General features: G+C 40.9%; 3 protein-coding genes across 4 annotated transcripts; 1 reads left to right on the top strand and 2 right to left on the bottom strand.

The window, feature by feature from the left end:
* Positions 1-16607: 16607 nt before the first annotated feature.
* Positions 16608-17402, bottom strand: LOC145404143 (uncharacterized). Its single transcript, XM_080275771.1, has one exon. The coding sequence runs from the start codon at positions 17400-17402 to the stop codon at positions 16608-16610; it is 795 nt and encodes a 264-aa protein (XP_080131897.1).
* Positions 17403-17519: 117 nt separating this feature from the next.
* On the bottom strand, positions 17520-52097 carry LOC145404140 (protein SCAI). The gene is made up of 12 exons (XM_080275769.1): positions 51988-52097; positions 49258-49440; positions 45517-45627; positions 43696-43792; positions 41627-41784; positions 37800-37893; positions 37206-37325; positions 36816-37056; positions 34656-34904; positions 24363-24536; positions 21767-21867; positions 17520-17663 (listed from the first exon to the last, which is right to left on the bottom strand). The coding sequence occupies exons 1-12, from the start codon at positions 52074-52076 to the stop codon at positions 17520-17522; spliced, it is 1761 nt and encodes a 586-aa protein (XP_080131895.1). The 5' UTR covers positions 52077-52097.
* Positions 52098-57102: 5005 nt separating this feature from the next.
* LOC145404075 (uncharacterized) lies at positions 57103-59619 on the top strand. 2 transcript variants are annotated; one of them, XM_080275678.1, is made up of 3 exons: positions 57103-57229; positions 58218-58437; positions 58965-59619. In XM_080275678.1, the coding sequence occupies exons 1-3, from the start codon at positions 57194-57196 to the stop codon at positions 59105-59107; spliced, it is 399 nt and encodes a 132-aa protein (XP_080131804.1). In that variant the 5' UTR covers positions 57103-57193; the 3' UTR covers positions 59108-59619. The 2 variants fall into 2 exon arrangements, with proteins under 2 accessions (XP_080131804.1, XP_080131805.1); XM_080275679.1 differs by having other exon boundaries at positions 57110-57220.
* Positions 59620-60948: the final 1329 nt, after the last annotated feature.

A 60948-nucleotide genomic window follows, 5' to 3' on the forward strand; every position in this document is an offset into this window, starting at 1 on the left:
GTTAAGTGAAATCCTACCAGGCAAAGTTAAGTCGACCTACTAACACCATTTAAACACTTGTGTGCCTATTTATCACACACATACAAGGAAATGAAATACTCACATCATCCTCCCAACACCACCACATGCCCATAATTCAGTTTTAATTCTGGGTGGAAGGGTAGTTTAAACTGACCTAACCTTACATAATATGGCATACTCAGGTGCTACATGATTGTCCTAGTAATCACAAAAACTGATGGTAAAGCTCTTGGGTTGGAATAGTACAGTTTCGAGTTCTAGAGGTGACGGAGGTTATTATTATTATTATTACTGTCACAACCACTACTCCTACTCCCATTACCACCACTCTTACTACTGCTGCTACTACTACTACATTTACCATTATGTACCTGCTACCAGAGGCATGGTCGGGCTCCTACCCTTTAATATTCTGGACTACAACAGTTTACACCGTCCCTACACTCCTAAAAAGGTCAAAATGGGACTGGCAATGATTTTTTACTAATTATTGTGGCCATGTACCCTATTTCTCCCATCCCATCCGCGACGCTGCAGCATATATCTTGCAGTGGTGGTGGTTAATGCAAGAAGAAAAACAAGGTGAATGAGGTCAGGGTTAAAGGACAATGTGTGTGTGTGTGTGTGTGTGTGTGTGTGTGAGAGAGAGAGAGAGAGAGAGAGAGAGAGAGAGAGAGAGAACTGGGGAATAGTACTCAAAGCGGACACAAAATTTTTCTTTCATGGGCAGGGCAACTTGAGAAACTGTTGTGTGTGTGTGTGTGTGTGTGTGTGTGTGTGTGTGTGTGTGTTTGTACTACTATTCTTACTACAAAAGGTCCTTCCAAAGTTATGCAAAACTATCAGCAGGAGGAATATACTAAAAACAGTATCCCTATCCCTGTAGCAACGGACCCTGTTTCTAACCCCTTCAACACAGAAAAAAAAAAAAAAAACAGTGCAGAAGTACAGTACTGAGAAGACCTTCTTTACGACAGCATATTCCAAACAATCATTCCTGCTGCCCTTAAGTGATTTCATTACCGTAACTAACAAGGGGTCTCCTGAACAGAAGGAGCTAAACTACTCTATCAATCTTTTCACTACAACAGGCTTTTCCAGTGTTGAGCAAAATCATCAAGGTAGAGAAAGAATAAAATTAAAAGGGAGTGAAAATACTGAAAGGATTAAATACAGATGATGAAGGTAACATACAGTACTATGCATTGCCCTTCTTTCACTCATGCACCAAACTATGCTACAAAGTGTAGTGGCACTAAAATTCCCAAATGGTAATGCCATTCTACAACAAATACCAATACTGTACAGCAAAGAAAACTATGATAAACAATAAGATAAATGATGAGCAAATGGAGGCATATCCCATTACTGAGACACTAATAATAGTTCTCTTACTAGCTAATCTATTTCTTATTTTACCTGCTCCTGGATCCTACACATTCCAATTACTGTATAATAGTGGGAAGGTGATAATAGTCATGATGATGATAATGTTGATGATGATGATGAAGATGATGACAACAATGATGATGATGGTGATGATAACTTCCTTCTCCATCCATCACCCAATCCTGTGTTGCCCAATGAGGAGCATAGGAGCCCGGGGCTAGGCAACTTGGTCCTGACATTTAAGATGAGAGTGACCTGCCTCACTCATCCCTGAGTGGCATTACGAGAGCAATAAATGCCGACCACCCTTTGCATATAAACCTGCACAGGTTCAATCCAATTGGTGTGCCTTAATTATCCACTAACCAACAATAAACCAAAATGCACTGTTTCCTGACTAATATTAATTTGGACAAAACACAGCAGGCCAGATCTTCCACCAATGAATAAGAACTCTGGAACTGAAACTCTCTTCCTTGCCAGCTTAAAGAACTGAATAGTCACTGGAACACAAGACTGATGATGAAGAGAACAAGAAACAGACATGCAGTTCCTTAGAAAGATTTATTAAGCAAGAAACAACCATGAGATCACAGCAGGAGCATGGACACGACCAGGAGTGGCTGCACAGGTTTCACAAAGTTTTATGGATGTATGGCATGGTAGGCCTTGTATCACCCTTTCCTGAGCTATTTACTTTGCATAATACAGTTCAACATTCTTGTTTGTTACTGATATTGATCTAATATCAACACAGCTTGCTCAGTAACATACACAAGATGATACTAAGGTGTATTATGCAGAATAAATTACTAAGGAAGAATGGGTAACACAATCTCCAAAACTACCTATAACACAATCCTTGTATTTTATCATGTAAAGAGGGAGATGGCTCACAGCTGGCAGAGGCAGTCATTACTAACAGAGTTGCCTTTGTTACATCGACTGTATCATCACCTATCACTGTGTACGTCAAACAAACCTTCACCAGAATCATGACATTTCATATTAAACTTATGATATGCATAACACATAACCCATTAAGCCTGAGAATATCTTTTATTTTATCAGTGCTCTCTCCTGACAAATTCATTCAGCTTAGGATAGAATTTTTGAATTGAAGGGGTTAGATACTGCCTTATTAAAATCCTCCCAATACAACAAGCCTTTCCTGAATTGAATAAAATTACCAGAGAGCATCAAGAATACAGAACATCACCCCAACTGAAAGGGTCAACATATCTAAAACTTTGAGTTCTATAACTCAAGAGACACAACATTACAAACATAACTGCTAATCACCGAGTCAAGTAGCTAATAAAAGTGAAGTTCTGTGTGGTGCTTCTACAATGAACTATGTCATGAATGTGAAAATGTCCTTTGAGTATACTGTATCACAGAGTACTGTGCTAAATGTTACAAAGAAATCTATATGCTGGCATCAAACCGAAACTTTAGTGTTGCTGCCATTTCCAGTACAGTATTTCATCTTGCATCATTCTATTTAAATCATATTTTTATTTAGTCCCACACAGGCTGAACAACAACGAGATTTTATCAAGTCTATAATATGCATACTGTACAAACACTTCCTTTGTTATAATTCTTTATCTCTTTTCCTTCACATTCAAACTGCACCTAACATCATCTCTCTGGTAAGTGTAAGTGGTCGATAATGATGTGAAGTGGGCTTAGTGATGCCACACACACAAGATCATGTTATCTCTGCACCTAAAAGACATACCTCTGAAATCCACAATAAAAATCACACTCTACTGTGTCTTCTTTCAAATACAGCACATACTGTGAACACACTCATCACCAGCAAAATGCTCTTTTCTTGAGTGCATTCTGTACTTATAAAATGTTTCAGACTTCACAACAGAGTGTAATATGGTACAGTATCTCTGGGCTTCATCAATAGCAGGTACTGAATCTTTAATATATATCAGAATGGCTACTTGTAGTCACTTACCAAAAATAGAAAAGAAAAGAAAGCTTGAACAACAAAATGTTCAATCACATTCCAAACATTTGCCTCATTTCATTAGCAAACTTAATCTTGATAAGGAACTAATGATAATAATAATAAATAATAAAGTTATTCTACGGTAAAATTCCAATCTTAATCTAGACCATGCATAAGAAAAATGACATAGCTTTCGTGCTTTCAATAATTTTATTGTAATTCTCTGAGGAAAAGTAGAATGTACGAGTCAGTTACTTTGTCAATCAGCCTCCTAACACTGTCACTACATTTACAAAATCTACTAAATGTAAAACATGCTAAATGATTTCTTATGAAAATGAGTTGGGCTTTACCCTGTGCGAAGAAAAATTCAGTTTGACATGGAAAAAAAAAAAAACACTACTGTGTCAACAACAAAGTATTGTCCACAGTACCTCACACTCGAGAAAGGCTAATCAACAGGTAGAAAAACTTTCTTATATCACAAAATTTTGCAAAAACAATGACCAGATAAAAAGCACCCATAACAAAGCCACTTATTTCATTGTGAACTGGAGGGTTTCATAGGGATCCATGGCTGCCTGCACACCACGTGACACCCTAGTCCATTATCATATATTCAATGAAGTGTGATACAGCGACACCCCTTTATTTCTATGAGGTAGTTCAATCACTTTAGCTTGGTGGACATTTTTGTCCTTCTGCAGCCTATTTTCTGTGGCTCAATGGCCAAATAAGGCAATACTATGGCTCCATGTCCTAACATTCATAATGGAGATGGAATTTTAGGTCAGGTAAAAGTGAACAGAGTGTAAAAATTGCTAGATCTGCATGGAATCCTTATATAGACGGAACTCTTTACCCAAGTACTGTACAGTATTCTATTGTAAAGGATGACTACAGTAATCTACCGTAAAGGATGATTACAAAAAGCTTTCTACCTATACACAACAACATCCCCTACACCCACAACACGCCACCATTCCTCACATACAGTACTGTCAGTCCTCACCTAAAGTATATGATGTGTACAAGTAAGCTTTATGGTAGATGTACTGCTTAATCATGACTGACGGATCAAGAACAATACAAACACATTTCTGACTTCAACTTTAAGATTAGGTTTAACTTAATAGCGACTAAAAAACAAACAAACAACTTTTATTTTTAAAAAACATTATTGTATTAAGGACTAAATATACTGTACTTTCCAATTTGACAAAAGTACCTCAAGGCATTTCTGTCCCTTCACAGCAACAACCTCTCACTCCACAACATACAGTCCTAGTGTATTCCACTACCTTGCCCTTCCTCCTGGTTAACATTCAACCTCTACCAAGCATCCCATTCTTATAAACTCTCCTAGTGAATCTCACCTTCTCTTCACTTCATGCAGCCAAAGCACCTCAAACGTATTTCTCACGTTCCACCAGTATTCATCTGTCTCCAGCTCCACTAATATCACACCTGATATTCTGGGTGTGTTATGCACTCACTATTTTTATTTTGGTATGTAATAAAAGTGCATGGTAATGTAAAATGCACTAATTAGGGGACAGAAAAATGTTTACCTTGGACTGCAATACTAATTTGCAGGTCAGTGATACACAATCCTATTTCTTAACTTTTAAGGCTTGACCCATTCAACTACTTATTTCAGGCTAACACCAAACATAATTCTTCGGCTAAGTGAAATCCCAGCAGTCAAGAGGACTAAAAACTATTTTAATAAATTCTTCCACTGCTATGAACAACTTCTATTATTATGATTAATATCAACATAAGATGATATTCAGCTAAGAAAATTCAAGGCTGTCAATGAGTTACGACCCTGTACGGATGTAGTACTTTCATAGGCTGTCTAAAATATTCCTGTAATACACTCAAACCTCGATTTAAGGGACATCCATTTACGGGATTTCGGATTTAAGGGACTCCATATTCTACCTGACAAACAGACAGGACCATTCAAAAAGTCTGCTGCTTGAAACATTAATATGTTTCTTTATACAGTACCTGTAAAATAATATTCCTAATCATAAAGTAAGTAAAATTAGTGAAACATCATTGCATTTCATTATAAGGTTGTCTTTATATGTGGTAAAACAATAAACATTTTCAAGTAAGGGACAAGTTGATTCCCCATTTAGTCCCTTAAATCGAAGTTTGAGTGTACTTCTATCAATCTATTGCCAGACGCTTCAATCCCGTAAGGGGTGGCCACAAACAAATCGCCTCCATGTCGTCTTGTACAATGCCATTTCATTGCCCTGCTCCCAGTTCATTCCCCTCTCTCATATACCTCTCCATTCCATCCTTCCATCTCATCCTCGGCCTCCCCCTCCCTCTCCCACTTTCCACCTCACTTGCATACACTCTCCTCATTAGACCAAACCACCTCAATGTATTTCTCCTAACACTTTCTATCACATGCACATCCACACCACAACGCTCCTTCACATCCTCATTTGTCAGTCTGTCTCTCCACGTAACTCTGCATGCTCCTCTTAAATAACTCATTTCCACTGCTCTCACTCTTGACTTGTGTCCTTCCTACAAGGTCCAAGCTTCACTTCTGTACATTAGGGTTGGTATCAAAATGCTGTCATGCAGCAACTTTTTTCTTCCATACTCACTTCCCTGTTCCTTATCACTGCATTCAAAGAACCAGCAACCTTCCTTCCCTGTTGTACTCTTTCAAGCATTTCACCCTCTAAACTTCTATCCTTACTCATCACACTACCCAAGTACTTTGACACACTCACATTTTCCATTTTCTCCTCATCCAGCCTCACTGTATATTCTGTGGCTTCATTTCTCTCAAAGACCATAACTTTACTCTTCCCAACATTCACCTTTACATTCAGTTTCTTACACACTCCCCCAGACTCATTCACCAAGCCTTGCAGTTCCCCTTCAACTTCACTTAACAATACAATATCATCTGCAAACAACAGTACAAGGAGTTTCCAAACACTGCCCTCTCCCATTAGAGTCGTTCCAACATCCACTGCCCTACCTTGTACCTCTTTTACAGCCCCATCTATATACAGATTAAACAACCATGTGGACATGACACATCCCTGTTTCAATCCAACATTCCAAGAGAAAAATTCACTCAGTTCACTATCCACATGCACTGCAGCCTTAGCCCCTTCATACATATTCTTCATGGCATTCAACAACTTCCCATTTACTCCATATATTCCTAATACTTTCCACATTCCTTGTCCATTGTCCTCTCATATGTTTTCTCCAAATCTACAAAGGGTGTATACAACTTCCTTCCCTTCTCTAAAAACTTTTCCACTAAAGACCTAAGAGTGAATATCTGATCTACACAACCTCTTCCTTTCCCAAAACCTCCCTGTTCTTCTCCAACTAATGCTTCTGTTATTTCCCTAACCCTGTCAATATACATCCTACTATACACTTTTCCTGCAATACTTAACAAATAGCAATATTAAAATTAAAGCCTGAATTCTCAGCTATTGTTTAGGGACTGATATTCAAGTGCTATGGCCACTGTTACTGTGCCTAATAAGTCTACAAGGCTCATGAAGTATTAAATAAAGGGGCACTACCATAAAAACAGTACTGGACTGTTTTAGTAGCACAGGATTAGCATATTCACTGACCTCAGTACTGTATTTATGACCAAGCATGCAACTGCTCTACCAGTAAGCTGGCTGGAAGCATAACAGTAGCTTTTAAACTAAATTTGGGATCCTCTTTTTGCTACTTCCATTACACACCACTGACAATAACTGCAATCACTACGTCTAATTGCTGTTGTTATTCTTCAACTCATTTGGGGTCAAGACAGTCAGTATCCTTATCCTACATTTAAATGTGATCAGAGTGCATTACGGCAATCGGAACTGAAATATAGTACAGTACACCCTCAATATAACAAACTTTTTTTTTTCTTTCTTTCTTTTTTTTTTTTTTTACATGTCCGACTCTGGGCAAAGGCTTCAGGGCCTATTTCTCGGGGGCAGTGACCTATCCCAAGGCCAAGTAGTCCTCCTACACCTCCACACGTCACCACTTCGGCACTAACACCCACCATCCATACTGAATACATGCTAGGGCTGTCTCACACAGGATTGGTGTATTGGTATTAGCAGGGGTATTTTTACGACAAGTTGGCGGGTCATCTGGTAGATCAGGAAAGTCTGCTTTTTCGAAAATTCAAATCCTTAAACTGTTCCCTGCACCAGTCAGGATTCGATCCTGGGTCCATTAGGACTGCATGGCGGTTCCCTACCAATTCGGCCACCGCCTCCCCTTGACATTAAAGCCAATAGTTCGTTAAAGCCAAACACCATGCTGTTCGGTAGTTTCCCAGGCATCATGGCTTTTACCGAACAAAGATCGTTAAATATATAGTGTCGCTCGGCTGTACAGTTGTACACAGTAACATACAACTAGGTATAAACGGCCCTTTTTCTCAATACATGCTCTATTATGGCACCTATCATGATGCTGGTCACCCAGAGACTGATGCAGAGTTCTGCTGGACGTGGTGTGTGTGTGTGTGTGTGTGTGTGTGTGTGTGTAGAAACTCCACACTGCTTGGTGTTTCCCATGCGTTCATTATTTTACCGAACGAAAATTCGTTAAATGAACATAACGTTCAGCCAGCTCAAGGTGGCCATTAAAACTGAAATTCGTTAAAACAGGGTTCTGTATATCAAGGGTTTATTGTAATACAAATAATTTTGAACACTGTGTAATGCGAGATGCAAATCTGGTAAATTTAATGTTAAAATATACAGTCCACAGACCCCAAGACAACGTGACCCAGTATTCCTGATGTTTCTTAGGCAACCCATGATTCTGCTCCAGTTCACTATGACATCAATGGGTAAAGGAGTAAGAGAAGCTGACCAATTGTTATACACGGACGCAAGTTGGCTGTCTAATCATAGAGCAATTCTTAAAAAAAAAAATATGGCTGCATGCAAATAAGCATTTGATCAGTTGCTTTGCAAAACATAACTATTCAAACATCATGTACATACTGTACTGTAAATACACTTGCAATATGGCAAGGAAAGAAAAAAAGCCAACTTCTTAATAATTAACTAAGATCACAATATTCAGAATAATTTTCAATATTCAGCAGTATAATATACAGTACATGAACATTCCTGAATACCGAACAACATCAAGTACAAAAACAGCAATCTCACTTAATTATTTTGTCTGTTTTGACCCAAGGAGAACACTTATCAGTACCATACTAAAAATATTGGTGTGGTAATATTTAAGAACACTGAGGTGACAGCTACACTACTAACACAAGGATATGTTGATGCGGCGCTGTGAAGACATGACTGCAAAACATGTCACCTGTTCCCAGTAAAAACATATTAGCTTTCTCTTGGCAACTGACACCTTGCTCATATTACTGTAAGCTGTCTGTGCCATCCTGAAGGACACCAACACAACTGCAGTCTACCTTGTCTGTCTCACCAAATATTCAGATAAGCTACTATTATATTACAGCAAACCACATGCAAGAGGTGGAATAATCTGGTGGTAAAAAAAGTAATCCATCCTGCAAGGTAATTTGCTTAAGCAAACAGATTAAAGCAGACTGAGTAACATCAGCCATTATAAGGCATACTGCATGGTCTTATAAAATAAACAAATAAACAATAAATAAATAAATACTGCAGTACTGTAGTACAGTACTGTATCTAGGCATTAATTTACTTGACAGAGCTTTTAAGTAAGTGTACTTTACCTAGGCAACAAGTTCTACAAAAATATAAGCTTGAATTTAAATCCACAACACAACATCCACATTTCCCTTGTCTTTCTTTACCAATGTTCTGGCTGCAAAATTATCATAAGTGTCGAGGACCCACTAATATAAGAAGGAATAGTTTGTCAACCTAAACTTGGCAGAGACTTTTGTCCTTTTGTAACGTTATTTCAAATAACTCGATGATAAATATGACAAAACAATGGTTCTACACCTCTAGCTACAGCTCAGCCAATTTTAGGCAACATTAACCTACACAGAAAATATCTAAACTGTATGTAATGACAAATTTAGACACTACAACAAACTACGAACAAGTGGATGGTCTATGTCTTTTATGCACTGGCTTGGTAGTAGCTGTTAACTTTATAGAGGTGATCTACTGTCTGAAATTACTTGAGTTCAATTCCAGGCTGGGGCAAGGAAAGTTGGAAACTTTGAAATACTGTACATACAGTAATACCTCGATATACGATACCCCTAGATGTGATACCCCGGCTTAACGATGGGGGTAGAAACACTACCATACCCCGCCTAATGATGGCCAAACCCCAGTTTAATGATGAGTTTTTATTTTTCAACCAATTTGGATGATATTTTAGTCTAAAATTGTATGTTTAAGTTGACTTATAAACTGTTTTTAGACTTAGATTAATGCATTTTAGCCACAGGTGGGGTGAACATTGTCATTCTGGGTACAGTTTACTAAGCTTGATTTTTTCCAGACTTATATTTGACGATTTTCACATTTTATTTGTTGGTTTCAGTTAGTTATTTACAGGTGTCAGGCTTAGTTTAGCTTCCTTGACAGCTGTTAGGCCATTCAGATTGGCTTTGAACATGTTTTTGGGCTCATTTGGGTGGGTTTTGGGCTTGGTTTGGGGGGAAACCAATGCTGGTAAACATTCCACATTGCTTTACTGTACATGTTAAAAGTACCCTGATGTACAATACCCCACCTAACGATGGGGTTTTACCTAACAAAGTACATCGTTAAACCGGGTATGCCTGTAATTTCTACATACCAGACTTTACTTAGCTTTCATTAGACCTGCTGACATGTCATTAAAACACTCCCACTAATAATAACACAGAAGTCCTGAATGAAAAAGCATTAGCATGTATTCAATACAAATGGTGGGAACTGTTCTAGTGTTACAGTGGTGACATGAAGGTGTGTTGCATGTTGGACTGCCCAGAGTTGGGGAGAGTAATGCGTGATGGTGTACTTCAGGTGGACAACAGACTACCTGATTTTCAATAGTACTATCATAAAAGGCTGATAAAGTTCCAGTTATAAAACAAAAACATCAACTCTCACAACAAGAATAAATTATATATACCATACAGTAATCTATACATACAGGTACAAGAGAATTATTGTAATATAATTCAGGTATCAAGAAGCATACATCAGATCACTATGATGTATATATTAACTTTATAGGGCATACCTCAACAAAATTTCATGTTGATTGAAATATCTCAAAATAACTCTGATATGAATGCTTTCTACAAACATGGGAGAAAAAAGAAAAAAAGGCATCTCCTTGCACAGACCACACAACGCATTCACACCATTCTTCTGGAAACAGAGATCATCGCACACTGACTATGAACCATGCTGATTTTCATTGCAGCACCCTAAACAGGCAACCTCAATTTCTTCCCATTGTCAATGACTGCTCAAATTACTCCTAAATTTCCCCAGACATTCAGCTTGAACAATAATAATAATGTAGGAAATTACTGACCTTGACTAAACATTATCACACAATCTCATGGCACTATTTCAAAACATTGTAGCCCTGAAGTATTAATCTGACTGGCTGTATATACTGGCCCAGCAAAGAGTATGTTCCTTGTACGTATGAAGTATTTGGGCTGAGGCAAGAACTGACCAAATGGTTCAGGCAGATGGCATAAAATGACTAGATAAGTAGTACTGTTTGTAAGAGGTTAAGAGTAAAGAGCTCTGTCCTGAGAGGCACAATGATGAGGAAGTGGCAGCAAGAGATAAATAATACAGTTATCTCTTTTCTATTTTGACTGCAGAAAGAACTAAAGTCTGCATCAGGTGTACCTTCCAAAATCACTCACACAAAACAAAGATAAAACTAAGAAGCATTCAAACTGATATGCCAGGACGCATTGCAAGTAGGCAAATGGTTCCTCTGACATGTAACTTACACCATAAACCACTGAGGCTTCTAAATGCTTTCTTCCTTGAGTAATTTATGCATATTTTAACATTACAGCAAGCCATACCACCAATGCCACACAAACCATCAATGCTGCAGGAATCTTCAAAAAGCAAAGTCACAATCAGTAATGAGTATGTGAGAATGCAGTGTCACGAGTAGCAAACACTGCCATGGACAATGACAAGTGCCCCTCCATCACAACCGCTGCATCTGCTAAACACTTCTCTACAGCATATCCCAGTGTCAACACGTACAGTACAGTCTTGATCAACAGTTCCTTAATATGTCTGTTGCTGTAGACTCAAAAAACATCTTGCCTAGTTCTGACAGTTTCAAGAGTTTAGAAGAACTACAGTACTGGCTTTTACTACTATGCCAAGAATGTTAAAAAAAAAAAAAAAAAAAAAAAAAAAAAAAAAAACGTTCAACCAAGTTATACTACAAACCAGCCTCCAAATAGGAAGGATGGACAGAATTTCAAAGCAAAAAAAGCAAAACAATCATGGTCATAAGAATACAAACTTAAAATCTATGCAAACAGCATAGACAAAAGATGCAATATTTCTAATATAATTATCAAAATCAATAATACTGTGAACGTCATTCATGATAAACCTAACTACAACCAGCTTTCAGCCAGAGGAGAGCTACAATCTTAACCTAACAAATGAAAGACTTTAATTTGGCAACTAAATGCATAGTATAGAATAACCATGTAGTTAAACTGCCATCAAAAGACTACCCTTATACATCATGGAACCTGTACAATATCACAGGGTTCAAAAGAGGTCTTTGGTAGGAAAGGATGAAATGGACAAAGGACAAGAGAGAGATGGAAACAGATATGGAGAGACAATGGGTGGGAAAGGATGAGGAATTGACTGATAAGTGTGTGTGAGAGAAAGGACTAGCAGATAAATAAGCAGAAGGGACGGAGAGATGAGAACAGTACTGGTACGAAGGAAGGTAGACAGATGGAAGGATTGGTAGGTAATATGGAGAGAAGGGCTGAAAGGTGATGGTGAGGAAGGGAGTACTCTGAGACAAACGAGTAGGAGGGGTTGGGAAGAGAAGAGGATGGAAGCAGTGATAAGTAACAAAAATAAACAAGAGCACACTTGAGAGAAAAACAGGGGAACACATGTCCTTAAAACATCTTTCTTGATTTTTTAAGTAAAGTGAGGGAGAGGAGGGAAGTACTAAGATAAGTAGGCATGAAGGATACAGGAAGGAAGTGGAGGGAGAGTGTAAGAAGAAACAAACTTACATACGACAGACGAGAGAGAAACGAGGCAACAAGCACCCTCAATATTTTCCTTGGTTCTTCCATAGTCCATCCAAACTATACTTTTAGTCAAATCAAACAGTATATCTTTCACGAAAAAATTAAATTCACAGGTTCACCTAATCTACATCTTCAATATACAGGACTGGAATATAAAGAATAAATAAATAAATAAAAAATTGCTTACCTCTGACCCACTCAGGCAACATTTTATATAACATGGCAATATTAAAAACAGACAACTCCACAACTACAATATTCTCCTTATGTGTAGGATTTAGAAATATGCTTATGTATAACATATGAACTTTGAATGATAGCAGATGTAGAGAGAACTTTGAATGCATATACTGTATGTTTGTGTTACAGAAGAATGTACTGTTTGAACATGTACTGTATTACAGTGTCCAGCATATTTATGTATATGCAAATTAGAGTACTAGTGCATTTATTACCAGTTATTCATGAGTAAAGGATCAGAAGAAAATACTAAAAACACACAACAACTATTTTGACACAAACCCATTAATCTATCAAAAACCTTAATATATGGTCAATTTCTCCATATGGGGACCCTCGCAAGACAGTCTCAACGAGCACTTCTAATATTGCTACTACGACTCTGATACTGTCTTGTGTGCTGGTGTGAATATGGCTAACCTCTGCATAAATATTTAAATATATAACTTTTCATAGGGATATTTTTTACAGGCATACAGGGAGTGTCAAAAGAATGATTTCATGGGCAATACATCTTTATAGACCCACTACGTTTCTCACACATATCTCTGTTATTCAGTGATCCCTAAATCTACTGTTTTGCTTTGTCAAGGTATAGTCTGTTCCGATATGCCACAATACAGTAAAGCTTGTTTTACTGTATCTGTGTAAAATAAACTTTACTTTGCTATTTGTTGTGGAATAAGAATGTTGTAAGAAAGTAAAGTACAGACATACTTCAAAACCTTAAAATGTTAATGCTAACTGACTGTAGGTATGGCCCATTTCACCTAGCACTTTGGAACGCCTAATATATTGGATGGAGCACCTAAGGTATTATCCCTCTCTATTCAACCCCTCCAGCATGATGACACCTCTGCATAATTTCTTTGCATCATAATAGTACAGTATGTCAACTATTGCTACTCTTTTCACTCTGGCCCAATTTTCAACCTTTTGCAGCTTACAGAAAAAGATAATGCTATGGCTCTATATCCTTTCCACCATACTTCTTCATGACCAGTATAATATGCTAGTATTAATCTACCGTTACAACTCAGCATGCTAGACACATATGGCAATTTTAGGCCAAGTTAGAGTAAAAGCTGCATAGCTTAAGAGCGATTTTCTTATAATGGAGAGGTTAGATATTGCCATCAATAATAATCCCTTCATTAATGGGGTTCCCTTAAGATAAATAATACCTTGCAGTGGCTATATTAAAAGATATCATCACTGTGAGAAGAATACAGCTGCACTTTCATATGTGAGAATAAGGCTGTAAAAAGAATTTTGCTACAGCTGAGTGGGAAGTGACACCTGGCAATAAACAGACAGATAAATAAATATGACATAAATAAACACAGCCTTCATTATCAATACACTCTCCATGTTCCCTCCTATGAGCAAACTTTTGACACACCCTGTAACAGCATGAAAAATATAATCTAAAAATCAGTCTTCAGTTTTCAGATAAGACTTTACTGTGAGGTACTGTCAGAGTATTAATAGCGGTGGAATAATTACACAAATAAATCACGGTTATTTACACAGTTGAGACTGTTAGATCGGCAGTGACATCTTGTATGTGGGAGATGGCAAGGGAGGGTAATGGGGAAGAGATGAGACGAAAGAGGAGAGGAGCTAACAGAACAGTAGAAGAGAGGAGCTGAGAGAACAGAAAGTGGAGGGGAGAAGAGAGGAGAGTGCGATGGGTATGACACAAAAGCGTACAAGAGGAGACAAGGGGAAAAGGGAAGAGAAGGGAAGGAGACAGGGAAGGGTAAGAAAGAAAAAGGAGAGGAGAGGAAAGGAGAGGAGAGAACAGTAGTAAGAAGGAACTGAAAACAGGAAAGGAAAGGGATGAGGGGAGAGAAGGTGTTGGGATATGACATAAAGGAAAAGGAAAGAAGTGAAGAGGCAAGGGAGGAAGAAGGAAGGAAGACAGGTATGGGAATGGAATAGAAGGCTAGGGGAGGAGATGAGAGGAAAGGATGCTGAGTATAAGCAGGTATTAGAGGGGATGGGAGGATAATGGGAAGGAGAGGAGACATGAGGGACAAAGGGGAGAGTAAGAAAGTTATGACAGGGTAGGGGAGGGAAAGGAGAAGGAAAGGGAGAGAGAAAAGGAGTAAGGAGAAGGAGGGTAGGAGAGGACAAGGAAAAGAAAGGAGAGAGAGAGAGAGAAAGAGGGTGACAAGGAGGGAGGGAGGGAGGGGGAAAAAGAGAGGATGATGATGAGGAAGGAATAAAGAAGTTGCAGAGGGAGAGAATCTGAACTTGAAAAAAAAAGAGTAGCAGGGAGAGTAAAATATATGAAAGTGGGAAGACACAGTGGATAACACTGAAATGATAAGGAAGTACTGTCTGAGTCTATAAATCTATAAATGCATCAATGTAAGAAACTACACTATAAAAAAATGAACATGAGGATGACTGGGTGATGACAGTGATCAATTAAGAGAATGGTACAAAAAAAGGAGAGAATATGACAGTGATTGAGTGTGTGCATATGAGAGCTGGTGATTTTAAGTGAGTAACTGAGTAGAAAAACCAGAATGAGTGAATGTGAAACAATAAATATGAGAACAAATGTAAGGAGTGACTATTGAGGAGACTAACTAAATGCATGAGTGACTATGAAGATCATGGAAGATACAGTACAAGATGAAAAATAAGTGACAGTGAGTAAATGTGGATGAAATACAATGAAATGATGAATGAAAGACTGAGAGTTGGATAAGGCAGAATGAGTGAAGTAAATGAAAGACAGTTCCACAATAAATTAGACTATGAGGCTGAATATGAATGAGAGTGAAGCACAGTAAACAAAAGTGAAAGAAAGTGAAAGAGAATCAGTGTGAGGGAAACAACATGAAAGAACAGCACAAGCGAGTGAGGAGGAGGTAACTAAGGGCTAACCTCTTCAACTCGGTGACACATTTCTAATTTATTCATGCTGCAAAATGTATGCTTTTATTCAGCTTAGGTGAGCACTGGAGTAGTGAAGGGGTTAATGATGGCTGCACCTCACACCAGTAGAAAAGTATCTTCTAGGCTGAACAAAATCATCTAAAAGAATATACTTAAAAACAGATCACCAGACTGAAAGGGTTTATCTAATACCCTCTACAATTCACTCTATAGCTCAGGTCCTCCTTACTACTACATCATAAATCACAACACAAAAAGTTCTTGTGTTTGCAATGGATCAAGATCATGATCCCCCCCCCCCCAAACATTTTTGGTGTTGACAGGTGGCCGATCGCATTCATCGAAAAATTACACTGCATACGGTATTTCATGTCTCTTTTTATGCATCCTTATATATCCTGTCGTTCATTTCAGTGAGATTTAATACCCACTCTTTTGCCTAGGATTTAATAACCAATATACAGTATATAAAATACATTTAAAACCTGATAAATATAATTTAACTTTGTTGAATGGTGATTTGATTACTTACTTCAGTACAGTTCCAAAAACTCCTTTAAATTTTGTTATTTCTTAGCAAATTTTCCCATCTTTTCTTCCAGCCACATCAACTTTGGAATTTATATTTTGGTTTCTTAAATATCCTGAAGGCTCCTCTTTCTCCTTGTTCTCTATATCCATCTCCTCTCTATGCCTGCCTCCTTCCATCTTCCCTCTGTGATCTTCCCTCTCTTATAACATGACTTCTCTCCCTCTGGTGGTAGTCTCTCTATCCTATCGTTCCTTACCAAATACTCCTTCTGTCTACCATCAGCCAGTGAGGGGCTGATGGTGCAGGGTGTAGCAGGCAAGGAGAACCACCATCAAGGAGAGGATGGACCAGATAACGTGAACCTCTAGTAGAACCTGGTCGTGGGGTTCCATTTGATGCAGCCAATTCAGGTCGTGCAGAGAGTCTAGGGTCAGGTCATGGGCAGGTGGTCGTACCCGGTGCGCTGGGGAGGGCAGAGGAGGTGGGTGGTGGGTGGGGGTGTCGCGGGGATTGGTGTATGGGCGAAGGTGTAGGCCCGGGCTTGGAGGTGGGGAAAGGGACTCATTTTCAGCCTCAGTGGTTGTCAGAGCGGGTCTCTCATCGGCAAAAGTTAAGGTCTTGAGGGTAGGTGGGGCATGCTTTGGGGTGCCTGGCAGAGGCATAGATTGGGGACACTTTTCAGCACTGTTTGGCGCAGTATCATCCCAGGCATCATCACAGTAGAGTGCTACACACAGGCTCTCTGATGCCACATTGTGTCGCCTGGGTAGAGGACTCCAGTTGAGGTCAGCAGCAGCAGTAGCAGCAGCAGACGTTGTGGGAGGAGGACTGAGAGTGGCAGATGATGTGCCCTTGGCCCCCCTGCCTTTGCCCTTCCCATGGCACAACATCTGGCTGGCACTGCGTCTCCTCACGTACCTAACACCGTTTTGGGCATGGAAGTCCAGATCCGTTGCCCCTCGACTACCCCCTCTAGCCCGTGCCACCACACTCCCCTGAACCCTCGAGTGTGTTACAAAGCTCCCAGCCCCATCAGCCACCTGGGTGACACGATCAGTGGCAAACTGCATCATCCGCCGCTCCCCAGGACTCACCAAAAATGACCCAAACCAATTAGAGAGTCTGTGCACCTCACTGAATATGGCCGCGCCTGATCCTGAACCTGGCGCAGGTCAGCAGGCAGCCGGGGGTCATTGGAGGTCATGGGTGTCAAAGAAGAGGTGTGACACATCAAGAGTGGCTGCCAACTCCAGCACAACACCATAGAGTCCAGGGTGGTCCAGTAGCTCCCCTTCTGGCAAGCTCGGGTGGCAGCGCGGGTAGAACTGCCGGCCCTGGGGGAAGGTTACAGGTGACATCCAGGCCTAAACGTGTAGGGATCATTCTATCTTTTCTTGTGTCTCCTGTTCTGCTCTACCTTTACTCTCCAAAAAAGATCTTTACTACCTTTGCTGCTTCTCCTTGTGCTCTATCCTTACAGTCTGAATTAAATCTCTACTATCACTATTCATGCTTTTTTTTTTTTTTTTTTTTTTTTTTTTTTTTGTGCTCGATTTATGGTCTAAACAATATACCTATCTCTTTCTGTTTCTAGATCTTCTCCATCTTCTCTTTTTCTGATTCTTTGTCTTCTCCATCTTTACACTTAAGACAAAATCTATACTATTTCTTCTTCCTCTCATCTCAAGCCTAAGAGATTATGTACCATTCTATCTCTTCTTCCTCTTGCTGTGGTATCCTAGTTTTACATTACAAACAAGATCTCTATCATCTCCTTTCCCTCCTACAATGAGCTTCCTCACTTGTCCGAGTCCTGTATTGTACTGGAATGAGAAGTCTTGCTTTGGATCTTCCCATTCCAAATGGACAAGGGAAATTGACCATGGCTATTATGATGACTTCATGCTCTATCTTTCACTGCCTTCTTCAGCTCTATCAACTCTTGCCTGATTCTTTTCAATAAACCATACAATACCAATCACCAGCAAAATACACATAGGTATACATAGTGCAATACTATTTTTACCCATCCCAGTTTATAGTGGGAACTAAGGCTGAGATGATAAAGATGAGGATTTAATACTGTTATGTAAGTTTCACAACATACAGTACAATGTACTGTATATGCTAGAACAGGCTTAAACATAACAAGTTTTAAATATACATACCAGGAATGCCAAAGCAATTCAAGATGCATATAAAGAGCAAAAATATATTGAAAACAAATAAAAACTGAAAGCAAATAACAAAACAGGCAATATAACAATAAAGAACAGCTTCACACAGAAATCAACAAAATTTCAGTGCATTTAATATTCAAAACAGTTTGGTCATTAAATGCAATAATATAACAACAAACCTAGCCATCTACTGGTTATGTCTTCAATATGTACATGTTGTCATTTAACATCAACCCATACCTGCTGTGACATTTCTCAGGATGACTGACATACACTTGCATACTACTAATTAATATCACAATACTACTAGAGTCTTGGAACAGCAGAAGATGGAAGGTGTGGCAATGTGTGGTATGGCTGTGCTGTCCAGCAGTGCATGGTAGGGTTATGTCGAGTGGCAGTGCATGGTATAGTTGTGTATGGTTTGGCTGTTTATGATACAGTCTTATGTGGTATGGCTGCAACATATGGCAGCATGAGGTGTACCAGTATGAAGTATTGTAGAGTATGGTGTGCCAGTGTCTTTTACTGCACAGTAAAATTTGTAATGTCTTCCAAAATTATTAAGGCTCACGAATGCAGAGCACAACTTTCCGAATATTCATAATACTATACACCCTTTAAAATGTTCAACTACATACCCATCAAGTTCTATGTTGTTTCTGTAAAGTACATGCATAAATTTTAAAGTCAACATTTGCATGTAATTAACGCACAGCGACAAAAAATTCTGTTTAGCTCCTTAGAAAAGTCACCATGCAGCAAACAAAACTAGCAGCGCCATACTTGACACATCTCAAATTACCACACCATATACTGTCTCATGACACACTGCCACACCTCACATCTTTCATTACCACACCTCTCACAGTTACAATCACACACACCTACTGCCAAACTACACAGTCACACCACATAATAATAAACCTCACATAAATTTCAGTCAAAATTTGAACAGTTTGTCCCCTACTGGAAAAAGTTTTTTAATATCACAGTATAATCCATTACTATAATACCATGCTGTTATTACAGATCTACATATACAGTAAATATATATATATATATATATATACACACGGTAGTAAACAAGCTTGCCAACTGTCCAGCTCAGTAAATATGAAGTCAAATGCAACAAAGCGAGCAGCAAAACCACCAAGATTTGCGTGTCATGCACGGAATACCACAACCAAGCAAGTGCAAAGCATTTCCTACATGTGAAACTCAAGGCAAAGGCTGTTGTACGTTTCTGTCCCTTTCTTCACACAGCTTTACAATAGCCCATTATCCCTAAAAAGGGTGTCTTCCTTATTAAAAATATCATGGCATACTGAAGAAAGGAAAATACTACGAGACATAGAAGTATACCGTGTTATGGACCACTAAAATGCAAAACCATCATCCACTATGCTCTGTTCTTTACCAGAAATATTAAGCATTTTTCTCCCAACATTCATGTCATTGTGATTCTGCTGAAACGTAAGTAACTGGCAATGTTGGCAAAATACTTCCAAAGATCACTCTAATGGAGTGGTGCTGAAAATTTATGAATATGTAATGAATAGTACATATATGACAGGTGCATGAAAACAATGAAGGATATGAGTGAGCAGGATTATCTAACTAAACAAAAAGTACATAGGTCAATATATGAAATTCAAACCCTTTAAACTACTACTTCCTACAGAAGGATTTTTTTCAGAAGCCTTAATACTCAGCCATGCCTCTGTGGTAGGCTGTTTATACGAAATATTTGATAGATGAGGTCAGCTTGTAAGAATTAACATACAATTGGTGTTATCAGTTATTTTACACCCTTTTAAAACCATGTCACTCTCAACTTAAATTTCAGGACCAACTTGCCTAGCCCCAGGCTCCTACGCTCCTCATGGGGCAACACGGGAGTAGATGATGGATGGATGGATAAAACCATGTCAGAACCTAATAAGATCTTGCTATTAGGTGACCAAGGCCGACACACGCAAGTATGTTGGAGTGTTTATAGACGATAACGATTGATATAAATAGTAACAGTCGACTGTAATGGTTCAAATTTCACTCATTACTTCCTAACTCCAGATGTGTAAAACAATAACGGATCGCAACCATGCTTATGGGAATGGGTGAGGAGAGAAGAGATGCAGTTGTGGAAGTCAAAATAAAATTGAGAGGAACTAATAAACAACTTGTGCTTTCGCTTACCATTTAACTCTGCTGAACAAAATCATCTATTGTTAACCTGAATAAAATGTACAAATGCATTCATAACAAGGGGAGATGATGCGTGAATGGTTAGAGAGACTGTCTGTTGCCTGAAATTATGTGAGTTTGATCCCAGGCTAGGGCAGGGTAAGGTCTGATGAACTGAGTTTTGCCAAAACAGACTTCCACAAGATCCAGGAACATGTCATAAAAATGCTCCCATCCATACCATTCCAGTAATCCTGAATGTGATAACTCCACCATGTACTCAAGATGACCAGAAAGTATTAGTGCTGATGTGGTGAAATGAAATGTCTAGCATACTGAGAAGAGGAGAACACAGAAAATCAATATACATGAAACTGGGTACATGGGTTGGATTCCAGCCAGTGGGTTGTGGACAGAAACGAAAAATAATACACATGCAGGCAAAATATCAACCCAAATAATAGAAAGCCAAGCAAAATGAAGCATGCAGCAACAAAAAATTAGAAGATAATAGCAAGCATAAGACCCAGGAGCATATAAAAGTAGAAGATAAGAGAATGCACAAGTAACAAGGGGAAGTAAAAACAAATACAAGTACTCCTCACTGGTAGCTGCTTCAAGGTTATAATGTATATAAATAAACTCTTATTTTCACTGAAAATTGGTTACAGTTCATTGAAAAATTGCACTGAATCCAGAAATGGTGTGGTTTATAGTGTTTTGAACCCCTGGCCAAGAGCCAGACCCAGATGCACAAGTATTACTGATTATTGTTTCACTGAAAGTGTTATTATGTCAGCATATCACAGATATGAAGTGAGGAGTGCTTGTATAGTACAGATACGCAAAGGGTCATATACTCAAGGACTTAGCAAGTTTTCAGTTTTGTCTTCCTCATCAATATATTTTGCATACTTTACTTTTACAGTCTTACTAATGATATACTTTGCATAATGTACATTGCAGTCTTAACCAGTTGTAAGGAGATATAAATCTGCTAGAAACAGATGCTGAGAAGTTTCTCAAGCCCAAGAGAATACAACCCTGAAAAAACAAAATCTTGTACAGACCTTGAAGGCGCGATGGGCTCTGAGCACGGTGGAGCAGAAGATAAACCTGAGTGTTAGCAGTCTCAAGAAGTCATCTCCAAAGAACTGAAGAAATGATGGGTCTGGAAATTAAGCAAAAATCGATATATAGTGTTATTAAATATATTTCTCTATTAATTTCCTCATACCAAATATGAGAATTTTTCATGCATGAAATCATCCAGCCCCATATTACCCTTTTGGAGTGTATGGGCCTGGGCTAAGCTACTATAATGCAAAAGACTTAAGATCGAGACTCCCTGTGGCATTAAATAACTGAAAAGGATGGAGACAATGCCTCTAAACTACAATCATCTGTCACGACTTCTAAGTATGTCTTTCCATCACTTCAATTAACCATGTCTCATGCAGAACACATACTTTTCTCTTTTAACTTTCTACTTCATTCCTGGTCCTCCTCTCTCCCCCCCTTTTTTTCTTATAATATAAACACATCGTGATATGTTTAAATCTTCATGCAATCCAAATGTCTGATCCACAACATACTGCAAAGATGAAAAACTATACTGCAAGTTGAGTATAACATACAGCAATCCCTCAATTATCCGACATAATAGAGCCAAGACATGCCCGGGTAGTGGCAATGTCCGGATAATGAGCAATATCCCCCCCACTATACCTAGACCCTACCTATACCCAACCTCCAACCCATACCTAACGTATCTGTACAGTACCTCTGCTTACTTTGGCAGTGTTTTCAGGTCATTCAGGCAAACAGTAATCCCTCAACTATCTGACATAATAGAGCCAAAGGCATATCCGGGTAGCTGGAGCTCCTGTTTCACTAGCTATCTAACCATCCCCCTTTGCTGACCTTTTCAGTGTGACAGTAACATGGAGAGTAGACCAGCATACTCTCCCAAACATTTCCTCTAACTATCTATGCACTACACCACATGCACTTTACATTTCACACAACGTATCCCACTATGTTACAGGGGTTGGCGCCAGTAAGGGCATGCGGCCAGAAAACTTTGCCCCCGCTACCTAGTGGCGGACTTCTGGGGGGAGGCGTGGCGGGGGTTCCGCCGGCATAGATCATGGGTCCAGGGCGAGATGGGGCTCGGGCCTGTGCTAGAGGGTACAGGGCATTGCGCTTCCCAGGCTGCTGCTTCCGCCCAATAGAGAGGGGCACGAACCTGGGAGTAGCGCCCCAGGAGGCTGCCCTATCAGTGGGTGTATAATGGTGGGATAGTTGCAGTGCCAAGACGCGCTTGGAGGGTGTCCCTGCAGCTGTCCTGGCAGGGTGCCCCGAGGCCACTACCACAGCCACTGGTAAGCTGGTGGGCTAGGGGTCCCAGATCCATTGCCTGGACCTGGGATTGTGATGTGAGTGGGACCTGTGCTGTGTCTGTCCCCATTTATTAATTATTAATACTATGCCCAGACCCTACCTATACCCAACCTCCAACCTTTACCTAACCTATTTGTACAGTACCACTGCTTACTGTTTTCCAGTCATTCAGGCTTATTTAGACATCAAGACACACAGGAATATCCAAAGTAATGCTAAACACCAAGAAAACCATGCAAAAAAACAATGGAAACCAAAAACCACCCTACCAATACACTACTGTATGTACAGTACCCCTCCTCACTGTGGCAGTGTTTACAGGTCAATCTGCGATACTCAGACATCAAAACACACACAGGAACATCCATGGTAATGTTAAACACCAAGAAAACCACACACACACAAAAAAAACACATTGAAAACCAAAAAACACCCTACCTATACACTACTGTATGTACAGTACCCCTTCTAATTTTGGCACTGTTTTCATGTCAATTTGCCATATTTAGACATCAAAACACACAGAGGATTATCCATATTAATGCTAAACATCAGAGAGACAAATGCATAAAAAAAAAAAAAAAAAAAATTCCACAAAAAACCACGGAACAGTTGGAAAATCGGTTATCTGACACCAATGATAGCTGTTCCCAGGCCACAAAAAAATTCCACGGAGAAATATGCCACCAGAAATTGGTTAAATTGGTATAAATGGTATACTATCATCTTTGCTGGTGTCTATACTACAAGATAAGCTAATAAAAACAAAGGAAACTGATGAGTAAAAGTAAAGAAATGCAGTGAGAATAAATTGTTTTCAGAAGTAAAACTTACCTTCATATAAATTCCCACCATCCTAGTGCAAAATTTTGCCAGCACCATCCAAAAGTTAAACACATGCCTAGATGCAAAATTTTATGAGCTTTCTTGTGGTCACTTTGGAATTTCAATATGACCAATAGTATTCAAACAAATCACAAAAAAACTTTTAAAACTGTGGTTAAGTAACAACAACTATACGGACATTCCGCCAGCATTTTCAGCATTTACCAACATCCTACGAATATTCTTAACATTTACCAACATTTCCACATTCACCGTATCTGCAAAATCCTACCAACATTCCAAGCATTTATCATACTGACAAGCAAAGACGTCTTACATGCAGGAGGGCTGCTAGGCCCATGGGAAAAATCAAAGTACCATAGTTAGGCCAAGAATCAGAAACATAAACTAAAAAAATACCAACACACGGGCACATACCAACATTCCGGCTGCGTGTGAGTAGCTTTGACGCCTCAGCAATGAAGCGATCGACCAGCGCCTGGCACTTCTCCCACAGATTCATGGGGACATCACACAAAGAGCTGACCAGACACATCCCCATCAGTGGTGAGTGCAGGAACAGTGTAAACAGGTTCCCCCGATGGTGCTGGTCTGGGGGCAGAAACAGGTTTACTTAGTACAGGTCATTATTGTCATCATTATCACCATCTTCACCATCACCATTATCATAACACTGTTTCCCAATGGGGTCTGGGGTGGAAACAGGTTCCCTTATTATAGGTCATCATCATCATCATCATACCACTATTTTTCACAAACAACAGGGATGTCTCAAGGCCATAAACCAGAAAATAAAAATGCAACAGTGTCACGAATCAATTCGCAATACTGTATTTCCCTTTTGTGAGAAGCCACGAACTATTAGTGGAAAACTCACTGTGTATCGCTCAGCTAACCGTTTCTCCCTCCATTTCGGAGTATACTTTTCAAAACATTCGTCACTTTCAAAAGTGACCGATTTAACGCACGTCACTAAGTGCTCTACTGAGCGATACAATTGTTTCTTTATCGTTCGCCTCTGCTTGCCTTAACCGTTAGCCACGCCTTCTTCTGGTGGCTTGTGCGTCCTGCCCATACAATGTATTTTGAATTCAGTCCAGTTGTTGCTGTGACGGAGAGAGGTCCTGTGCCAGCAGTGTGAGAGGTCAGCTAGTACCCAAACTCCACTTCACAGTTCTTCAGTACTTCCATCCTTAGTTCAGCTTGGGTGATACGCAGCATTCATCGACTATAGTATTTCCTTCTTGTATTTCCCTAGTCATAAGAGTTTAATTAAGGTGTTTTTTTTCTAGGCGTAAGTATTTAGCTATTGCGTGAGTGAGTGAGTGCGTCTCATTAATTTGATTTGAATTGTAACGTTAAATTTATTTTTTGTAATCAATAAATTTAACAGTTCCTTTCTTGAGCTCAGTGTAAAGTAAAATCTTGTTTCATTTCTTCAAATTAAGCTTATTTTCCATATAGCTCCTAGCTTGCATAAACGTTTTACTATTCATAACTGGTACTTAGAGTCTTGTTGTATTAACTTAAAATCCGTTGTGCCATAGGAGTTAAGCATCGGCAAGAACCTGATGTTAGTATTAGTTATTTATTGTCAGGGGTGAAATAACTTTCTCCAGAGGCTAACAGTACAGTAATTCAGCAATTGTGAGTAATTAGTCTCTGCTGTGTACTGTTGAGAAAGTTTATAAATTCTCGTTCTTAGAGAATCGTAGCAAGTCAGCGTAAAGTAATCGTTGCTTGATGTAGCAAGACAATCATTGTCTCTGCTCTTCAATATTATTGAATATTATTATCAATTAAATAATATTTAAGCATTTATTTTTAAAAACTCCGCGATATTATAAAAACCCCGTGACAATTGGCGACCTCATTCCAGGATATTAACTCCTAGCTATAAAGCTATTCACGAGATAGTGCTCACTCGTTCATATTTAGGAATTTATAATTAAAGTTTATAGACACAAGTTTACTGGTGTTTACCGTTAATTTAGCAAGTGAATTTTGCTTTATTAATCAATAGAATACTTAACTCTAGTTTATTTTTGGTAACGCCAGACGATTTTATTCGCTCCTGGGAAGTCGCCGTACCCATTGTGTTTATTATTGAGTCTTCCCAGTCATTTACATTTTTGATTTATTCTTTGCCAGTTAACTGGATAAGACTGGTCACCACTAGCTTGTGTCTGTACTCTTTACTTGTGTTTATTAGTATTCGTCGCTAAGCAGTCAGTACTCAATTTCGGTTTTGCTTAATAAATTAGCGCCATGGCTACTACTGTATTTTTACAGGAAGCCAAAGAAATGGGTCTTTCGGACCCAACCGAAATTAAAGAGTATATACTCTCACGGCATAATCAGGAGCAGCAGCGCGAGAATGATGCCCGTGAAGAGCGTAAGATTCAGAGTGAATGCGAGCGAGAACAGCGCGAATACAAGCGAGAACAGCGCGAATACAAGCGAGAACAGCGCGAATACGAGCGTGAACAGCGCGAATACGAGCGTGAACAACGAGACAGAGAACGAGAACACGAACGTGCCGAGCGAGAGGCACGAGAAAAACATGAACTTGAAGTGCTGAAGCTCAAGCGAGATTCCTTGGCTTCAGACACGTCTGGTGCAGTCGGTCCAAGCTCCACGAGCGTTCTCCCTGCACATGTCCTGGCGACCCCACGCATCAAGCTTCCTTCATACAAGGAAAGCGAGCGAATCGAGCCGTACATAGCAGACATGTATCAACTGGATGAGGCAGCTAAGCGGCTTCAGTTTCTTAGCCTATTTGAGGGCCCTGCCCTCGATATTCTCCACAGAGTTCGTGGAGACAATCTCACATATGAGATGATGAAAGCTGCACTCATTAAGGCGTATGGTCTCACAGTAGACGACGCCAAAGTTCAGTTCATGCGAGCTCGTCTCCAAGACGAGGAGACAGCTGTTCAGTTCCTTGATCGTCTCACAGCTTACTTAAATGAGTGGATGGAGAAAGATGAAACTCCTTCCACACGTGAGGGGATAATTGACCTTATGCTGCGTACACAGCTAGAGAGGTCATGGCCTGCTGAGCTCATAGCACAGCTTAAGATCTGCCAGGTGAAAGATGCCAGCCAAATGGCAGAGAAGGCTGACGCATTCTTTACTGCATACGGGTATCAAACTCGTAAGCAAAACACCTGGAGCAGAAAAGATACTGCCAAGTCTGGGAAGCCGTCTCAGACTGAATCCCAGCACCAAGGCCGTTCTCAGGGTAATGGCCAAGGTCCAAAACCACGGAAGGACCAGGGGCAAAATACACAGCAGCCTGCTTGGAAGCGGTACAACAAGCACCCCAACCAGCAGCAGTTCCCCAAGCAGCAGAAGCAGCAATACAAGGACAAGCCACGTAACCCTCAGTCAGGTCAATTAGTGTATCGGAGGCAGGAGGCAAATGCAGCCTTCATTCCACAAGTACCCGGTGGTGTCATCTCTACCAGTACAGGTACTTCCCAACAGTTCACAAGTCCCCCTCCGACCATGAACTCTCCTCAGACACCTAGTTCCCAGGGCGCCACGTTTGCTGCATCGGTTGTTCCGCAGTCTCATGAATGACTGGCTGCTACCTCCTCAGACCCTTCCACCAACAACACTGCCTTTCTTGTTCAGCCAGGGTCTGTAGGAGGTGTTTCTGTAAATGTCCTGAGGGACAATGGTTCCTCAGGCTGCTCTGTTAAGCAGAGTTTAGTTCGGCCTGATGAGTATACAGGTCGACAGATCCAAGTTAGACTTATCGATGGATCAGTGAGATTGTTCCCTGAGGCACGTATTCAGGTGGCATCTCCATTTTATACTGGTACGACACTTGCAGTTGTCATGCCAGAACCCCTATTTGACCTCATATTAGGCAACATCGCTGGGATCAAAAATAGTTGTGCCGTAGATGTTGCTACTCAGACTTCGGCTGCTGCGATAACACGAGCCATGGCCAAGGCTCCAAATCGCGTCACTCTGTTGACCGTCGCAACGCCGCAAGATCTGATTCATAGTGAAGATGTTGTCCAAGAGCAACAGACTGACTCGACACTTGCCTCAGTGCGCAAGAAGCTGGAGGGTAATGTGATCAAGTATTCACGGGGAGGTCAAGCCAGGTTCCTTCGTAAGCAAGGACGGCTGTACCGTGAGTCACAGACACCCCAGGGTGAGGTTCGACTGCAGTTTGTCGTTCCTGCAAAGTATCGCCGAGCAGTGTTTGAATTAGGTCACTGTTCAGCGATGGGAGGTCACATGGGTCAAAAGAAGACCTCTGACCGCATCCATGCTGACTTTTTCTGGCCAGGAATGGGACGGGAAATAACGAGGCTCGTACGTTCCTGTGATGTGTGTCAGCATACCACTGACCGGGGACGTGTCCGTCCTGCGCCATTGAAGCCAATGCCCATAATCTCTGAACCGTTCGAGAGAGTAGCAGTTGACATAGTTGGGCCAATCTCTCCTAGGGCTAGTGATGGATCAAAGTATATCCTCACTATAGTTGATTTCAGCACACGGTGGCCTGAAGCCGAGGCCCTTAAGAATATAGAGGCCGTCACTGTTGCTGAGGCATTAATTGAAGTGTTCTGTCGTGTAGGAATCCCTAAGGAGGTCTTGAGCGACCGGGGTTCGCAGTTCACTTCGGCAATGATGAACGAAACGTTCAGGTTGCTGTCCATCCGAGGCTTACGAACTACGTCGTATCATCCCATGTGTAACGGGTTGTGTGAGAGGTTCAATGGAACTCTCAAGAAGATGTTGAGGCGCATGACCGCCGAACAGCCAAAGGAATGGCCGCGGTTCATTGCTCCTCTTCTATTTGCCTATCGAGAAGCCCCACAGCATTCATTGAAATTCTCACCCTTTGAACTGGTGTATGGGAGGTTGGTCTGGGGCCCACTTCAAGTCCTTCGTGAGTTATGGGACGATGAAGAACCCGACCCTGAAGTCAAGACCACCTACACCTACGTCCTTGATTTGGCCGACCGCCTCCAGTCGACATGCGAGTTAGCTAAGGAAGAACTGATCAAGGCGCGTGAAGTTCAAAAGGCTTATTATGATAAGAAGGCAAAGCTTCGGAAGTTTAGTCCAGGCGATAAATGCTTGGTATTACTCTCCACTTCCCAGAACAAGTTGTTGGCGTAGTGGAAGGGTCCATTCGATGTAGTAGAGCGCATTTCAGACCTCAACTACATAATACAGATGGGGAATCTTCGTAAAAGGTTCCACATTAACATGTTGAAGGCTTATCAAGAGTCAGACCCCGAGGAGACTGGCCTACGAGTAGCTGATGATAGTGACCAGCCACTGGAAGAAACCGGGGCAGCTGGGGTGATCCCAGCTGATGACCATGATGACGAGCCCTTAACCGCTCAGTCCCATCAGGAAGAGACTGTCGGAGATGTTTTACTTAACCCTGACTTAGCAGTAGGGGACCAGAATGCCTTATGGTCACTGCTCTGTCAGTATGCTGATGTCTTCTCAGACCAACCTAGACTTGCAAAGGTTGCGTGTCATAAAATTGAGTTGACCAGCAATGCTCCTATAAAGGTTAAGCCATATCCGATTCCCATGCGACTACAGGGTGCAGTAGATAAGGAAATTGCTGACATGGAGACTGCAGGCATTATCGAAAAGTCCTCATCTCCTTACTGTAGTCCGATGGTAGTAGTCCGCAAGAAAGATGGTGGAGTCAGGATTTGTGGCGACTATAGAAGGCTCAATGCAATCACCAAAGTCGATGCTGAGCCAATGGGTGACCATATTGCCATCTTCTCCAAGCTGGCAGGGTCACGATATTTCACGAAGCTCGACTTAGCGAAGGGATTCTTCCAGATTCCCCTTCATCCTGAGAGTCGTCAGTTCACTGCCTTTGCTACTCCTAGGGGGTTGTACCAGTATAAAGTCCTCCCATTTGGACTTACCAATTCCCCAGCAGTATTCAATCGTGCCATGAGACAAGTGCTCCATGGTATTGTAGGAGTAGAGATGTTCGTTGACGATGTCCTCGTTCATTCTGCCACATTGGAGGAGCACCTCAGACTCTTGGAAATTGTCTTCAGTAGACTCCAGAGTTTCAACATGACTGTGAAGCCTAGCAAATGCAAGATTGCTCACAGTGAGGTGGAGTTCCTCGGTCATATTGTTGGCAACAATCACTGCAGGTGTCAGGGTGACAAGATCAGGAAGGTTAAAGAAGCCCCGAGACCCGTGACCAAGAAACAGGTTAGGGCATTTCTTGGCCTAGTGGGATATTATAGGAGTTTTCTTCCCAACTTTGCTCTCATTGCCCAACCGTTGTACGAAGTGCTACGGAAATATGCTCCAAACACCATTGAATGGGGAGAAGCACAAGAGAGATCTTTTGCCACCCTCAAGAATATGTTGTGCAAGGAGCCCATTTTGCAGTTGCCTGATTCCAGCAAACCTTTCATACTGCGCACTGATGCTTCACAAGATGGAGTAGGTGCTGTATTGATGCAGGAATCGGAAGGTGGAATCTTCCCAGTGGCATACCACAGCCGTAGGCTAAAGCCCGCCAAGAGGAATTACAGTACTGTTGAGAAGGAACTCTTGGCTGTGGTTGATGGTGTTAAAAAATATTATTATTATTTATTTGGGGCATCATTTGTTCTGGAAACTGACCATATGCCACTCACTAGTCTTAGCACGACCAAGATGGCTAATGCAAGATTGACACGCTGGACACTGTATTTACAGCAGTTTAACCTTGTTGTGAGATACATCAAGGGAAGTGATAACGTAGGTGCAGACCTGATGTCTCGCCTACTAACTGCTGACTAACATGGGCAGTTGTTGTATGCTGGGTTCCGTGATAGGCATCCTCAGAGATTTGAGTAATCCAAGGACTAGCCTGGTTCCCAGTCAAAAGTGTAGATCTGACGTCTCACTTGTTGGCCCCACAGGACACAGTATGTCCAGGGCCTGTACATACACGTGTACTGTAGGTTAAGGGGGAAGAGAGAACTCCGCAGAGATGACTTGAGGCTATGGAAGACCCAAGTTTGCACAAGGATTCTCAGCTCCCCGATACTAATATAAGTACTGTAGGTTAAGGGGGAAGTTCGAGAGAGAACTCCGCAGAGGCGACTTGAGGCTATGGAAGACCCAAGTTTGCACAAGGATTCTCAGCTTCCCGGTACTAATATAAGTATTGTATTGTAGGTTAAGGGGGAAGTTCGAGAGAGAACTCCGCAGAGGCGACCTGAGGCTATGGAAGACCCAAGTTTGCACAAGGATTCTCAGCTTCCCGGTACTAATATGAGTATTGTACTGTAGGTTAAGGGGGAAGTTCGAGAGAGAACTCCGCAGAGGCGACTTGAGGCTATGGAAGACCCGAGTTTGCACAAGGATTCTCAGCTCCCCGATACTAATATAAGTATTGTAGGTTAAGGGGGAAGTGAGAACTCCGCAGAGGCGACTTGAGGCTATGGAAGACCCAAGTTTGCACAAGGATTCTCAGCTCTCCGATACTAATATAAGTACTGTAGGTTAAGGCACTTCCTCCTATTTTCTATTTTAGTGTGATGGGCGAATAATATTTCACCAGGATAGGCATCCTCTGTCGGAAATTTAGGAATAAAGGTTGAGGACCCGTGTGCAGTTCGAGGCTATGGAAGACCCGAGTTTGCACAAGGATTCTCAACTTGCCGACCATAATCGTGTGCTATAATTAATGGCAACCTCGAATGTACGTCGTAGCACTGACTGCTAGGCAGAGGGAGTAATTGTAACAAGATAAAATTTTGTCTCATTGACACTTTTGATGCTCCACCTCAATTGGTTTTGCAGGTTCAGCAATGGGTGTAGCAGTTTTGCTGTGCGGGCCAGCTGATCGTCTGCCGCACGCTGCCGCCTCTTCTCTGCCTTCGTCGTCACCATATTATTATTTACTGTGTCATTTTACACGTAGGTACAGTTACAACTGTCACACCTACACCGTGTATTACATACACCACGCTACACAACAATTAGTTGTCAGTGTAAATGTAGCGAATTTTCGCTCAGTTTGACCTGAGTACAGGATTTTCACCGTCGTCACGGAGTTTTTCCCTCAAGCTTGCTTCTATTAACGTAAATACGAGGTTTTTTCGCTCATTGGCGACTGCGACTTTCTCCTGTAGCAGGATAGCACACACACCACAGTGTGAATCTTGTGCGAATGACTTAGGATGTGTACATATATATATATATCCACAAATATTTTCCCAAAATGAAAAAATTTAACTTTGTAAGGGCGTAATGTCACGAATCAATTCGCGACATTTCCCTTTTGTGAGAAGCCACGAACTATTAGTGGAAAACTCACTGTGTATCGCTCAGCTAACCGTTTCTCCCTCCATTTCGGAGTATACTTTTCAAAACATTCGTCACTTTCAAAAGTGACCGATTTAATGCACGTCACTAAGTGCTCTACTGAGCGATACAATTGTTTCTTTATCGTTTGCCTCTGCTTGCCTTAACCGTTAGCCACGCCTTCTTCCGGTGGCTTGTGCGTCCTGCCCATACAATGTATTTTGAATTCAGTCCAGTTGTTGCTGCGACGGAGAGAGGTCCTGTGCCAGCAGTGTGAGAGGTCAGCTAGTACCCAAACTCCACTTCACAGTTCTTCAGTACTTCCATCCTTAGTTCAGCTTGGGTGATACGCAGCATTCATCGACTATAGTATTTCCTTCTTGTATTTCCCTAGTCATAAGAGTTTAATTAAGGTGTTTTTTTTCTAGGCGTAAGTATTTAGCTATTGCGTGAGTGAGTGAGTGCGTCTCATTAATTTGATTTGAATTGTAACGTTAAATTTATTTTTTGTAATCAATAAATTTAACAGTTCCTTTCTTGAGCTCAGTGTAAAGTAAAATCTTGTTTCATTTCTCCAAATTAAGCTTATTTTCCATATAGCTCCTAGCTTGCATAAACGTTTTACTATTCATAACTGGTACTTAGACCAGTCTTGTTGTATTAACTTAAAATCCGTTGTGCCATAGGAGTTAAGCATCGGCAAGAACCTGATGTTAGTATTAGTTATTTATTGTCAGGGGTGAAGTAACTTTCTCCAGAGGCTAACAGTACAGTAATTCAGCAATTGTGAGTAATTAGTCTCTGCTGTGTACTGTTGAGAAAATTTATAAATTCTCGTTCTTAGAGAATCGTAGCAAGTCAGCGTAAAGTAATCGTTGCTTGATGTAGCAAGACAATCATTGTCTCTGCTCTTCAATATTATTGAATATTATTATCAATTAAATAATATTTAAGCATTTATTTTTAAAAACTCCGCGATATTATAAAAACCCCGTGACAAACAGAAGAGCTATCATCTTCATTATTATCTGAGCTATCATTTGCATCATCATCATAATACTATTTCTTACAACTACAGAGGTATCCAAGATCCAAACAGAAAATTAAAAACACAACAAGAGGAGAGCTATCAACAATGTCATCTTAATCATCAAGACCAACATTATTATCAATTTCATCATCATAAGAATATTTCCCGATAGCAAAAGGGCTGTGTACAGTTCATAAACAGGAAAATAAAACAACAAGAGGAGAGCTGTCATAAGTGTCACCATAACTATCATTGCCATTACTGTCATCATCATCATCATGACCATCCTAATCCTATCTTCCACCCATACATGCAGTACCATCATCATCATCATCACCACCCTAATCCTATCTTCCACCCATACATGCAGTACCATCATCATCATCACCATCCTAATCCTATCTTCCACTCACACATGCAGTGCACTGGTACTGAAACAGGTATAAGAAAGATACAACTATCAAGAGAGGGCCAGGTGGACTGAAATCCATTCATTCACTATCCAAATCCTTCAAATTCTTGATTCCACCCCTCCCAAGGCAAGCATTCTCACCATCATCATTCTAGTTTTAGATCCCGTATTAATCTGTAGTGATGAGAACCAAAAACAAATTTTTTGCCTCTACTGAGCTATAAAGATGATAAAAACTGAGACACCACTAACGTTAGTAAGATGGTCATTCGCCATTCATTTTGAAGTTTTTGAGCATTGCTCCGAGTTTCAGCCATGTCCAATCGATGGCAGTCCTCCATGTTATATGATCCCTAGTAACATCTCTCTTTAATCCCCTAACTCTAATGTCAATTTGTATAACCTCATCCTAGGCTTTTCAGGTCTACCCATTCTTGCTGTAACCTTCATATTCACACACTCCCCATTCTCTTTTAATGTCCAAACCACCTCAATCCCTCACCACTCCCAACACCACATCATCACAAACGTTGTCATATCTCTCCATCAACACCAGAAAATTCACAGTCCCCGCTTTGACTTTTTGAGTCAGCTCTTTACGGAAAAAAAAAAAAGGGAATACATGATTAGTATTCATTCTCAAGTGATCCAGGAGGACTGCAGAGCAGTTCTTTACCGGTACAGGTAACTACAGTTCCGCAGTGCTGTTACATGCAAAAGTTAAACCCTTCAGTATCACGGCTTGCTGCTACTGCCACACAATATCACCCAGCTTTGGAGAGACGCCTGACAGTAATGAGATTAAAATGTCCACATTAATCTCTTCCGTATGATGGCAACTTTTTCATTCAGCTTCCATAAAATCTCGTGTTGTGAAGGTGCTAATACAGTACCAGTAATTTTGACCAAAGATAGTTCAGCCTAACTCCAGTAAGTGATCACAACTGACCTTGGAACTGTGGTGGGGCATCTTGAGCTGACATGAGCACAACCAGAGGTTGCCCAAAGTATCGGGGCATGTTGGCAAAGACAGGAGAGTTCTCAGAGTCGACCACTAGGAAGAGCGGCTTGCGTGTGAAGGCATAGAGATCCCCAGGATAGAAGCAGTGCATGTCCTTCAGTGTCATGGCTCGCTTGCTGCTGCTATGGTCACCGTCACGCTTGCTGTTTGTTATCACACCACCATAGTCATACCCGGCTGTTAAGGATGAGAGAAGTACTGCAACATTGTGTACAACATTTTAAAGATCTTATTTTCCCTACTGCCACCCAAAAAGAATCCCCTCAGACTGAGGGGGCTAAACATTAATCTTGAACAGCTTGTTAAGTATGATGATGCCTTTCACAAATATTCTTGTTACTGCCAGAAAAATTTAATCAGTTGTGGAGAAACCTCAAAAACTTAAGCAGTAAATATACAACTACAATGTTAATATTATCTCTCTCTCTCTCTCTCTCTCTCTCTCTCTATATATATTATATTATATATAAATATATATATATATATATATATATATATATATATATATATACAGTATATATATGTATGTATATATATATATATATATATATGTATATATATATATATATATATATATATATATATATATATATATATATATATATATATATCATCATCATCATGACTTCCTCTCCCACCCTAGGGCAGGGTGAGGAGTAGCAACATCCAGACAAAACCAATATTGCCCAATCCAATAGGCCACGCTTCTATTCACTCATCATTCAAGCCCCTGGAATCCTGGCTCTATCTGATACGCCGGTATATACAGTATTTATATTGCCTAAATATTTAATTTATACTAACACTAAATGATTTATCTGGCAGAGGGAAATTACAGTAAATCAAATGGTTAAGCATTAATCCAGTCAATCCTTTTGAAGTTCTGGGTAAATATTCAACATAGGCTAACAGCAGAATTCTGTTTAGCCATGAGTAATCTAAGCAATCACACAGCTAAAGTTTTGAACCATTATTTCCCACTACAGCTGTGCTGCCTCATCCTTGCTCAGCGTTAGGAGGCACAAGAGGAAGCTTTTAACCACACTCCCATCCAATTCATCCACTTTTTACTGCAAACCCTTAAGGTGTGGGTCTTTCTCCACTTTTTCTCATCCACAGGTGGGGTTAGGCTGGGTCCAGAATGCAAGGAAAAACAAAAGACATGATAATGAGACGACAAATTATCAGCATGCCCAATGAAATAGGCCACATATTCACTCACCACTCAAGTCACCACAATCCTAACTCCACCTCATACACACACCTTTTCATTAATATGCACTTAAGTACTGCCTATCAAACAGAGTCATTCCAGCATCTATCTAATTAAAAAATGAGACACCAAACCTTTGTCATGCACTCCTCCATATAAAATCTCCCTCCTGTGTCACAACTGTACCAAGAATCTTGTGACACGTGCGATAAGCTGTAGAGTTACTACAACCCTTGCCAACAAACACCATAGCTGATGATATTGTGACAGATGTGCGAAGGAGTGGAACTGATACAAAGGGGTGGAAGAAACAGGGGTGTGTAGAGGGAACAAACTCACCTGTACTCACCCATGTTTCCTTTAGTCTCCTTCCTAAACACTCTAACATACACCCAACCATCCAATCCATTACTGCCCCACTGGCAGCATAGGATCAACTTAGTCAAAATTTTTGGGAGGGGTCTTGAACAAAGGTATGGAGTAAATTTAATAAAGCAAATCACAGATTACACACTCACATTAAATAAATCTTAGCAATGACAGGGAACTGACTGAAGGTTTGAGAATTAATGTCTGGAACTGTATCCAACTCGAAAACATACGACAGTGTACTAATTCATAACTGAGAGAGAATCACTAAAATGTTTCAACTGATGGCCATGTGCAGTTGTGTTGGAGGGTCAGTTACAAAAAAGAAACTCATTCCTAACTCATGATCAATGCTACTGAATTTCATGCACCCATAAAGTACCACACAGTTGCAGGTGGACTAGTTATGACAGGTGAAAACAAACCAAGTACACAAAATACAACAAACACTAAAACACACACAAACAGACAAAAGACACAAACACACACAAAAAAACAAAACTCACGGTCCTGTGGGTGTTTGGGCGCGGGTGGGAAAGTGCCATCGGCGGATATATATAACAACATGGCACCATTGGCAGGGAGTTCCTTGAAGCCTGATGCCAGGAAGACCATGAGCTGGGAGAAGGTAGGTTTGTACAGCAGGTACTTATGCGGGTTGTCTCGTTTCATCCCCCGCCCACCAGTCCCCCCTGCACTGCCCATGCCCACTCCCCCACCCACACCTCCACCTGCATCACCATTCTCCTGGGGGGAAGGTAATGGGGAACTACTGAAAACTAGCAAGGGTTGAGTCTTTACAGTAAAACTGTATGAAACCAAACAGAATAACTATTTAAGTACAGTATACATGAATTTCTCTGTCTCTCTCAACTAAACTAAGGGTTATCACTAACAAAAGGCATCTTGTTTGGAGCCGGTGATGAATCGTAGAGCTGTGTGGGGTCCTCCTGAGGTTCACGCTCCAGTGTCTGTAGCATCCGAAACATATCGATGGTTAGCTCACTGAATTTCACCTGGGGACAAGGATAAACTTGGTCAGTCTTGGTACTAATGCTAATAAAAATGTTAAAACATACAGTCCTAAATACCTCCCTGTGAGATATTGGGCACTGAGGCTAGAGGTTACAGTACTCTAGACAATTTACAGAAAGGCAATTGTCCTGCACCTCAGTGGCACTATGTGACTGGAAAACTCCAGTAGCTACTTAATTAATAATCAACTTACTTTGATGGCATTACAGGCCATCTTATGTTTGGGGATTCTCAGGTGGGAGCAAGGCTTGGGAGATGATGGCGATTCAGCAAAACAACGCATATAATTTAATTCCTGCATTCTCCAGATGAAATTATTCAATTCATACGAGACTTTTCAAACTGCTTAGGGTATCTCCTAAGCTGATTATAATCATCTGGTAGCGCCAAAAACATTTTTTAAATGACAACCTTTGGCTGAAGGGATAAACTGGGTAACCTTTCCCCACACTCACCTGGTCATTACAGTTGCCAACAATGAGAATCTCCTGAAGGCTGAGGTTCATCATTGGTGTCTTTTCTACAGGCGGAGTGTTGTGTCCACTTAGTCTACAAGGCAACAAGAACAATAAGGTGTCACTACATTAATTATGTTCCCAATACTCGAACTACAGTTCAATTGCTGTGATTGTTGTATGTTTAGAGTCTAGGTTTATCAAAATCATTCTGACTGTTTTTCTATCCTAAAGGACATGGTGAGGTAGAATCCAGAAACAAAGAAAGGGAAAGTTCCATGGCGGGAGACCTAGCATCAGCGTACCCAGTGAAACAGGTCAAACTACCCAAACCATCAATCACATAGCATTCAAGCCTTTCAAATCCTGGCTTCACCTTGAAGATTTAAACATTTGCACACATTTTGGGGGTAGTCTTCTTTACAGATAAGCTTCATATACCATAACCTTGCAAGATGAAGTTTATCCAATAATGAAAATATTTTCATAAACTTTTTTCCCCATTCCCTTCTTTCTGACTGTTAGTATAGGTTCTGCCAGGGGCACTCCACTGGTAACTATCTTTCCATTCCAGTTCCTCTTACATGATATTTTTAATGCAGACAATGACACCTTCATGTAATCCTCTCTGTATTATCCAAATCTTCATACCAGTAAATACCTTTCTTCCTTCAACAAATCTACTCTCCACTTCTTTTATACATATACTGTACTTCTTTTCTGCCACTGCATAGAGGAACCAGTACTTATGTTCCACCAAATTGTCTCCACTTCCCAGCACATCACATTCAGAATCACCCTCTCTTATAACGAACATCACATTACTCTTATCTACATTTCCCTTCAGACCTTGCCACTCAGAGACATAAACAAACCTCTTGAGCAAATCTGCAGAGACCCCTGTCACTATAGGCTTTCTATTTTATGAAGGCGGTTTGGGTGGGGCCTACTAAGACCTGACACAGCTAGCTCTGTTGCCATATGGCTGCCAAACAAGTGCTTCTCTCCCCCCCCCCTCTCTCTCTCTCATAATTATATTTATATTAACTACTTTCTGTTTTTTTCTTTATTTTTTTTCTCTTGTTTTGAATTTTGATGGGCAAGCTACCATGGCGGGAGACTGATCGAGTATGAGCCGCACACACAAGGCTATCTCCAGTGTCACTCCACTTGACAACGTCGCAAAAGCAACTTTGACAAGTCTAACCGGATTTATACTATAGTTTTTTTTTTTATTTCATCTATACAGAGTATTTAAAATTCATTTATAAGTAGTTACTAACTTAAAATAGGAGAGAGTGAGGGCGGGAGAGAGAGAGGTGGGCAGGCGTAATTACATGTGTGTGGCGGCGGTGATGTGGCAACAGAGCTAGTGGTGTGAGGTCTTAGGCTGCCCCTCCCAAACTGCCTTCATAAAATTGAATGACTATAGTAGTCAGCTGCCCAGTATGATGAGTATGCAACAAATCTGAGTTTGTCCTTGTTTAAAGCTGCTTCATTTAAAATTCTTTCCTTACTAACATTCAGGTGGATTAATGAAATTTTGTCATTTAAAGTTGACTCGTATTGAAAGTAGTATTTTGCCTGTATCCATCCTAGACTTAGTGAAGAATAACTGTATTTTATCAGACACTGCTTTATCCATCCTAGACTTAGAGATGAATAACTGTATTTTATCAGACACTGCTTTAACTCATTAAACCCTGGAATGCAATTTCCATTTTGTTCTTACTATCTCCTGATAATTTTACCTGACTTAAGACATTTTTTGAATGGGATGGGTTGGATTAACTTAATAAACACCTTTAATACGAGATGCCTTTTCTACACGTCTGGAAGCAGCAAGACTACACTAAAAAAGGACAACACCTGGGTTCAAATAGTTAATACCTGTTCCCTCAACTCTTGTTGCAACTCCTCTCATAATCTCACCCATATAGCCTTCATGCTGATCAGCATGTACCTATCCAACAGTAATTATTAAACTGATTGAATACAATTCTGCAGTCAATTCAGTCATCTTCACTTTTGTAAAAAGGTATGATATAATCAATCCCATTCATGCAGGCTTTTCTGTATATTTCTCACAAACAACTGCACTCTCTCTGATACAATGTTTCATTTTTGCATATACCTTAGCAATACCTACTGCCTTCCCATTCGTCAACCTCTTCACAATATTTTTCATTTCTGCATTATTAGGCACCACCTTCCATCTCTGTCTATCTATCTATCTAAATACCTAGGATTTTTCCTCCTAAAGGAGGGTAGTCGAGATAGGACGACACACTCACCAAATTACTCATCCACACACACACATTTACCCGTATCTTAGCCTCTAAGGGGAGAAGGGACCATTCCTCACCGCAACACACCACACGAGGGTAAACTGCACAGTGCAATCCAGCAACATCTGTAGCAGGGCCCGACAGCAGAGCTGGTTTACCCCAACCACATCTTAATGGACCCATCCCCTTCCCTGCACCTGACCCAATCAGCTTATCAGACTAGATGTGGGAGAACATCCCGTTGGGGCTACATCACCATTTATGCATGCACAATTTCTCTCCATTGATCCCTATCATGACAGGCCACTCTTCCTTGCTCTACAGACATCCCTCTTGCATCTAACAATCTCTTCACACTGTCCATCCATCCTATTACTGGTCTTCCTCTCCACCTTACACTTCTCACATCAGATCCAGTTATCTTTTTTTCACCAATCACTCTTCATCCACTCTCTCCATATGCCCTAACCACTCCAACATTCTCTGCTCAACTCGATCAGCCATCTCTCACATAATTCCAGTTCTCCTTCATACTTCATCATTTCTCACTCGATCCATATGCGTCACTCAACACATACTCCTCAGACACCTCATCTCCATTACATTCAATGTCTTCCTCTCAGCTACCCCTATATTCCATGTTTTGGCCCCACATAAAACAGTCGGTACCATTACTCATACAGCCTTCTCTTTACATCCACTCCAAGTGCATGACATCAAAACACTTTTTTCATTCCTCCCAGCACCTTTCCTATTTCATTCATTCATCACCTCTATGTCTATTCTCCCATCCAATGCAACATGTGACCCTAAATACTTTTATAAATCTACTTCCTCAAGCAACTCACCATTCAAAACTACATTCATCCTCCTACCATCCACCAACCTCATACTGTACACTTCATCACTTTACTCTTACCCTCATTCACTTTCATACCATTTGCTTGTAGCACCAAAATCATGTTTTTATCTCATCAATCCAGCAACATCATTCTCATTTTGGTCTTTCTGTCTCCAGAGAGATTTTAAGAACTAGATACAGTAGTTTGCATATGGCTTTCAGTAATTCCTTTAGCATACTCTCCTAATCTGAATAATAGTCTATGGAGGCAAGGGTAAAATGAAAGATTATGCTGCTACTCAGGTTGAAGGAGTTAAACGTAAAAAATAGTGAAATGAAGTATTTTCCCTCAAAATTATAAAAGGTTTCGAACATGGCATAATTACTGGTGACCTTGTCATGGAGGCAGAGGCTACAATCAAAACACAGCCCATGGTACATTTAACTTTAGTCAGCATTCCAGGGATCTGCATCGTGAGTAAGCGATAGTGTGGCCAAATTTAACTGAGCAGACTTTTGACAGGCCTTCCTCTATCACATTTTTTTTCTTGCTCTCTGGACCCTACCTCACCCTAACTTTAGGTAGGAAAAGCGGTCAGGATAATGATGAATGATGATGAAAATGCAATTCATAATTTCTCGCATTAAGCTTGCAGTAACTACAGTACCTGCTATAGAAGTTTGTTACAATAACATACCTGTGAGAGAGGACAATGGTGTTTGAGTCCATGTCGAGCACATTGATGGTGTTGTCTGCATCAATGAAGGACTTTATCTCAGCCAGAACGAGGGACCACTCTAGCTGGTCCTCAGGTTCGTACGTCGCTGTGTACTCATCAATCTGCTTGCTCAGCTCCTGGGGGAAATATGTCATGACTCAGTTAATAAAAACAAATCACAATCAAATTCTTGTTGGCTACATTCTTGAAGTTTCAAGAGATTCTCAAGCACTTGTTCCTTACCAGTATATTTATACAGTACATACAGCACTGAAATACTGTATTATCTTGTACATCATTGATGGAAATACAGTAATGTCCTTATTAAATAAAAAAACAGTGTTGATATTAAGGTAGTAAGATATTAAATAAATCACTATGGCCTAGGTGCTAGTAAACCTCCTAAGCTTATGAGAATACAGTCCCATTTGTCACACTCCAATTGTTCCTAATGTTTTGGGTCACTTCAATCAAAGCAATCAATCTATCAATGTAATGTCATACTGCCTCTTACATAACATCTGTATGGTGGTTGTCCATGGTATAACTAAGGCTTGCTATGGGCTGGAAGTTAACCATGCATCAACACAAGCTAATTACTCCCAAACAGCAGAATAAAAATGTTGGAAAAAAAGAAATGTCATACTAAGACTAATAAGTGTAGTCACATTATAATCTTTGCTTCTGAGTAGCCTACTTAGGGCTTAGTTCCCTGCCTGAGAGTGATGACTGTGTGACTAGTTACCAGGACTGAAACCATTCCATCATTCTTCTGACATTTTCTTTCAGCGTCAATGATAATGAACCACCTACGTAAATTACAAAGAAGCTGACACTATGACTTCACAATTCAAAATCTTTCCTTCATATTCAGAATAGCTGGGTTGGCTACAGAAATTTAATAAGTTACCTGACTATCAGTGTGTACAGTAAGAAAGATATGACAATATTACCAGTATTACAAAGTAAAGTACTATTATAAGCTTAGCATGTGGATTAAAATTTGCCTTTAATAAAGAAATGCACATGAAATCTGAAGTAGCTATATATTAGCAACAGCAGTATCTCCAAAATGACTCAATATCCTATGTGACAAAGGATGAAGAGATCAATCAAGTCTCTCCTAGCCCTCTGCTGACACAGACCAAATGACAGAAAGCCCCAAAGTGAATCTCCCTCCTTCATCTGATGTAACAAAATATGTCTTTATCCACAGCTTATAGCCCACCCTAGTCATAAGACAAGCTGAGTCAATGGGTGTTTTTGCACAACAACCCAGTTAGTGTTGATATGAATTTCAACCCCACAAATGTGTGGATTGTGTGTTGGATTACAGTGTGCTGCTGAGGTGACCTGTTGTACAGAAATGCCCCCGGTTTCAACCTACCTTTTGACTAGGGTGGGTTAGAAATTATAAACTATGACTGAACAGTTCCCCCAAGTTCCACATTTACAAGAAGGCTTCAGGTTTTTAGCACTGTAGAAGCAGTGTTTGTGTACATTCAAATGGATGAACCTCTTAATAAGAAACATTGTCTGTACTCTAGGTATCTACCATAATATTATATAAACTTTCTGGATTTAAAGATACTCCTTGAAACTTAAAGCCTACCTGTAAAAAGTGAACTGGTGGGGACTGTACCTGGGGTCTTAACCATGCAAATGCTGAGTTGCCATATACTTAATACAGAGCAGCCTGGAGAGACTTCTGCCATGAACATCCTTTGAAGGAAGGTTCCAGGGACGCATATGTGTGTGTTGTAACAGCTGGTTTGCGCATATTTAATATGGGCAGGCAGCTCAACTATACACATTCATGCCTTGCTTTATGGGTCCTAAAAGGCAACTGATCAGCAGACCTGTGGAACACCACTTCCTGTCACTGGAGAAGTGACCCACCCACCCAATGCTTTATACACAGTTACAGGTGTGCAAAGGCTTTTGGAATGCTGGGCGAGATATGGATGTGCATACTGGGCTGGAGTGGCTGCAAAGCATTGGCAAGATGCAGTACACTAATGAGTAGATAAATCAATGGCAGCACTCACCCTGACCAGATCACGGACAAGCTTCATCCGCTTGAGGAGAAGACATACAACAATGAAGCGGGCATAGTACCTCAATTTCTTCACCATCAGGTCCGACCTGGGAAGACATCACACAGTAAAAAAAATTGGGTTCCCTCCCTCATAAAAATCATACTATATTACAAATGACAAGTATCTTTTGTACAATGTAAGATGACAATACTCCTGAATCAAGTGAAATATTCCTCAGGGTCAATGAAATACCCATATGATACTCATAAAACTTAACAAATGGTATTTCTCTAAAATATTTCACTCTCATTACTTCCTCACATGTACAGCCAACAATACCCAAGCCTACTACTGATTTTTTTTTTTTTTTTTTTTTTTTTTTTTTATAAACCAAACTCCATTGTTCTTTAGGAATATGTGAAAAAGTACTGAAAGGAGTGATGCCAATAATATACCAAAGGAAATGTATGCATGGTATGTGTGTCATATGTCTGTGTTCAGCATGTCAGGTATGTATGTTTACCAACAGGAAAATCCATCCATCCATCATCCAATCCCACATTGCCCCATGAGGAACATAGGAGCCCAGGGCTAGGCAAGTTGGTCCTGACATTTAAGATGAGAGTGAAACCAATAGGAAAAGCCTGTACAAATATTTAACATCAGAGGGAATGAACTGGTAGATGTATGTGCAGCATCAGCACAGAAGCTAAAGAACATGAATATTACCTAGATGAATGTCTTGCAAGTAGACAAAGTCTAAGAAATGGATGCAATGTAAAAATGAACTATGGCATCATCATCATCATCATCATCATCTGGACCTCCTTTCCTACCCTAGGGCAAGTTGAGGAGTTGCAATGTTCAGACAGCCCAAGAATTGCCCAATCCAATGGGCCGTGCTTCTATTCACTCATCATTCAAGCCCCGAAATCTTTGCTCTGTCTGATACGCCAAAAACTTTCACCACATTCTGTAGCTTCACATAAACGTATCCAATATAGCCAATCAACCTGAGGGAAAGACCTAGGTGGTATTGTGATGTGTCTGAGGTGTCTCATTCTTGTTTTGTGTTATTATATTTACGTACTGTCCTACAATATGGATGTGAGACTATGGTGTGGCATGAAAATGAAAAGTCAAGCATGACAGCAGTGGAGATGGGTGCTGAGGAATGTATGTGGAGTACAGAGAGTGGATAGGATACAAAATAATGTGATTCATGAAAGATGAAAAGTGAGGAAGTCTGTGGACACCAGAATTGAAGACAGTCTCCTGAGATCTGATGGTCATGTGGAGAGAATTGATTAAAACAGAGTGGTGAAATGAGTATTCCTAAGCAAATTTGAAGGAAGGAGAAGGTGAGGTAGGCCAAGGAGAAGGTGGAGCGATGTGATGGATGTGTGAGGAAGAGAGGTATGGAAGTTGGTTAGGCTAGGGGACTGACTGATCAAGCCAGCTGGATGAATGTTGTGAGAAGAAGTGCATTATCAGGGATTTGGTACCCCTTTTTAACATGACAGCATTTGGACTGACTCTATCAGATATGTTTATGTGAAGCTACATATGTGCTGAAAGCTTTTTGACATATCAGATACAGCCAGGATTCCGGGGGCTTGAATGATGAGTGAATGAAAGCGTGGCTCATTGGATTGGGCAAACTTGGGCTGTCTGGACATTCCTACTCCTTACCCTCCCCTAGGGTGGGAAAGGAATTCCAGATGACGATGATGACAGTAATAATAATAATAATATGATGATGATGATGATGATGATGAATACCGGTAATAAGACATGCAGTACAGTACTGTGAACAAAAATACGACTGACATCTGTACTGAGCGGTCATCCTTGCTGGTGCGGCTGTAGTATGCCCGACCCCTGATGGCTGCATAGAATGAGAACGCTTCATTTAGGTAGTTGGTCTCACTTGTTCGAAGGCTGTTGGAGAAAGAAAGAAAGAGACACGAATGATATATTTAAAAATGAAAGGTTTCCATTAATAAATGATTTACTGTACTATGTTGCACTGTAATCATGTGACCAACAAATTTATGCCTGGTAGTCTATTGGGATAAGGTGCTCAAACCAGACTTGACCCATTAGGGTTTAAATCCAAGGAATGGTTGGGGGTTTCTGCATGCATTATGTCACTCAGGGAAGAGCTACTTTTCACGCTCATCTTAAATGTCTGGCATGCATAGCCTAGTCCCACGCTCCTACACTTCTGAAGCACTAAAAGACTGGATGACAAAAGACAAACAGATAAGTAGGCAGAAGCATAAAATTACAAAGACAGTACTGTACCTACAAGCATACAGTACTTTGGATAACAGGAAGAAACAGAAATACTGATTCCTCATCTAATACATAGTACAGGTACAGGCAAGTTTGTCAACTTTCAAAATATGTGATTCACTGACTCATTCAGTGCATAGGGCCTCTTCTATGTTGAGTAAAAACTATCTGGCAACAGCAAGAATGAAATATACAAATTATCACAACACAATGAGTTAACATGACAGACTTCTTTTCATTTACTGAAGCACAAAAGACCTCTCCTAATCTGCATGCTGGTCAGAATTTGGTGACAGCTTGAAAAAATAAACATGACATTCTCTCCTAAAGAGGACTGAGTAACAAAAATCTGCTAGTGCACCATCTGTTTATAAGGTAGGGTAACATGTGACTGATCAAACAGTGCACACTACTGGTACACTACAGTATTGTCTGATATTATTTTGGTTTAGTTGTAGGTGGGGGTGCTCACCAACCACTCACTTGATGTGGCTGCTCTCGGATGACTGGCCTTTCCTCTTCCTTCCTTCCCCTTGTCATTCTTTTCTTCGTTCTTTCCTCTACCTTGTCTCTGTGGGTGACTCTACACTGAGTGACAAGCCAAATGGTCTCCTGTACACCAGGAAAACATTTACTATGCTGGGTGGTAACCATATAACCAAATTATAGTGCTCGGTGGTTTAGTGGGTAACAAAGGTGCTCTAATCAGATTAAGCCTGTGTAGGTTTATATCCAAGGGGTGGCTGGGATTTTTTGCTCATGTAATGCTACTCAGGGATGAGTGAGGTTGTCTCATCTTAACCCGCACTGTCCCAGCGACGTGAATTAACATCCGCACATGATGTGCACTCATGTCCCGGCGACGTGAATTAACGCGGCAACATTGCAAGTTGCATAATTTGCACAATTTTCAATTTTCGCGAGTGATTTCGCGAGTGATTTTTGGCACGTATACACGGGACACCTTCCTCTATTCCTCTACAAGATGCCAAGCAGGGACAATGCCTAACACCGCATAACCTCTCCCCTCCCCCCTGCACGCCATTGTCTCGGCAATTCACCTGTTACCAGTGACCTGTCTAATAAAGACATTCAGGCCCAGAGTGATTCCCCAATCGATGACAATGTGAAGGACAAAGTTTACACAGCATTAGAGGAAGAAAAAGTCAGAAATGATGATCAGGTAATGTGGGAAGAAAAGGTCATGAATGGTGATGAGTTAGTGAGTGAATTGAAAACCAATATACTCTTGTACTACATATAAATTCGTACCAAGTACAGTAAATAAATAAATACTATTTATGGTGGATAAAATAGTTACCCTCCCATAGAACTCGTTTTCTTTGGTGCCAGCCTGTTAGAAAACCCAGTCAGGTAAGGAGGAACTCGTACCTGGATCGAATATTTTAAACCTCAGGTAAGCGATTTCTCTATGAATTTTCGATGTTTCTCACCAAAAGCGGATGTTTGAGCAAAAAAAAAAAAAAAAAGGTCCAAAAATGTCGGGACGGGCGTACCACTGCCCAGAAACGTCGGGATGGGGCGGGTTAAATGTCAGGACCAACGTGCCTAGCCCTAAGCTCCTACACTTCTCATGGGGCGACATAGGATTGGATAATGGATGGATGGTGGTAACCATGTAAACAATTCATGGTGCCTGGTGATTTAATGGATAATTAAGGCATTCCAATCGGACTGAGCCATTGCAGGTTTATATCTAAGGGGTGGTTGGGATTTACTGCTCATGTAATGCCACTGAGGGATGCGTGAGGCTGGTCATTCTCATCTTAAATGTCAGGACCAGCTTGCCTAGCCCCGGGCTCCTACGTTCCTCACGGGGAAACACAGGATTAGATGATGATGATGATGATGATGATGATGATGCACTAGCAAAAACTTTTTATGAATTTTTCCACTAATCTAATTCTGGACTCAGGTTTAGAAACTCATTCCCAAGGTCCAGCAGTCCATCGATGACACACCCATATACAGCTGATCCCTGGCAGCCATTACATATCACTGGTTGTTTGAGCAAGAATACTTGCCATTTCTAATAAGATACAATAAGGATGCAACAAATTATCCGATGTTACACTGTTAATAGAGGTGTTCTTCACCATGTGTCAGCAGGGACAAAATTGAGAGCAATTTGCATTGAATTCAAATCCACAAGCTCTTTCCTGCAACAGATGCAATCTAACCTGAAAGCACAGTCTACAGTCTACCACTCTATTCACTCCTACACTACCATCACCACCTCATTTCATAATTTCCTTCACATGGTAATTTTTACAGGCAAAGAAATACTTTTGCCAAACACCTAGATGCTCCTTTAATCCTTTCAGTACTATACTGTATATAACGGTATATATATATATATATATATATATATATATATACGCAGTAAAGCCTCGATATAATGGACTTCAGTAGACCGGAATTCACTTTTATTGGACATGAGGAGCTACCGGACTAAATTCCTATATATCGGAAAAAGTCTGATAAAGCCAGAAGCAGTCCGGACTGCCAGACCACTTCAACGATGTTCACCACAGTAAGGTAAATAAAAGACATGTTTATCAGTGTACAGCACAGTATTATTATATATATATTATACCATCTGCTTATTGTAGTGAAGGTATAATCCAGTACAGTACAGCAGTGGTAGTGAAAACAGTTTAAAAACCGTTGGTGGGATCCGGACTAATGTCTGATATGTCGGAAAAAGTCCGGGATAGCAGGAGGAAGTCCGGATGTCGCTTTTATCGGAATTTCGCTTTTTTTTTTTAATGGCTTTGGCCCCAAGTAGTCCGTTATAGTAAGGTCTTGCTGTATATATATATATATATATATATATATATATATATATATATATATACACTATATATATACTGTATATACTGTATATATATATATATATATATATTTTTTCTACCTGCACCATCAGATAATTTTATTAAGTTCTGAAAAGATCCCTATGGGCAAAAAGGCTATAAGCAATTCCCATTAACCCCTTCAGAAAAAGGACATTTTTAAATTTTGTTCTTATTAGTATCACACAATATTATTCAGCTTTTTAGAGGTCCCATCATAATGAAAGGGTTAATGTCACTTCCTTTCACTTAAAGCAACAGTTTCAAGGAACAAATTTACTGCGTTAGATGAAAATAAAAGCATAATATATATTACACTGTATGATATTGTTCTTTATTCTGACACAACTAAATTTTAATTAAACAGCATCAGCCACTCCAGTATAATCCCCTCACTTACTAGTAATGATAATAGAGCTGTCCGATTTTGGATGCAATCTCACCAATCTGCCAGCGCTTGAGGCCAAACTTTGAGTCAAGGATCTGTCGGTGTTGCTGCTGGAACTTCCACAGTTTAGTGTAGATGTCAAAGGTGCGGCCAAAGTATGCCTGCCATTGTTTGTGTCCGTACTGTGGCAGGTCTCTGGTGGTGAAGGGGAAAAATACCTTAGAACAAATATACAGTATCTACCTTTGGACTGTATTCATGTCAGTTTAGGTTCTTTATATCCTCTTCCTTAGTCAGCATACTGTACTTTTGTTTATAGTCCATAATTATCCTCATTTATAAAATTCATACAAACTTTGGCTATATTAAATGGCTATACTTATTACATAACAAAGTATTACAGTGTAATATGCAAGATAAACTGTAAACTACTATGGCCTTTGAAGGATTTGTCCCGACCCTGGTAACCCTAACCTCCAGCCCGCTATCCTCTGGTGGCCTATCGCTATCCGTGCAGCATGTCTCGCTATGGGACTGTTTCTCTCCTGTCGCTATCCATGAAACCGCTAAACAAATGAAAGCTATCAGCGTGGCCCTACCATAATGATAAAACAGTATTAAACACACTAGCTACAACTAAAGATGTAAAAAGCACAAATTTAAAACATGCACATTACAGACCAACTCCAAGAGTGACATCAACTCTCTCTCCTTTCTTGTGCTGTCACATGGTGAAACAAAATCTTCAGAATGTTTTATGGAGAGAGAGAGAGAGAGAGAGAGAGAGAGAGAGAGAGACTATCAACTGCAGGAGACCACTGATTTTCAGAGCAATCTAAAATAACACAGAACATTGACATGATTAGTGCAAGGTGGGCACGTACCCTACATCTAACACATTTCTTAAATAAGTTCGAGGCCCCTACTTGTTAGTCTGCCAATCATGTACAGTAGTTACTAAGGCAAATGTTATATAATCCAAGATGGGCACATCAACCTAAACACAGGAGGGGAAAAAGAGGTCAGGATGATGATGATATTAGCTTCTACCAACCTAATCATGACAGACCCTTTTCCCTTCCAGCCCCTCTGTCAATGTTCTCATTCACATCATTGGAAAACTCTTCATTTCAGACTATTTTTATCTTCATTCAAACCACTTTGCACAGAGTGTTAAGTCCAAACCTCATATATGCAATGCTTTGCATACAGTATACTCTGTTAATATTCTTAAGGTTATGATCAGACCCACTATGATGCACACAAATGCATACTGTGCTTGATGAAGTGAAATCTGGCCCTGTGCTAAAGTAGCAAAATGAGTGCCAGTTCTGCCACACCCAGTGAAAAAATTAACCACCAAATATACAATTTTTTTTGGTTATATACATTTTGGCTAACTACTTCAATGTCTTTTCATGGTAATATTTTTGTTTCAGCCTATAACTGATCTACCTAGCTACACTGGGAGTATTCTACAGGTAGATCTCATTTGTGCAAAGGTGCTTTATGACACTTCCATCAGAAATGAAAAGTTACATTTATGTGAAGGTACCACATGTGAAAATTTTTTGGTGTATCAGATAGAGCCAGGATTCCAGGGGCATGAATGATGAGTGAATGAAAGCATGGCCCACTGGACTGGGCAAAGTTGGGCTGTCTGGATGTTGCTATTCCTCACCCTGCCCTAGGGTGGGAAAGGAGGCCTGGATTATGATAATGATAACATTCTTAAATCTAGCCAGCTGATCACCAGTTAAGCTGCTGTTTGCCTGGCAATTCTGTTTTGCCACAACCTACGAGTGCAACAGGCAGTCTCCCATACCTGCTCATTTTTCAGGAATATAAGGCCAACAACTAAGCTAAGATTGGACTTTGTCTTGATTAGGGCCAAATTTCTTGGGGTCTTGGGTTGATCTAGTAGGATCAGGGTACTGTATAAAGATGCCTTAACTGGTTTGCAATTTACTTATGGGGGAGATCTCAGAACTGGTTATTTTTTATGGACATGGAGGTAAAAATCAGTTAAATATATTAAAAACATGGGAAAACCATATATTAGTCACCAAGTCATGGGTGGACAAAAATGAGAAAATTATCCGGCTTATCCAAAGGTTTGTAACACTGCCAAAAATCTATTGGTGCAGCAGCCTCTTCAGTTGCCAAAACCTAGATGCATCAAAAGTTACTCCAAAGTTCTGAAGCATTTGCAGTAATCATCCTATGCTTATTAACCATACTGAAATAATCTCAAGCAAACTGACACTGACAGTATATGATCAATACAACAATGCAATAACTTCGATTCTGGCCAATTAACTGGCAGTGATGACAACTGCCGTGAAAGTATTACTCATCATTCACATGCTCCCTATCCCCTCCGCCATTGTATGGAAAATTATGCCAGGTATAACTACCAATAAAACATAACATAAATAAAATGGAGGTAAATATAAAATACAAAAGAACTAAAATAATAGGCAAAAGTCATAGCAGTCTCCGAAACGACCGAAAAGGCTGACCATTTACATTCACATGAATTTGTACACTGCAAGACACAATAGCAGTCAAATTTAGCCCCAAACAATGATGTATCAGTCAACGTACAAAGTGAACGTGCAATTAGTTGCCAACTCCACGTCACCACAAATCCTAGAACACGTCGTCTGCTTCCCGCGTTGACGACGTAAACATTGCAGACGAAACATGCAAATAATCCTTATACCGGCGCTATCCACTCACCGCAGGCCATTGAACAGTTGCTTCGATTTTTCTAGCAGGTGACAGAATTCGCTGACGATCTTTCGTTCATGTTCATCCATCTCCGCCATGGTAAAAGTGTGAAAAATTGCGCCCTGCCCAACATAAGACCCTCACTCCTCCTGACTGGGCGAGGCACTAGTTCCCTATAAGGTTCGCTCAATATTTTATCTAAGTTATGATGCATTCATTGTTTTTCGGTAATTATATATTCTACCTCTAATATTTTTAATATAATCGAAAACATACCAATTTCGATATAATCAGGTCCCGACAATTTATTCACGAATACTGTACACATCCACATCGGGATCTAAGGAATTGTAAGCAGAAGGCGCCATCCTACCTCGCCGACTTACGCGCTGGTTCCTTAACCTCACATAAAACACGTCATTCTACCAGTTAACTTCGTCAGCAATTTACTGGTCCAGTTGAAAAACAAATAATTATTAATCTTAAGCCTCAGAAATAAAATTTTAATATCAGAAATGAAGAACGTAGCTATACTGTAGTATTCCACGTACAGAATATTGATCCGTATATCAGTAACTCAGAAAGATGTAGCAGTTACTATCTCTGAACTTTCATAACAACCGCCCACCACCTGCTTTATGATAACGAAGGAAATAGCGGCAGCTGAAGCTTCAGTGTTATCTGATGAACGCGGGATATCGGCCAAGTATCCCACCGAGACCCATGAGCAATAATAATTTAGTTTTGCTACTTCCACACAGTTTTAAGATCTGCCCATCTCTCACTGTCGACTTTTGAACACGAGGGGTTTAACTCATGCAGACCCTACCAAAGTCACACCGTTCCAACACACATGTACACCACACCAAGGGCATTAACCATGGAACCCTGAAAATCCCACATCTAGTGCTTTCGTACATGATCTACAAGAATAACTCACAGGTCTTAGTGGGATATAGATGCCAAATAATAACTGTAGTAATTAAAGCCATTTGCGTAACTTAACTAGCACTAAGAGCCCTAATTAAACAGTTTACTACCTTAGGCTAATGACAACCTGAAGTTTGTAATACTCCTGTCTTGCAAGCTCACTGGTATTTCCTTTACTGCTGCAGTAGCTGTAATTCACAGATTATTTATATCACTCGCAAGATGTATACACACACACACGTACACACACACACACACACACACACACACACAAGTATACAGATAAAAAGGAACAATTTAAAGGGAAAACTGATGAAGCAGTGTATAGATTTTAATAAACCAAAGTTGAATAGCAGCACCTTACCCTGATGATGTATTCGCGGTAAATTTTTAAGTTTCCAATACACCCCTCTGGTTGTGCAGTGTACTTTTCTGGACCTAACCAAACCTAATGCTGCAACGAAATGCTTACCTTAGAGTTAGGTATCATACTATGCGTTTATGGTGGTAACATTCCTGAACCACATACTGGCAACTTATAAAATAATAGGCCTACCCGTATTCTCTCTTCCGTCCATGTAGGTGTGAAATCGCTGAGGCATTATGCTGTTACTGAGACAGACTACACTGAGTAGGTAGGTACCGTATGTGTATCAGTGAGTGCGCGGGAGAAAGCAGGCTTATGGGTAAGTAGGTCCATGGGGAAAAATGTCCTTGAGGAGAAGGAGACTAAGTAGAAAAATACGTCCACTCAGGGAGGCAGGTCCTTAGGAGGAAACAGTCGTGGGAGAAAATAGGTTCATGTGGGGGTTCTGTATTTCCTCATGGGAAGAAAATGAGTCAGCAAGAGCTGTCTCAAGCAGGCCTTAGCGGGGGTATTTTTACATGTCGGCGGGTCTTTTGGCAGAAGTGATATCTGCATCATGAAATTCAAATCCTTAAAGTTTTCCCTGCCCCAGCCGGGATTCAAATCTGGGTCCATTAGGACTGAAGGCCAAGACCCTCTCTACCGATTTTACCACCTCTCCTTTCAGTCCAATGACATTTTGTATTCTTGCTACCTTCCGATGATTGTATTTTGCTTAGGTGAGTTTAGAAATAGTAATCAGCCATAGTCTTCATTAATGCCTTCACTACAGGACGTCTGCCCTTGGCTGAATAAAATCGCCCGGAGGCTGCAATAGCTGGCTACTTCACTACAAGCGTGCATTTGGCTGTGAAATGCGCGCTCTCGCCGCCAGACCCCCTACCCCACAACGGAGCCGCAGCCAGAACACCACAGTGGGCCAGGCGAGCGCGATGCCGGCTCAGAGCGAGACGGGCTCAGGTGCGCCCCGACCTTGTGTCCCTCTTCCCCTCAACCTGCCCAACCACGATGTCGCAGTGATGGGAGACTATTCTCGGCCGGACCAGCCTTCGCCAGGATCGGGGTGGGACTGCTCCAGATTCAGTCCCAAGCACCACCGCGGTAACGGCCACAGGACGTACCGTACCCAGGAGGGAACGGCCACTTTATGTCCCTCAGCTGTGTCCCCCTGCAGCACCGCGACGACGGCCACTGTACGCGTCGGGGAAGGAACGGTCACAGTACGTCCTTCTGCTGCAGCCACATGTGGAGCCCGCCTCGGTGTGACGGCTACTATACGCACACCAACAGGCAAAGATAGGGGTGGAACCGCGACGACGGCCACCAAACGCGTCGGGGAGGGAACGGCCACTATACGTCCCTCAGCCACTCCTCCTCCTCCCATGGAAGTAGCACCGCAGTAACGGCCACAGGACGTACCGGGGAAGAAACGGCCACTGTACGTCCCTCAGCTACTTCCCGTCGGGCAGGCAGACCCGTGGCTACGGCCACTGTACACGCCGGGGAGAGAACGGCCACAGTACGTCCCTCATCTACCTCTTTCTCTTTTGGGAGCAGCACCGCGGCGACGGCCACTGTACACGCCGGGAAAGGAACGGCCACTGTACGTCCTTCTGCTGCTATCCCAAGGGCCTGTGGAACCACGACGACGGCCACTGTACACGTCGGGGAAGGGACGGCCACTGTACGCTCTTCGTCCAGAGTCCCGAGGGTTCTTCCGAAGGAGGTCCCTTGCGCAGCCCACTCTCCACCAGGCAGCCGCACGAGACTCCCCTCTGGCTCTCCCTCCAAGTGTGGTTCCCTGGAGTTGCTGCCATTCCAGGAGTGGTGGGGAGGCTGACGGACGCCCCACAGACGAGGTGTCACAGCCATCCCCTGACGGCGCCCCAACCTACAGGCGACCGCAATCCCAGGCCTCCCAGGGCCAGTCCTCGGACCCCAAGGCGGGACCACCCTCGCCCCAATTATCGTCTGCCCCTCCCCCCGGAGTAAGAAGCGGCAGGCCCGACTCCTGACGCTGTTTGGCCCCAGCCCTGAGGGCCCCTCACCAGGTTGAGACCCTGACAAGAGAGGGCCTCCCTGCACCCCGGACCAGAAACGCGCCCGGTAGCAGTCCCGTGCCTACTGCAGGACAGCTCACCTGCAGGGCTCCCTCCGACTCTCGGGCGCCACCTTGACTAAGCCCAGACATCGGCAGCCCAGTGACGACACAGTGAGACCCCAGTGTTGTATCAAAGACTTGGAAGTGACAGTGCCCGTATATTCTAATGACAGTGAAACAGGAACACCACCAGTAAAAGTGTCTGTAACCTAACGTACTCAGTAGGACTAGAGCAATATACAAATGTGTGGCGATACCTAAGTTCAGCAGACCAGTGTACTATACACGGACTGAGGAGATAGGACTGTATGAACTGTCATCATCCCTCTGTATCACTCTCTTGCACAATAACTCGGGTGTTATCATAGTGTCTGTGTAATGTGATGTATTATTGTTAACTAGCCTGTCACTATACCCGTTCCACATCTTGTACACCACTGTACGTATATTTTAAGGGAAATTGGATTAAGGCAGTATACGTGTTAAGGTGTCTTGCCGAGTTTTATGCCCTGTTCCTTTGTTAAGTGTTCTAGTTCCGGTCTAGAAAAAGGACCCCGCTCAGTCTCTGGTGTCTTTAGGACGAAAAGTCGCCCTAAAGACACCCAGCATAACAGGCTGATTTGACATTCCCAAACTGTGCAATATGAGACTACCTAATGTATTACCTCCAAATTCAATGGTTGTATATTATCAATCCTTACATACACAGTACCAACGCTTCAAAGTTGGAGTTTCACAATACCCTCCGCCACCACTTATTTTCCCTATCGGTTCAGGTATTAGGGGATGTTCTCTCTACCACTATTATAACAACCCTTTGGTAGTTACATCCACACACCTGTAACTGTCTTGATAAATGCTGCTCACTGGAATGCTCAAGTACCAGCATGTGGCTTCGCAACTGCTTCAAGAACCCGACTACAAAATTAAATCACGAGATATCACCACAGTTCCTTTCAGTTACCCTAAATACTGAATATGCGGTCTCCGTTTTCACAAAAATACAAATATTATAACATTTATAAAACTGCTACCTGCCTAAAACTACTGTACTGAGCGCAACGCCTTACACGTCCCCCTCCTCCCGAAATAGTGGTCATTGACTGCTTTGGCCAGCAGACGCGTTCAAGTCAGCAGGTAAATTGCAGTTCGAAATTAATTATTATAGGACAACCTTTCCTATAATGAAAGGATTTTGGAAAATAAAAACCATTTGGAATATTTAATGATAAACTTGCAGTTTTTGAGTCACTTTTTTTTTTTTTTTGGGGGGGGGTTTCATTTGGTACTTGTAAATAAATGGAAGAGGGGGGGGGGAAGGCATTCTGAAGCTTATAGTTGTATCCTTCTGCTACTGCATCTAGTTAAGGGTTCAATCTATCAGTCAATCAATAACTTGGCGAATAAACAACTGTGAGCTAAGTGGTGAGTGGAGCAGAACAAACGCTGCCAAACATGCATTCGCGAACGTTCGTGTATATGATCGCATACACCTTTTTTGGTATATGTATTATGTATACATTTACAATATAATTCACCACATCAAATATAACTCCCACTTAGTATCGCAATTGCTATTTCGGAAATATTAATCTTGATCTAAAAGAATGTAGGACAATATTTTTTGCATTTTAAAAAGTAAAAATTGTATACCTTTACAACAATAAATATTTTAATCAATCACTCAGAAAATGATGAACATTTATTAACACCGAACTGATACAGACGGGCCGAACGTGCTATTTGCAGCCAAGTTCCAACAGCTGATTACCAGGCTAGAAATCCCTGTGCAATTGTGCATTTGCATATTGTATACAATGGCGACACTGCAGAGGATTTTCCAAGTAGGGAGGGTAAGAAATAGATTGGTTAATGACACTGATTATAGTACTGATAAAGCAGCCAAAGGAATAGGGGAAAACAAGGCCAGTAAAAGACCAACCTTCCCCGATATTTACGGTATATGTATGTGCATTTCATCATCTGTGTATGGCATTGAGTAGATGAGCTTTGACTTCATGTTTTTCTGTTATCAGCAAACCGAGTAAAGGATGGCACGATATATGATTTTATCTTTTGCTGGTCATCGAAGTTGTAAACTATTCAGTTAAAGGTGTTTTCGTGGCTAAATCATAAGGTTTCAGGATCATAACACTGGCAGTTTCATGTTGCCAGTCATTATTTAAGGCATGTTTCACTATATCCAAGCTTTTTTCGTGTAATTATTAATGTGAGTTAGGGGAATTGGGATATGAGCTCCAGGTAGTATTTCACTTTCAGCCCATAATCGAGTAGTTTTTTTTACCTTGGCTAAGCAACGTTGGGTCTGGTTAGTACTTGGATGGGTGACCGCCTGGGAACACCAGATGCTGTTGGCATCCCTATGTCAAGTGGGGTTGGTGGAGGATTAGTGCCCCTCCCTGTAAAACAATTAACTCTAAGCCCTTTACCACCCCGTTTGGGATACATGGCGTCTGGCAATGAATGAATGAATTAGGGGTGAATTAATGTTTTTGACTATCAGAATGAATTGGGGGTCTTCAGTCACAGGTGCTCCATTTAGTGCTGTACAGGTTCTTATAAAGAGTAGGGGATTCTCCAGCCCTTAGTTCTGTATGCCATTTCTTGTACAGTATGTTGGAATTCCTGGTGTTGGGTTAGTTTACATATTATTGTAGCTTCATTAGTGGATGGGACTTGGAGTCTTATAACCCAACCCCCCTTCCATTCTTATAACCCAACCCCCCTTCCCAATATATTATTAGTAGCACTCCCAGGTTTTGCTCAAAGAAAAGGACAAAATGAGTGCATTGTGTTTTGTCATGCTTTTGGTTGGGACAGAGTGAGGTGCCTCTCCTACGTGCTGGCATGCGAGGGATGTGCACTAAGGGACCCAAGTCACCAGGGAAGGGTAAAACCAAAAAGCCTGCTGCTCCCACCCCACCACCACCCCGTGCAGCCCCAACCCCCCCACCCCCTCGTGCTGCTGCCCCTCCACCCCCACCTGCGGCTCCTGCCTTTGTCTACACCTCAGCTGCCACCCCTGTACCACCCACACAGTGTAAGATGATTACAGCATTTACCACAAAATAGTTAATAAATAAAATAAAATTGATGATGCTATGAAAACTTATTACAGTATCTAAGTCTTCAGCTGCAATATTCACTATGATTATTCATTCTCACCCAGTTCAGATGGTTTATGTCAGTGTAATAAAGGCAGTTTCTAGCTGTATCATACCATTGGTAAAACTTATATACTGTATTATAATGTAATTGATCCCTGACTATTTTATGAAGTAAAAAATATGTAGCCTCATTTTACCAAACCTGATCTAGCATAACCCACTATAGCCTGATCAGTTGATCCCGTTTTAACTTCACTCCAGTAATAAATTTTTCCATTTTATTTTTGGTATCAGGATGTGAACAGGTTAATGGGGACTGTTTCTAGCCCCATCACTACAAATGGTCTTTCCAGAGCATAAAATTATCTAGAGAGGGCAAGATAAAATACTGTATGCTGTCAGAGTGAAGTTAATTTTCCCCGACAAACTCTAATCATATCTCATGTTTGGTAACTTGCAGCGGTGGGCCCTGGTGCAGACAAAGGTGGTGCCTATCCCAACACAGAGTACTACTGCTACAATGACATGAGCTTCTTCGACCTGGAGGTGGAGATGGCAGAACACCGCATTAAACAGCCATCTGCTGATAATGGACACTTTTGAGGGACAAGACTAGATATCCCCAGCTCAGTGACTGGGAATTAGTTCAGTTAAATAGGCTACATTACTCAGCACATTTCCCCTTGTAATAGTTGACTTGTTCAGATTAACAATTGTCAGGTCTTACATTTTCCAGGTTATCCTGTTGTATTTTGTTTGTTGTATAATGTACCGTAACACTTTCCCACAATATTTGAACTGAAGTAACCCAGCCATAGGCCCTTACACCTTAAGGGGTAACATTGAACTAGTTATCATTTACCATTACACTGAAATTATGGTACCTATACTGACATATACTGTATTACAGTGCAGGTCAGACAGCCATTTACAAAATTTGGTGTACAATGGGAACACCTACCCTTGGGAAAGTGGAGATAGTATTTGGCGGTGATGTGACCATAATTCTCATTGTTCATGAAGTGGTGAAAGGGGAACTGACCTGGTGAAACAATGGATAATACGAAATATAGGTACAATATTGAATTGTTGCAATGTCTGTATATACTAGGTTATTAAATTATGTAATTATTTTGTATGGTCTTTTTATTCTCTTACTGGGTATTTAATTGTTGGTATAATTTATCACTATTAGCTCAGAGTACTGCCATTTTGGCAAACTTTGAGTGATTTTAGTTCAACTCGCTTTCAACTTGAAATGTTGATTTTATATCCATTATATGGTACTATACAATCATTATGAATTCTAAAGCATGAGAACCAGTCTGGTTCATCCAATGGCATGCAGACATATTGTTATAATGTCACACAAGCATGTCATTCTGTTAACCCCATTACTACTGTATCACAAATCCTGAGCTAAATTAATTCATTTGGCAGTAGAAAGAACTGATTAAAATAGATATAAACAGGTTAGGGGACGTCTAAACACTTCATAACACTGGGCAACTTCTGAGTTAAATAAAATAATCTAAGGCTGAAAAGTAAAAGTAAATATAAATATAAATAAAACATAAAAAATCAAACACTATTATGCTGTTAAGAAAATTGCCACTGCACAAAGCTTGTAGGGATGAACGCTGTAGCTGGCCAAGCAACAGTTCTGTCACCAACTTTTCTTTAGAAGGAAATATCAGGAGGCATGATATCTTCACATTTACCCATTCCACTTCCTCTCCAACTAACCTCTCTCTCTCTCTTTTTTTAAACAACATATGATGGAGTCATACACGCCCCTAGGCATCCAAAGAACGGTCGTGCATTTAAAACTGATGCCCTGGGGCATCCAAAGAACAGGAAAGTGTTAAGATAATACAAGAACCAGCACTGGCTACAAAAACTGGATGAGAAACATCAGATGCAAGTTTATTCAGTGAATATGCTTGTAGGAATTCTAAGGCAAAAATATTGAACAAACCTGGATTCTGTCTCTGCATAGTATTGCCTGTTGCTGCAAATTTGTGTTATTGTTGCTGTTGCAGCCTCAGGTTGTTAACCCAGTGGACTCCAGAAAGCCAGCCACCTAACCGGTTGCTCCCAGAGGTCTTTTGTTGAAGTCATGTTGAAGGATTATATGTTGTGACAGTGTGCTGCATAAGGTGTGATGTGGTGTGGAGGGACTGCTTTGCAGTGTAAGCAGACTAGGTTGCTTGTAAGATGTATTTTGTGTTGGTACTGTAGTAGGGAAGAGTGGTGACTACATCACAGTTTATCTTGCTGCGCTCATGTTTCTCTGGATAGGGTAGTTTCTGAAAGGCAGATACAGCTACCGCAAATGGACTTAGGACCTACCCCCACAAGGTATTAAAAAACACAGAAATCATAGTATATCATGATGTCTGTTCATGAAATGCCATTCATTAATATGAAATCATGTTTCCCTT

This window comes from Coenobita brevimanus, chromosome 62 (genome assembly GCF_032717465.1).
Source record: "Coenobita brevimanus isolate Jiangsu-jjx chromosome 62, ASM3271746v2, whole genome shotgun sequence".
In the NCBI taxonomy this organism is placed as follows: Eukaryota; Metazoa; Arthropoda; class Malacostraca; order Decapoda; family Coenobitidae; genus Coenobita; species Coenobita brevimanus.

What these genes read in the sequence shown, in the direction of transcription:
- LOC145404140 (XM_080275769.1), bottom strand. Translation starts at nt 52,076, where the DNA reads ATGGCGGAGATGGATGAACATGAACGAAAGATCGTCAGCGAATTCTGT. An exon ending in CAGCTCTATTATCATTACTA is followed by an intron (nt 45,628 to 49,257) that starts GTAAGTGAGGGG and finishes TTTCTCCAACAG; the next exon opens with CCTTCGAACAAGTGAGACCA. An exon ending in GCCCAAACACCCACAGGACC is followed by an intron (nt 34,905 to 36,815) that starts GTGAGTTTTGTT and finishes CATCCTTAACAG; the next exon opens with CCGGGTATGACTATGGTGGT.
- LOC145404143 (XM_080275771.1), bottom strand. Translation starts at nt 17,402, where the DNA reads ATGATGCAGTTTGCCACTGATCGTGTCACCCAGGTGGCTGATGGGGCT.
- LOC145404075 (XM_080275678.1), top strand. Translation starts at nt 57,194, where the DNA reads ATGGCGACACTGCAGAGGATTTTCCAAGTAGGGAGG. An exon ending in GGATTTTCCAAGTAGGGAGG is followed by an intron (nt 57,230 to 58,217) that starts GTAAGAAATAGA and finishes TGGTTGGGACAG; the next exon opens with AGTGAGGTGCCTCTCCTACG. An exon ending in CCCTGTACCACCCACACAGT is followed by an intron (nt 58,438 to 58,964) that starts GTAAGATGATTA and finishes GGTAACTTGCAG; the next exon opens with CGGTGGGCCCTGGTGCAGAC.